The 72,089-nt window shown below is 36.5% G+C and overlaps 4 protein-coding genes across 6 annotated transcripts in view; 1 reads left to right on the top strand and 3 right to left on the bottom strand.

Moving 5' to 3' along the window:
• Positions 1–515, top strand: part of LOC139117937 (mannosylfructose-phosphate synthase-like) — a 4,355-nt gene extending 3,840 nt beyond the window's left edge. The window contains exon 3 of the mRNA XM_070681176.1: positions 1–515. This exon is cut by the window's left edge and continues 1,866 nt beyond it. The gene's annotated coding sequence lies outside the window, so the exon portion shown is untranslated.
• Positions 516–14,440: 13,925 nt separating this feature from the next.
• On the bottom strand, positions 14,441–30,359 carry LOC139117938 (protocadherin-15-like). 3 transcript variants are annotated; one of them, XM_070681180.1, is made up of 18 exons: positions 30,036–30,359; positions 28,229–28,285; positions 27,677–27,813; positions 26,765–26,920; positions 25,407–25,516; positions 23,785–23,909; positions 23,207–23,362; positions 22,637–22,788; positions 21,845–22,048; positions 19,856–19,944; positions 19,598–19,684; positions 18,848–18,919; positions 18,122–18,301; positions 16,738–16,831; positions 16,280–16,462; positions 16,031–16,135; positions 14,967–15,115; positions 14,441–14,554 (listed from the first exon to the last, which is right to left on the bottom strand). In XM_070681180.1, the coding sequence occupies exons 1-15, from the start codon at positions 30,061–30,063 to the stop codon at positions 16,415–16,417; spliced, it is 1,695 nt and encodes a 564-aa protein (XP_070537281.1). In that variant the 5' UTR covers positions 30,064–30,359; the 3' UTR covers positions 14,441–14,554; positions 14,967–15,115; positions 16,031–16,135; positions 16,280–16,414. The 3 variants fall into 3 exon arrangements, with proteins under 3 accessions (XP_070537281.1, XP_070537280.1, XP_070537278.1); XM_070681179.1 differs by having other exon boundaries at positions 22,637–22,785; positions 27,677–27,816; XM_070681177.1 differs by having other exon boundaries at positions 27,677–27,816.
• Positions 30,360–31,127: 768 nt separating this feature from the next.
• LOC139117939 (tyrosine kinase receptor Cad96Ca-like) lies at positions 31,128–42,729 on the bottom strand. Its single transcript, XM_070681181.1, has 9 exons — positions 42,641–42,729; positions 42,207–42,372; positions 41,575–41,676; positions 41,075–41,223; positions 40,787–40,897; positions 39,849–39,966; positions 37,723–37,818; positions 37,244–37,343; positions 31,128–32,790 (listed from the first exon to the last, which is right to left on the bottom strand). Exons 1-8 carry the CDS (start codon positions 42,656–42,658, stop codon positions 37,330–37,332), a joined length of 774 nt encoding a protein of 257 aa, XP_070537282.1. The 5' UTR covers positions 42,659–42,729; the 3' UTR covers positions 31,128–32,790; positions 37,244–37,329.
• Positions 42,730–43,066: 337 nt separating this feature from the next.
• LOC139117940 (protocadherin-15-like) lies at positions 43,067–53,957 on the bottom strand. The gene is made up of 13 exons (XM_070681182.1): positions 53,773–53,957; positions 50,685–50,741; positions 49,841–49,995; positions 49,264–49,419; positions 48,594–48,703; positions 48,196–48,320; positions 47,693–47,854; positions 47,264–47,412; positions 46,548–46,754; positions 45,997–46,085; positions 45,765–45,851; positions 45,118–45,189; positions 43,067–43,891 (listed from the first exon to the last, which is right to left on the bottom strand). The coding sequence occupies exons 1-13, from the start codon at positions 53,792–53,794 to the stop codon at positions 43,588–43,590; spliced, it is 1,695 nt and encodes a 564-aa protein (XP_070537283.1). The 5' UTR covers positions 53,795–53,957; the 3' UTR covers positions 43,067–43,587.
• Positions 53,958–72,089: the final 18,132 nt, after the last annotated feature.

Consider the following 72,089-nt stretch of genomic DNA (forward strand, 5'->3'; position numbering starts at 1 on the left):
TTTATTTCCACCTTAAAAGACAATCCCTTAAAACATAGAACAATTTTTATCATCGAATGGCGCATTGATATATTGAAATCACTGTTATGCGGTTTATCATTTTGTGTGTGTGCAAAATTCTTACAAACATGATTTCCTACCCAAAAACATTTAATTTCAGTATTTTAATGACAAAGTTGTCAAGTTGAAAATAGTTGCGTTTTTCTTTCAGTCCAATGATGACTATGCGGCCCGCGACGTCATCAACGAGTTACCACTGAATCCAATCATGGAGCTCGCGACGTTCGATATACGAGGCATGTAACAGTACGACATTGTGGTTGTCAAGGGTTTATTAATAGAATATTTGTTATGTATCAGTTTACATATTTACTTATTTGTAAGATATAAATTTATAAGCAGAGTAAACGTTCAGAATTTAGCATTGCCAAATTATTCAAAAATTACCATTCCATTTCAACAAAAATCGTGCTTACTCTATCTTCCTTTGATGGTATGTAAAACATCAGCTGCAGTATCATATTATCATATATTATTCATATTCTCTTTGTTTTTTAACTATTCCAAATAAAATGTTTAAATATTGAGTGATTCACTCGTCAATACAGCTTGTGTGTGTGTGTGTGTGTGTGTGTGTGTGTGTGTGTGTGTGTGTGTGTGTGTAATGTCAAATGTTATTGTCAACTACTGAAGTTTACTCATCACTATAATTCACGTCTAAACTCTGACATAGCATAAGCTTATTGTATAAAATGCGATTATTTGCAAGACTAGTTGGTAGATTTCAACATACTTTAATGGGAAGATAAAGAAAATATACGGGTTTTGCAGGACAAAAATACTGAAGTCGATTGTCGTTCATAATTATATATTATGGTATACCGTACCATTTTATCGTTTATCAATATGAGTGTTGGATGAAGTTTTGAGCCTAACTATGAAGTCCTACTGGAACGAGTTTATATTCTATTTATTTTTCAACATAGTCCCCCTTGCGGATCACACACTTCTGCCAGCAGTGCTGAAGCATTTGGATCCCAGTAGAATGTTTCAGCTTGGTCGTCGAAAAATCCTGAACCGCGAATATGATGTCATCATCATCGTCAAAATGCTTTCCAGCTAACTAACTGTTTCTTCATGTTAGGGAAGAGATAAAAGTCTGAGGATGGTGGGTATAGCACGGTTTTGAAGCAGCAGTCACGCACTGTTGCCATAGCAATGACTGACTTGTGGGTTGGAGCATGAAACACCGTCCCTCCACCCACGTGGGTGAGGGACGGTGCATGAAACGACTTTTTTTTCTCAAATTTCCTCGTTGTTTTTTGATAGCCTCCTGTAAGTCTTGTATCAGCAGTCAAATACACAGTGAACTAAAAATAAACCAGTCAGTCATCGAAGAGTTGAAATAAATGCAAACCAAGATTCACTGATCTGGCATCGCTCCTTAGGCTCAAAAACTTTTCATCCAACCCTCGTATTTTTTCATTCTAACTCTCACAAACGAAACGTTTCAAAATATAAGTTCATGCTTTCTGGGACCCGTTATCAACTTCAAAAACTTCCTAGCTTCATCCGTTCCCTTACTATTCACGATATTTCTATAATTTCAACTGCATCCGCCACCTGCCTTTGTTTACACCCTAATCCTGAACTTCAATGGTACAGCCATGTTGCATTGTAGAGATTCAGTATTTATAATTAATGGGACTTGTCTAAGGAACTATTCTGAGATAGCGAATGAATTTAATAGACATTTCTTGGTAATCTCTCTAAACACTGGAAATTCTGGTGATGCATTGGATTTTGAGTTATTACAGCAGAAGTTTGTAAAAACTAGCTTGCGGGATACTTTTCGTTTCCGTCGATTAAGAACAACTTTGTACATAACGCTTTGTTACGAGCAAAATCTACAGGAGTTGATAATGTGAATTTTAAACTCGTAAGAATTGCCTGTCCTGTAATCACAGATACTCTCACTTATATGTTGAATGTCAGGCTTAAGAATTTTATCTTTAATTTCCCAATGTTTTCAAGTGTGCTAGAGTAGCTCCCATCAACAAAGGTTCTGGTGATATGTCAAATTATCGACGAATTTCCTTACTTCCAACTTTCTCAAAATATCCTTGAAAGACATCTGTTTGATTATTTTATCTGCCTCTTATCTACTTCTTGATACTCAGTCTGGCTCTCGTAAGAATTACTCATCCAAAACAGCTTCAATCCGTTTAACAGATGGAATATTGCTCAGAGTAGAGAATGGTTATTTGAACAGTGTACTGTTGCTTGATCTTTCAAAGGCATTTTACCTTATCGATTATCATATCTTGTTAACAACGTTATCAGTATATGGATTATCAGATGGTGTAATGAACTGGTTTAGATCTTATCTGTCAAATCGTTGTCAAATTGTTGAATATATGGGTAGTTTATCAGTCAAACGTCATGTAACTGCAGAAGTTCCACAAGGTTCGATTTTGGGACCTTTATTATTTATGCTTTTAATTGATGATCTTTCGTTATTTGTCGACTCATCTTTCTTACATATGTACGCCGACGATCAAACACCAATTGCAATGGGTAAATGTATTAGTGAGGTTAACGAGGCCATAAATAATTGGATTCGTCCGATCTTTACGAACCGTATGCGCATAAATAGTAGTAAAAAGTGTCTTCACAAGTTGAGTTTCATAAATGAGGCTGGTAACCAGTTGTCGGTTCATATTGCATAAATGAGGCTGATGACCAGTTGTCGGTTCATATTGCTTAGATATTGATTCCCCAAGTTCAATCTAGAAAAATCTTAGCTGTGACTCTTAATTGTTTGGGACGGCCATGTTGAAACTTTGTGTAAGAAATTAAGTATGCGTACAGGTCTTTTACTTACAGTGCGATCATATTTCCCCTATGAGTATATATCGTATGGTATTATATTTTGGACTGTTCCAGAGCGCCCTTGACTATTGGTGCATAGTATGGGCTAATGCAACAGGCAAAAACATTGATAACGTGTTTATTATTCAGGAACGAGCATAGCATATGCTTTTTGAACTTCCCTTTGATTTTCCTTCAGAAGATTTATTTTCATGTCTTAATGTTATGTTGATTAGACAGCGTATTTTTTTACTTTACGGCAATTTTAATGTTTAAATGTATGAATGGAATTTGTCCAGAATATTTATCCAGCTTATTTATTCTGAATTGCAATGTTCATGACATGCACGACCTGCGTATCGCCAGAAGTGTTATGTACCAAAAGATGTAGTGAAAGAAATGGTCAGTGCAGGTTTCACTTCCGAGGGTCCAAAGTGTGGAATGCCTTACCTACCAAACAAAATACTTTTCTATATACCTTCAAATGTAACTTGAAAGACTGTATCATAAGGAATATTCCCTGTCATTTTTTCTCTTCTTGTACGTATATTTCTGTGATCTGTAAATATTTCAGATGTTTCCTCTGAATAAGCCCCGATAAACATTACAGTATAGTAACTCGGCCGCTCAATAAAAGTGTAAATAAAGTGTAAATAAATTCCTTCACCGAGCATGTAGTTTTCGTTTAACACATATAGTCCGTGCAAGACTTTGCTTTCTTGCAAAAGTACGGCAGATTGTTGTCAATGCTAAAGTTTGCTCCTTGTTAGATTATGTTCTTTTTGCGATACAGTTTTTTCATATTGCAATATTACTTTGAAAAGTAGTTTGAAATACACGTATTATCAACTTTACACTCCGTATTCATTGCAGAGTAAAGAGAGCTGATCATGTATCTCAGACAAGACGTTCACTTAACTGCATGGCCAACCATTCAGGAAAGACATGACCTACACTTTTCAAATCGTGTCAAAAAATACATTCAGAATTAAGTTCCACCATACTTACCAAGCCTCGTCCAAAATTCATCTGTTCATCACTACAACACTCAAAGTAAGTTTCATATTCCCAAAGCCTACCGCCATTCGTTTAGATACCAGTCGCCTGTTCTTGCCAATGCATTTTACAGATAATTTACATTTTCTTGACTTAGTTATACATTTTTATCGGGCTCATTTAAGTGATTTTACTGTTTATTTTGCGATGCTATTTTTGTCTGCTTAACTCCTCATTTTATATGTATTTTATTTTCAGTCTGAATTTTGATTATCTTAGTCTTATGTTTTGAATGTGAGATGAGCTGTATTTCATTTATTAATGCATGGAAATCCCTTATGGATGCGTTGATTTAAGGTACAACGTGCCTCGAGGACAGATTTTCGAACTCTCAAATTTCTACAATCTTTTCTGATCTACCACTCATTTTAAAGCGCTTCGAGAAAGAAAAATTCACCGTCCTAGTTTTTCGACAATCCAAAATTTAATTTTCTCCCGATAGAGTTAACACAGAGATGGCGGCCATTTTGAATTTCAAACATCGCAAAATGTTTGGTAATTTGTTTCTCTAGTTCCAAACTTTGCATGGTGACCCCCGATTTTTATTGTTGATTTGGTTGAAAGTTTCATTGAGGAGAGTTTGAGCAAAAGTTGAAGTCTTTCACTTTTGGGGCGCATACTACCTTAAAGAAATAAATGAAAATGAATGAATGTTTGATAAATTAAGGTCAATGACCTCATGTAGACGTTAAAATGAATATATTTATTATGCTAGCTCGACAGAGGTAAAATAATTCTGGGAAAAAGTTAATAAGTGTCAACTTGAAGGCAGAGAAACAAGACCACCGTAATTATGTGGATTCATCAATGACTTTATTTCATCCGGATTATAAACTGACCGTTTCCTTCAGGCATAAGACCAGTAACAGTGATGAAAGGCAGACAAAGGGATTCACATTTTGAAGGAAGGCAACATTGATGAATGAAAAAAGATACCACCTCACAGAAGCACTACATATATATTGTCATCTGGTACCGTACTTACTTCATAGAAAGATTCATTGAAGGTATGGGGAATGAAAGAAAAGCAGAAGCAAACAAACGTCTTCGGTGTCTGTAGAAATAAAGTACCCTAAGGAGTTATTTCTCATGAATCAGCCGACTCTAATTTTGGTTACCACATGAGGATTACTTTTAGCGCCCTCAACGGTCACCCGTACAAGTTCATCCTTCCCTCATAGTATACATATACATAGAATTCGAATTTGACAGTAGAGCTGGGGCATTGCTGGCATCAATGAAAAGGCGACTAAATCAAGGCTATTCTGTAAAGCGTCCGAATGAAAACTTCCTATTTACAGGTAATCAATATTATGTACACTAAAAACACAACTATTTTGGAGTTGATTACAATGTGGCATTAAGAACTCGTGTCATAACGATATTATCTTGACGTGATATATAAGACTTGACAACCCTCTGCCCTAATATAGTGATCCTGTTAGACGTATGTGATCATGATTATTGATTACCGAGGTCGGCACCTATATTCCGTACACGGACACATATATGTACACCGGGATACATCGCTGATTGATTTTATTGCTAAGTAACGAGAAACCTAAATCGATGAATGAATTGTTCTTGCCTTCACCATGAGGTTAGCCTGACTCGAGAACTGAATTTGTAATAAATTACACCGTGTGCGTATTTCATACATCCATAGGCAGCAGCACCAGACTTAAAATGTTTATTCAGGTCCTGTCATGATTAACCTGCTGAGACACACGTGTTTCCATGGCCACCAAACCTTGCCTGTTAATCCATGTGTGTTCACAACAGTCAGTCTTATGTACATTTCCTGATAAACACTACATCAATTTTCTTTTTTTTATCGGCAAAACTAGTTTTCAGATACAGCTGATATGCTGATGTGTTCCACTATTAAGAGTAATTATCTCAGAGTCTTTTCAGTATTTTGTAACAGTACCATGCAATTTCTGACTTATACATGAAGTTCAACTGGCAACTCGATTACATCTTCGAACCGTTTATGGTAAAACTAAAGTTAAAAACGTGGAATAGAAACAAAATTACAAAAGGCAAGAAATGTGTAATATAATGTAGATATGTCACCTCCTATCCATGTTTACCCCTTGGCAAAAGAGCAATAAAAATATCAACACAGACAAAATTACAACACGTCTTGTTTTATACTTGTGCAGAGTCCCTGAAGTTGCCATTCAACGTATTATTCATACCATTTATACAATTGATTGTATGCAATGGTCGTGACATCATCCTATAACATTTGTGACATATCATCATCTTATAACATTTGTGACGTCATCCTATACTGATGTCATCGTACTCATTAGTCTCCTCCAGCTGTGCTCCAATGTCAACGTCGTCATAAATTTCTGAAGGATATTCGTCAACAGCGGAATGGCGGTTATCCTATGAAACGAAGTGAAAGAATGTTGAGAGAATGCAATAAACAGTTACGAGTCTCTCTCTCTCTCTCTCTCTCTCTCTCTCTCTCTCTCTCTCTCTCTCTCTCGTTACCTTTCTTTACCCTTTTACCTTTATAACCCGTTCAAGGATATACATGTTTACTAAGGGTTGATCTTATCTAAGACACCGACAGTCACGTCAATACTTTCCTTTCATTTGTACATTCGCTTAATCTAACATTCCCAAAAGAATCGTAAAATATGTTGAACAATGTGAACGTGTAAATAAACTACGATATTTGCAGATACAAAATCACAAACTGTCTGTGAAATGTTAATTCACTTTCTTTATGATTTTGATAACATTTGCTTGAGACGTACTTGTTTTTGTGAATGAAACTACTAGCTTGGCGTCTCGAATGCGTCGTGTTGCACATTGATTCGGTCTTGTGTGACGAGACTACTTTTAACCTTGCCATACTAACGGCTTGATCACAGTTGTCTGTTTCTAAGTACACCACCCTTACCTTTAGGTGGCGCTGTATACTGTCGACATCACCACAAGCCTTCTAAATGATGGTCTGTCATTCTGATCAAGTTCCCAACATTCTTCATTACATCGAAGCTGAAGAAATTAGTCCGTGTATTTGTTGGTGAGATTGACTTGCAATGTAATTTTTGAAAATAGTTATGATGAAGCGACGTTGAAACCAACAAGTTCAAAGCTATTCGAGCCGAATTCATCTCATATGCGAAAAAAGATGTATGAATTATGCTGCTCCGTGTAACGTATAAAATGAGTCCATGGTGAAAGACTAGGAGATCTTGATGGACAGTACCGAGTGTTTCACTCGTATGGCAATTAATTAATAAAGGTGAAATCGTCTGATTGATCACACAAATATGGACAAAATCGGATGTTTTGAACCTCAAAGGTTGTCAACAAATATGTTCATGAAAGTTTGTTTATGATAGATGAATCTTACTAACACTTGATCCGGACAGTCGTCTGGCTGTTTTAAACGATTTCCACTCTCAAGGTATTGTTTGATTCTAGACTTCATACCAGCTGCGTATGGTTTCTTCCCTTTGATGACAGAAAAGAATAATGTCATCAATGTTCGTTTAAATGAAGTTGTGAAAGAAAATGTATAACTGTAACTATACTGTGTTTTTGTTTCATTGCGAAACTCACACCGTTGTGAACAACAAAAACAAGCATGGCCTTCCCAATTCTTCTTAAGGTGCAGGACGACGAATTCGGACGCGCACACGCTTTAGAACGTTTCTGCGCAGATTTAACTCCAGCCTGCCGCAAATTGGTTATTTTGTAGCGCATGTATTTAACATCACCTGTCATTGTTGAAATTGTGCTTTTACCTTATTTTTTGACCCAGTGTCTTAGAAATACATGTGACCTATAACCTTGTCATATTTTGACCCCTAGGAAGCTGGTTTTTATTCAATATGAGCGAAAAATTAACATTTCTCTCCCATTTATATGGCGCAAATTACCCATTCACCTGGAGATATTGTAAAAAGTAGCGTGGTGACACCCTTTTATTAAAAGTGTAAACTAAATGGTATTATTTCAGGAGTTTATTCGCCAAGTTTGGTCAAAATGACACCATTCAAAGCGACAGGAAGAAAGTTCGAAAATATGTAGTGATATAATTTCGATATCGTCATTTTGTAATCGATACTTATGTTAAAATTTCTTCACAAACATCATGAAAACTATACATTAGATAGATATGGATCTTAAGTCTTGGTATTTATTAAAATTAACTCATTTGCTAAGCGTTTTATGATTGCTTTCTTTAGTTTAAGTGAATTATATCATTTTTATTTATTTCTAACGACGCCATTTTAACGTCCGTTTCCATGGAAACAAGCGTGGTGACCCCCCATTTTTTATTTCATTTTTGCACTTGCACAACTTCCAAGAATATTTGTGCAAAGTTTCAAGAAAATGACACCACAACTTAATTTTGACGTAATTCGTAGTACTTCACCTTAACTGTGCAGAAACAGCAGAGTTGCCAGCCACGAATTTGAAAAGATTGTTACAAACAGGAAAAAACCCTGTAGTGACAGATCTTTCAGAAATTCAGCAAAACACTTTTTTATTCCATACTCTCTCAGTAATTTGCGTAAGTGGAAGACTGACGAATAGTGTGATAGTATTCATTAATAGTTGTTTTGAAGCCCAATTATCACTGCAGAAAATAGTTTCTGGAGAAAAAAAATTGACTCCGGAGAAATGTTCTCCTCATATAAAGATGAGTATCGCTATGTGTATTGTGACGGAGAACCAAGAAAGCATATATCACATCTTGAAAACGTGTTTTTAGCCACTGACAGAAGTGTTTTGCATGATCATGATAAACAATACAACCAAAATAAATAGATGGATAGATAAATGAATAAATAAATCCGCAGGACTTGGCTGCCTACAGGTGGAATATTGCAGAAAACAGAGTTATTTTCTTATTAGAGAAATCGCGCATCTTACTGCTAAAACAGTGTACTATTTTGTTGTAACGTTACTGCCGACATAAAAATTGAATGTCCTCGAAATGTCAGGGAATGTCAGGAAAGGGACTGCTCATTTGATAGCATCGCTCATTTGAATGACACGATATTGAACTTGAAATCGTTTCTTTTTATCGAGCATCGGCTCTTGCACGATGACAGAAAAAACCCTCACCGAATGACATAATTTCCCACATGACAATACCGAAAGACCAGACATCTGTTTTGGTGTTGTACGTTGGTTCTTGCTGATCTAAACACTCAGGAGCAGTCCAGTAAATGGGAATTTGGTCCTGCGAGCGAGAAAGAGAAAACGTGGAACGGTTTATAAAATATAACAAGTTACGCTTTACATGTATATGAGTGGTGTTTAAGGAAGACGAAATATGTAATACTGTCAATTAATACAGCTAGAAATTGTTCATTTTTAACCTCGTATCTACAGGACTCACGTATCGTACACGCTTGTTTGTACACATGTACGCATGCATATGGACAATCAGCGCACATAAGAATTATCAACATACACAGGACACAAGGAAACACCACGATTTTTTTGTTCTCGAAATATGTAACATAAGATGCAAGAGTAACGAGAGACAACTTCTGCATTTCTCAGACTTACTTTTGATAAGGACTGTTAAACGCATTTTGTAAAGGCATACGATGCTCTGTCTCAAATGAATGAATTAACGCTAGACTGTGTCACAATGTACTTCCAGTGACGTGCTGTAGTCATATTTATACATAATGTTCTGTGAGCGTGACAAATTGTGTGAACAAAATAAACACAAACAAAATTAAAGATGCTGATAATACCTCGGAAAGCTTTACGTAAGTCTCTCCGATCCGAGACAAGCCAAAGTCTGCAATTTTACAAATTTCTGTCTCTCCTACCAAGACATTGCGAGCTGCTAAATCACGATGTATAATCTGCAATGTGAATACGATAGTACATAAATTATTAATGTGAAGTTAATGTACAGTAGTTATAACTATTGAAACTGATCATATTTGAAGTCACCGATAAATTGCCTTCCAGTCGCACACGTACTAATAGATACCTCTTGCCTCAATAGGTTTGTCCTTTTCCGGGGAAAGTAAAACTTCACCAAGTTCTCATTTTTATTGCAAATTTACCACAATCTGATAAAAATCAAATTTACAGTTGCGAACTTGCGTTGGTTTTCTCGATTTTAAGCCGTCGATACCTGTTTATCTTATTCAAATCGAACTGACATCACAAATAGAATGTGAACATTAATTATTGACAAATCATTCTTACTGATTTCGAGGAAAGATATTCCATTCCTTTGGCAACATCAAGAATGAAGTTCATCAACTTGTCTTGCTTGATACCGACGCCTTTGTTCTTTCTAAGATACTTCAACAAATCGCCATTCTGGGCAAACTCGAACACAAGAAGCATCGGATCTGAAATACATGATCGCCACATTGGCACTTAGCACTATGCTAACATTATGCAACATCAACAGTGTGTTGAAAAACTTGAGAGAACAAGATTGCGTTTTTTTTAAAATCGAAGCACACAATTTCATGGGATGCATATACTGGATCGGGATGGCCGAATCTGAATGAATTCATCAAATATACAATCGGATCATGTAGCAAACTTCTATGCAAATCAAAAGTTAATTGTGAACACTTACTCTTCTAAGAGATTGCTGGTTACTACAATTTTCTTCTATCCAAATAAAAAACTATGTTCTGCTTTTCTGTTTCTACAGAATCTATGGTTGGATTGCCATGCCTAATTTTCGAGAGCAAACTTCTCAGCAGATACATTAATGTATAATTAATCAATCTGACACTGTATGTACCGAACAGAAATCGGCGATCTTCTGAAAAAGCGCATGTAACTCCCCCTCGCGTCTATTTTAATAAGTCCTACGTTCAGAGAGCTTTTTCGGTACGTGCTCCTTTGCTGTGGAATGCACGGCACTGCCTTCAGAGATTCGTTGCGCCAAAAATGTTACATCTTTAAACGATGTTTCAAGACCCATCTTTTACTAAAACTTTACTCGTAATTGTAGTTTTTCGAGTTTCGCTGTTTTTTGTATCTTTCAAACAGTTGTGTTCAGCGCACTGAAACGTTTCTGGAATGCGTTTTTTTTAAGAAATAAATATATTATTATTATTAATGTTATAGACTTATTTAAGACTTCTAAGACTCAATAAAAGTCGTTCTCTAATAATTTCAATTACACTAATTGTGACATGAGAACAACTCGGAAATACAAACTGTCGTTTACCATCATCAGTGACGTAACCGATCAGAGCGATGACGTTGGGATGGTGTTCGAGTGACGTAATCGCCTTCAACTCCTTCGCAAACACCGCTTCGTACGATTCTATGGAGTAAGAATAGAAAAATATCTCCGTTGAAAAAATCTTCCCGTTGTATGAAATATCAAGATATGCCAGTACAGTCACAAACAAAAAAATATACTTTCATTACCAGAATCGAGTTTGAGCGATTTGACTGCGACTTCGATGGTGTCCAACTGTCCTCCAAGGTTTTCCAACGTGGCTTTTTGAACGGTTCCAAATTTTCCTTCTCCGAGTTCACAGATTGGTTTAATGTCAGATCTCTTCAGTTCTTGAGGCGGTGGAAACTTAGGAGACTGTTGATTAAACATAAATCATTACATGAAAATTGCAATTAAAGTAAATGTGAGAAGGTATTCTCAAACTTACCGCAGGAACATTTTTAAAACTACTTTATTTTGTAATTGGGCAAGATGTAAATTTTGCACGGTTGTAAATTTCAAATTAGTCACACAGGTCAGTCAAGTTTACAGGATAAAAACAATGTTGTCTTTAAAGTAAACAACTCCGTTTTAAATCGCTGAAATTTCATTACTCGAGTTGACAAGTGACAAAATTGTATGCAAATCACAAGACCATAATTAATGTGAAAATCTTTCTTTTAGTGCTTAGATGGAATTAAGGAAGTTGAAATAATGGCAGATAAAGGACCATGGTTATTATTTTCTCAGAAATTTCCACGAAGACGGGTTTAATGGTATCTTGACATGGTAAAACCGCATTTTATTTCCTCTGTTCCTACAAATCGATAATCTTGCGTCAACATACTAGAAGAATAAAAGGCAAAACACATTTGCAAGAAATAACGACACCAAAATCTAGAAAATCAAGAGTGCTATTAACGACAGACTTACGGTGACATCAGCGAGAATATCTTCAATTTCAGCAACCAGTGTTATAAAATGCGGTCTGTTATTTTGATCCAAATCCCAACACTTCTTCATGACTAGATAGCTAGTAAATTAAGGTATTAAATGGTGTGATTGTTTTGTGTCACGTGAGGAATATTATGAATGGTTTGAAACACAGTAAAGGGTCGTGCACAGTATATGTTGAAAAGTCGCAGAAGCAAAAATATGAAGACCTGAGCAAATGTAACTCGACTGATCGGCTGCAGTGAAGTGTATCGGGTAAGTTGTCCATGTGAGGTAAGTGCGTCCTAAATTCATGCAAGATGCACGGAACTAAGTTGTACATCAGCACAGTAGAAAAAATAAAAGATTTTACATATTTACAGAAAACATACATCTAAACGTTCAGTACATCGCGAAGTAAATAATGGTCAGTCCAAAACCTGTTAATTTACCTAAAATTATGCTGCTGAACTACAATTTCTACCACGTGTAATGCGCTGCGCGGTGTGAAATTTCGTTCTGAAATTTCGTTTTGTTAAGAATACGTTCCCAATCTGCTCGTTGTCGTTCAATTTAATGCACGACGGGCTTCCTCAAAACGCTATAATTTCCACTTTTACTGGCAAAATTAAACTAAAAGGTGCTCAATACATCTTACCTGGTGCATTGTATACTTCGGTATTGCCCCCGCCCCCTCCCACCTGCACGGTGTACTCGGACATAAATGCCATTATTTTGTGAATAACCTTTCACTTTCAGTATTATTGTTTACGTATATCGCTAGTCAATAATAAGGTTTTATTTATATATTTATATACGGTAAAAATTGATAACAAGTAGAAGACAGTAATTAGGCGCCGCGTTACTCTGATTTTCACGCCACATGTGTCCTCTGTAGCAATCATTAGACGACGGTGATGATGATTGCTACAGGGGACACATGTAGCATGACACCATTGAGTAACGGCTAAGTCCTGTTTTCAAATTGTTAGCAATTTTTACAGACGTTTCATAGACGATAAACTCTCAAGTCTTTGTACCAGTGCAATTTGATTGATTTTTAACATGACAATAGAGACACGGATGATAAAGCGCAATTTTATGCACTTAGATCTTCTTTCGTGAATAAAAGTCAAACTTACACACGGTCAGAACATTCGTTTGGTTTTTTCAAACGACCACCTCCTTCAAGGAAAGATTTGATCCTTCTACTCAAGCCGGCAGAGTATGGTCTGTCTCCTTAAGAGATGAAAAACAAAGACAGTAACAGATTCAAAGATCAGTCCGCTTCATTATTAAACTTGTAAAGGAGTTTGAACGTAACTTTTAGGGATATTTTGAAAGGTACCCGAATATAGTATTTTTATCAATGTGCTATCACTTGACTTTGACATGGCTAAAGCAGCAACCTTCCCATGACGATAAATTTTGTAAGAACCATTGCCCCCGTCGTTGGATGCGGCCATATGAAGCGAACACCAATTCCTTAAAAGTTTATAATAGCTTAATTTCAGTTGATTCTGTGCAGTTTTTAGAGAATTACTCTGTGAACGAACTATGTGTAAGCTGGATAAGAATATGATACAGTCACAGAGCAACGAAAACCAAGTGAAACTTAAAAAGCTAGTGTTGTTGGTATTTCATAGAATTCGCAAACGTCAGAAATCACCATTTCACAACCAGTAGGTCAGGGAATATAACTCACCAAGTGACATTATCTCCCACATGACGACACAAAAGACCAAACATCTGTTTTGGTGTTGTACGTTGGTTCAGTATCGCCAAGACACTCAGGAGCAGTCCAGTATATCGGAATCTTATCCTGGCAAACAATTATATCAAAATGTGGCTATGATTTCCTGAAAACTGGGAAACCATATGAGTCTGCTTTGCGGAATGTATTTTTAAAGATCAAAATGCAAAATTTCCAACCTGTAAATCATAAGTCGAATTTCCCGAAAACAAATAAATAAATTTCGATAACGTTGGTCTTTCTCTCGCAAATTCCATCAGATTTTCATCGACTCAGTGCATAGATGGTTTTATCACACGTACAGGTTTTGTGCAGGAATATATGACCACTAAAGATAGCAGTATGGTAAACCAGACCTGCAGCAGTCCTTTGACAACATATATGCTACCTTCCTAAGACATGAAACCTGCTGTATTTATAAACATGATACGTGCATGTCGTTACTAACTGCTGTATCCCTAATGAAACTTTCTGTATACACCAAGCCGTCAGCAGAGCTTCCGTGCATGTAATGCCACTCAATGTGAGCAAGTCGAATACATTAAACTTTGATGTTTGCCGTATGCCTGCCACAGGAATATTATTTCTCATCCTGTTTTGTACAAAAGTGTGCCGCATTACGCAATTACCTCTGATAATTTCACATAGATCTCGCCTAAACGAGACAAACCAAAGTCAGCGATTTTACACGTGTCTTTATCTCCGACCAGGACATTTCGGGCCGCCAAGTCACGGTGGATGATCTGAAATCAATATATCGGAGTCATTATCTTGTACGATTGATAATATGACAGGAAACATAAAGAAAAATTGTCTTGTTTATGTATCACATGTAGATGAGGGTCCAGGCGTTTCTGTCAAGAGCTTCAGGATGTAGCAAATCGAAACTGCATTGCTGATGAGGATATAAACTATAGAGCTAGTTTTCATAAACCGACTTGAAAGGAAATGTTGCAGAATATAGAGAAGCAGTAATTCCTGGCAAAAAATTCAAACGGTTGCTCAACAGCCATATTAGGTGACACCTGCCAGTATGTATTAACAAATGTTCACAGCGACCTTCAGATGAATAAACCGCCTACGATCGTTACGTAACCAAAATAAATGCCTACAACCCGGAAATATATCTATTGCAGCGTTGGAAAAAATACTTACTGCCTTGGAGGAAAGAAATTCCATTCCCTTTGCGACATCGAGGGTGAATTTGACGAGCTTCTCTTGAGATATACCATCAACTTTCTTCCTTTTAAGATAGTTTAACAAATCTCCTTCCGGTGCGAACTCAAAAACAAACAGCGTCGGATCTGAAATACAATGATGGGTGTATATAATAGGCAACCAAAAGACTCACTGCTATGTTGTGAATTAAAATACACCACAATTGCACGTCCCAACCATGGAAATGAAAATGAAGATCTTAAGATAATTTAGTCCTATCTGTCTGTCTGATGATTGCAGGATTAATGAATCTTAAGTAACATACTTGAATTGTGTTATATATATATATATATATATATATATATATATATATATATATATATATATATATATATATATATATATATAAACAAATTACTTCAAGTACAAAGTAATGAAATCTATTACTTAAGTTTCATACATCCTGCAATCCTCAGATCTTCTATCTGAGGATTGCAGGATGCATGAAACTTACGTAATAGATTTCATTACTTTGTACTTGAAATAATATATATATATATATATATATATATATATATATATATATATATATATATATATATTGCTAGACGTAGAACTTGTCGTGATTACTCTACAGACTGTTTCATGCGCTTGGCAATCGTCAATCGACTCCTGACGATTGCCAAGCGCATGAAACAGTCTGTAGAGTAATCACGACAAGTTCTACGTCTAGCAATACATATGCCCTGCGGAAACGCATCGAGCACTATACATTGCCTGAACTGACACCAAGCCACTGATATATATATATATATATATATATATATATATATATATATATATATATATATATATATATATATATATATATATATATATATATATATATATTCTAAGAACTAAGTACATTCTTACATCGCAAAAAAGGTGTGGAAGCAAATGAAAACGATGTAAACATGGCACAGTGACATCAACATGTCTGCTAAATGAGATAAGATGACAGGGTACCCAGAATGTGTGTGTCAATGATAGTAACCCAAGTTGATGCCTGTTTACATTACCTCCAACAGTGACGAATCCGATGCAAGCTATAATATTTGGATGGTAATCGAGTGAAGATATCACTTTCAATTCTTTTTCGAATTCAGTTTTCGCTTTTTCCGTTTCTGTCAGGATAAAAAATGAATATAAATAAGATTGCTGAAACAAAACCAAAGCATTTGGTGTAAAATATCCCACAATAAAATTGAAATGAAAAAAAACGAAAATTTCACTTCAATAAAACCATTCAGAAAATCCTCAAAATCTACCAACACCACGGTTTAGGGATTTCACTGCGACATCAATGGCGCCTCTCTGTCCGGCAAGATTTGCCAGTTTTGCCTTTTCCACGGTACCAAAATTACCCTCTCCGAGTTTGTGCAGCACTGTGATGTCTGATCTCTTCAGTTCATGAGCTGGATCAAAGTTGCGTGGTGCTCCTGGGTAGCAGGCTATAAAATGCGAAGAGAGCATACATTCTCATAAACAAAGCTCGTTCTGAAGTTTATGATTTTCATCAATTCTTCTTGAAATTGCCCTTTGATAGTTTTACGATGTTGTCGTTTTGTTTGAGATAAATCTGACGAACAACCTTAGAACTTGACGTGAGTTAACGATATTGACTTGTTCGTCTAAAGGTAAATGGGAGAAAAAAGCAATATGGCTTCCACTATTGAGGATTCAGGTAAATGCGAATATATCGTGATATGTATTTATTAGTACCAACCTGAGTGAGTACTTCAATTTCATATCCATTTTCTCTCTGTGTTGGATCGTACGAACGACTCAAGTATTTCAAAAACGGTGGATTAATCATTTGTCTGGAAAATAACAAAGTAACAAGAATGATGGTCCTTTCCTCGACTGGGAAACTGGGAACAAACCGTACAGTACGGATTCCTCTCCTTGACTGGGGATAAACTGGGAACAAACCGTACACTACGTATTCCTCTCAGAGTAACCCAAATCAAGATACAATAAATCAAAATGTAATGGGCGAGACAAGTAGTAAGTAAGAGACCCGTCCTTGTTTATGGCCCTTGGTCGGAGGAATTCATCTGAAACACCGAAATTTGAGTAAATTCCTGTCCCAAGGAGAAACCTGGTGGCCTTCAACAAGATTTTGGGTGACCCCCTGTTATATATCTATGTCTGTATATATGTGCAAGGGTGTCTGATCCATCAATGTATCAATCAATCAATCTATCAATCTATCCATATGCAAGTTAGTCCAAATCATTAAGTTTCTTACCAGTGAACAAGGATAATGAGGAAATTGTATGAGCAAAGGTATACAACTTTTACCGAGTCGAAAATCTCTACAGGATTGTTGTTTACCATTTTTTTGAAGCATCAACGTTTAGCATATTAATCTTGTCACTATTATGATCCATTCGTCCATTTGATGAATTTTCCCAAGCGGACAAAAATGTCATCAATAACATACCAAATTACAACTTTACAAGTTACTTTGTCATGCTATAAGAATAAAACTTCAAAGCTAACCACTGATTATATCCTCTTCAACATCTTGCCCCACTGTTATGTCTAATTTGATTAGGCCATAGATGTACAGATTAAGCTGAAGCTCAGTTATGGTGCAAGAACATCTATAAAACGTGCTGCAAACTTGAACTGCTGGTTCAGAGACAGAGACACTAATATATATATATATATATATATATATATATATATATATATTATATATATATATATATATATATATATATATATATATATATATATATCTATCTATACATATATACCGAAGTATACAGATGTCCTCGTGGGAAATTACAGTGCTCGATGCTAAAGCAGAGTGTTATAAATAACAACACAAAATTACTTCAAGTACAAAGTAATGATATCTGTTACTTAAGTTTCACGCATCTTGTAATCAGACACTTCTTCTGTCTGATGATTGCAGGATACATGAAACTTAATCCACAGATATCATTACTTTTTACTTAAAGTAATTTTGTGTTATATATATATATATATATATATATATATATATATATATATATATATATATATATATATATATATATATATATATATATATATATATATCCAAACCGTGAGTAATGACGGCTCCAAACTTTACAAACCTTTCTCTTAAAACGATGTAGATTATCGCCAATACAAGCAAAACTAAGACCGTCACAAGGGCGGCGATGAGACCGGCGGTTGATGCACAGTCGACGGGTGCAGAGACTGGCCATCGTCCGGTATGGCCCAAGACAGTGGACGTTATGCGCCATTTTGATTCGAATTCGGCTGACAAGGGACTGAAAATAGAACATACTTTAGGCTAACCCTTTGAATGCTGTAATTTTTTCAATCACAACTTTAGTACAATATTTTACCAATTTTTTTGAACTTTTCTGTAATAAATTTGATAATTGTGGACCCAATAACCATTATATTTGATTGGCTACAGTCTTTTATCAAAATTCGGGCAAAAACCTGAAAAAATTGACTGAGGTACATTTTTCAAAGGAAACAATTGACCTTGGCGCTCAAAGGGTTCATGACGTCAATCAGTGACAATAATTGTTGAATGTGAAATATCGCCCTCTGTCGACAGAAGAAAAGAAGAAAACTATCTGCTACAGGGAAGGATATTGCATAGGCAATTTTCATTTGATACATCCATGTGAAATACTGAAGGAGTCTACTTGTAACGCATACCTTAAATGTTTTGTTCGGTAAAAGACCATTTCAGACAACATGACAAAAGAAAGCTAATATTCCCGTTAAATTCTGATCGATGAACACTATAGAATGGAGTAAGCTTTCCTGGCTTTATATGTCAACTTGGTAAATCAACTCACTTCTCGATAATATGTTCTCCCTCCACAACCGTATGCGTTTGAGGATAGGTGCACGTAAACCAAACGTCAGTTCTGGTAAAAAGATAATTCATGTTATGAAAAATAAATTAACATTTCCATAAATAAGAAGTCGCCACATTTCCTTGTTTTATGATACAAGGATTTAGATGGATTGAAAGTATACATGGCAATGTTTAACGATGGCATGTGTTCTTCGCAACATAACTTCTCTGTATTATGTAAACTGAAACAAATTAACAATGTGTACTTCGACAGACAGACAGACAGACAGACGAGCACATATATACACACATTCACATATACATATTTATTTCAACCACACACACACACATACACACACAGGTAAATTACGTACTGAGCGTACATATGTATGTATGTGAACATGTGATTAAAAGGGACAAAGTCGGCCATTTTTCATGAATTTTGTTTGATAAGAGATACTACTTATTTTGTTTGACATGTTGAAAGATACTAAATACATGGGTGACCATGCATATATTCGACCCCGGTTTTAGACAAATTAAATGAAACCATCGCGAAAATGAATTAATGGTCATGGCCATTAATCCATTTTCGCGATGGTTTCATTGATCGTGTCCCTTTAACACGGCAAACGCAGTTTACATTTCTGGCCATTTCTTTAGTTTTGCTAATCGATATATATCTTTTGGTATTTATGAAAGGAAGACACTCATTGCTTGACTATTCATCAATAATGTTGATACTTACAGGTCAACGTCGATGACTTGGTTTTCTGATACAGACGGGCCGATGATTAAAATGGCGACGTCGAGTCGTAGATGGTCTTGCAAATCACTATTAATCAAGAATAAATCTGGCGTTTTACAATAAAACTTTCAAATACACTCTCAAAGCTCTTAAACTTACAAGTGTAAACTTTTAATTCAAGTTTGTCTTTATTTATGATATTTTCCTGAAAACCATTTTTGAACTAACTCAAGACAACGACGCAATAAACCAACATACCTGATTATTTCCTGTGAGTTCAGCTTGATGTACATCTCAGATGAAGATGACGTCATAATTATGGCGTTTTTGATACGTGTCGTCATTATCTTTTGAAAGAACACACAATAATAAAGTACGTGACCGAGATCAAGATCAAAAAGAAGTACAAGATATTATCATACATGTATGTAGCATGTAGCGTAGTGAGGAATAGGGGAAAGATTCTGGAACGTCATCGCCAACAATTTACGTTCAGTATCCTATTACAATCTTTTACCGCCTGAAAAGACGCTGAAAGACTTGTTTTCCCCATTTTAAAAACAACTATGCCTCAATCTGGCAAAAATACCGTTTCCCTGTCTGTTGGAAAAAATCTCAGGCAAGAGCATTGAAACTTACATTTGCACTAAGCTTATGGTTACGTACGCATCTGTTTAATAAGTGACACCTGTCGTTTACACACATTACATTGCATATGCTTAGTTCTTACTTCTAGATCTATAGTAAATTACTGTACATGTACATTTGAAAACTTCCAGTAAATCAATTCTAGGCCTAGGTATACAATGCATTCTGTACCAAAGTTTTGTTGTTGATATCAGGGATGTGAATCGCAATAAGACTGGAAACTGGGGAGCTTCTCTTCTCTTTTCTAATGATGAGTCAGAGTGCTAATAATTCGGTAGCAACGATAGAATACGTTATAAAATTAAGTATTGACAAATTGATATTTTTAACTCACGTGTCGTAGCAACATGTCTGTCTGTCTGTCTGTATGTATGTATGTCTGTTTACACGGTAACTCAAGAACGCCTCTCAACGGATTCAAGTAAAATTTGGTATACAGGTACCATATGCTAATGGCAAGATTGATTAGATTTTGGTTGGCGATGCTTGCATATTAATGAAGTTATGAAATATCATTTTTTTCATAAAATGGTTTCCTATTGAAACATTAATGACAATGTCGACATATATCAAAAAATACTGAACAAAATTTTATGAAACTTTTCACTGATGACAATCTTAGAACATTATGATGATACTGTGAGTGTCATGTCAATTATCTGCTCATTTGCATATTTATTGAACTTTTGTAATTAATGATATAATTCTGTAGTTAGTAAAAATTTGGTTAAACGTGCTATAAATATTAATCCAATAGATATCTAATTGTACTGAGAAGCATCGAGCAGTGTCAAGTTAACAAACAGCTCATTTGAATATTTAATGAAGTTTTCTAATTAGTCATATAACTCTGACATCACTGCACTAAATCTGATGAAATTTGCTGCAGACACCGATCCGACAGATATCTGACTGTGTTGTGAAGCATTTAGTAGTGTGAAGTTAATCCAGGTTTCATTCGCATATTTAATGAACTTTGTAATTATAGTGATATAACTCTGAAATATGTGCACAAAATTTGGTTAAACCTGCTACAGATATTGATCTTATAAATATCTAATTGTCACGTGAAACACTGAGCAGTTTCAAGCTATTTAAGGGCTAGCTCATTTGCATATTTAATAAACTTTGTAATTAGTTATGTAACTTCGAAATTACAGCATTAAATTTAATGAAACGTACTAAACTGCTTGAACTGAGAGATATCTAATTGTCCCATGAAACATTGAGAAGTGTCAAGTTAATAAACAGCTCATTTGCATATTAAATGAGGTTTTGTAACTAGTGATTTAACTCCGAAAGTACTGTGCGAAGGTTGATGAAACCTGCTACAGATATTGATCTGTCAGATATCTGATTGTTCTGTGAACTGTACTATGCAAGGAACCTTGTAAGCCACGTGAGAACATCCAGTTCACATCAGAAAATGGTAGTTGTATACACTGAAACGCGCTCTACTTTTTACATGATGAGAAATTGTTTTCTTTATACTTTAAAGGTAATATGTTTGCCCGTGTACGTTTTAACCATTTGACAGTTCAGTGTTGTCGCCACACTGAAAAATCTTTTGAATGTGAAGTAAGGAGTTTACTTTTTTACCTTAACCCTGGCATTAGCCGAGGAAAGTCCATATCCGAAGTTGTCAGTAGCTTTCACAAAGAATTCATAGGTTGAACTTTCATCGGCATTTAATTGTTCAGTTAAGTAGATCATTCCAGACCATTGCTGGACTGCAAACTGACTCAGGTTATCTTCTACCTCGTACAGCAATGCACTGTTGTTTCCGATATCATCATCATCAGCCTAGAAGAAATTCAGATATTGAAAATAAATTCTACATAAATCGTATACGGAAATGTATTTCTATTGACTCAGTAAAATTGCTTGATAATCGAAGAGGTCGGTGGATTAGAGAAAGTAAATGAAAAGTGAAATAACAAAAGTAAAAGAATCATCTCACTGACAGTGACGAATCCCACCTATTGTGAATGGAATGTTGTATCCAGCCATGTTTTACTGAGGATTATATTGAGGGCGCTACAGTAGATAGCATGTGCATCTGTAAGCGATTTTAGGATCAGAGTACCCTGTTCTTGTCCCTGTTCAACTTGTATGTGAGATGATTGCTTTTTCGATCACATGTCTTTTTATAGATCCAAGTTTTTTGAAATAGTTTGTTGACTTCACAATATTTCCGAATTTTTTTATGCGTTTACTCGACACAAGTTCCAACCCACGGGTTTGTTGATGTCGCTGCACTAGTGAAACATTTTCGCGTCTATTAAAATTAGAATGAATTATAATTTCATGCCCCTGGTTCACGATTTCTACACAAAAACGATAATATAACTCTAATTACAATTAAACGTAATTGTCAATAGTATCCCTTACCGTGACTTTAATGATTTTGGTTCCTGGTGGAATGTCATGGTAAATGCCAATAGCGTAGATGTCTTTACGGAATCTTGGTGAATTGTCATTGATGTCTTCTACCCTTATCAATACACATAGTTCACTCAGCAGAAGATCTTGACAATGATCTGCTGCTTAAAGCGAAAAAAATCAAACGTATTAAGTCTCAACGAAGATTCAACAATATCACTAATATATGAATACACTTGTAAGTTTTTAATGATAATCGGCGAATGAAATCTTTGAGTTTACTTTTTCCATCCTTTCTAGAATGACACAATATTTTGTGTTTGTATGAAATGATAAGAGGATGATATTCTTAATACAACTTCCATAATATTTTAATCCTACTATCCCAGAATTTCAAATTACATTATGAGTAATTTTGACGTGTTTAGAGTTCCGGAGCAAAAAAATGCCATAAACTATTATAACGGTTTTGTATTCTTCCCTTTCTCAATTTAATGTTAATTTCACATTTTCACATTCAGCTAATGGATCCATGATGTTGACAAAAATAGCACAACTACATAAATTGAATTCAGTTACCAAGGGATGCAGCACTTGACTCTTTATTCGCTGAAATATCATTGGAACCATTCTTTATAAAGGTACTAATCAGTAAATTATACTCAGCGATGTCTTCTCTGTCGAGTTCCACTTTGTTACAAATCTCTCCGGTGTCTTCATCTATTGTGAAGTGATCTGATAAATACCATATCATGTAAAGAAATTAGATGTTTGCAATAAACGTTATTTGACCTGTACTTATTGCAATGATGTATATAGATACATTGTGCACCGAGTATCAACCGCTATCTGTAGGCAGGCGTTCATGATAATTAGCTTTGCTGTTGTCTGGAGGTACGATTATTCGTGATTATGTTGTTGGTGATTTCATGTTAACAGTTCTATCAAAGCTCGGACTAGTAAAAGACGAGTCGAGGCAGTCGTCTGAGGTCAAAGGTGATCTTCATTGCTTGGTTACCGTGAAAAACACCAATCATGATGCCAAAGTACAAAATACCTCCTGCTAAAATATTTGTATCGGAAAGATGATGTGCGATTAACAAAGATAAACTTTGATCAGAAATCGATCTGTTACATAAATGTTCCATTATATTCACCATTGTCGTCACCGGCTGTTATACTGTATTTCATCGATCCGTTGATTGGTCCATTGTAAAACGCCTCTGGTATCTTTTCACACCAAGACATTGGTTCATCCCCTTCAACAGGACTTGTACTCATGCTGCGAAATTTTTATTGAATATTAAAGTGAACATCATAATAAAGCTCTACGATTTGGTAAGACAAAAACAAGCGATAAGTGCAATACAGAAGAGCAGGTGAGTGCCTTCATGAAGAATGTACAAATATTATGATGGCAACAGCCATGTTGGCGTCCGCGGCGGTGGATAGTCTGTACACATTCAAATGTAAACTGAAAGAATATGTTAAAAGAAATGTTCCCCTTTAGTATACTTTTGCTTTCTTGTATTGACAGATGTATTTTTTTCCTTTTTTCGAAAATTGTATGAGCCCCGATGAAAATTACTATTTCAGTAACTCGGCCGCTCAGTAAAAGTGTAAATAAATAAAGTGTAAATAAATAAATAAAAAATAAATAAATAAATAGTATTCAGCCTGTAGTAAAGTCAGAGGCTAGGTTACTCAAGTAAGTTAATGCATGGGTGTTTGTACCCATCAAGCCCAAAAGTAAGAAAATGATCAATTATCTTTAAAAAACACCAGATTTGATTGATATTTGGCCTAATTATTGGAATTATTAAATTCTTTAAAAAAATGTCTGCCTAAATCTTGACGAGTTGAGTCACGTGACCAAATCTGATATTTTCCCGCCAAAATTTACGTCTTTATTAATTTTAATATTCCAACCGTAACCCGTTAAATTTTCTTGATTTTCTTTGCACTTTTGGAAACAACATCTATCATATTCTTTCAAAAATACATGGCACTCATGAAACTCTATCTATACTTCTTTTGATATTGAAAATATTCATGTAAAACGTCAAAAATATTGTATTTGTTGTTTTTTGTAAAGAATTAATATTCAAAATTCAATAATTTTGCATCTGCCACTAGTTGTAATACAAGTTCCCATCCATTTTACATTAATTGGTCATAATATTTTAAATATTTTGATGTTTAGCGGTTGGAATATTCAGTTATTTGCAATATACAATTTTGGCGGGAAAATAACAGATTATGGTCACGTGACCCGACTTAGGTAATATATTATGATAAATTTCAACTTAATCAAATGCGAAACATATTTGTGGCAATTTTCACAATTTTCTGACCAGGTCTGATTAAAAAGTATGTTCAAACTGATTTTACATGTATGTAAGCCTATGCCCATGCATTAACATACCTGAGTATTGCAGATTAAAGAGAAGGCACCGTTACAGAAGTGGTAGTCACAATGCATTGCAGTCTGCTGATGTGCAGCTTGCTCGCAAGGTTATATTTGATTGGTTGATAGTTACAATTCACAGCAACTTAGGGAGTCTATTTGTATTATTTCGTTATAACGAAAAGATTCAGCCACCCAATCGGATAACATCTTTCCCCGATTGCAGTTAGTGCCGCAATTATGGACCACTATGCTTTGTTTATGGCAGGCATGACGTCATCAATTTGTGGCGATATCACTTCCGTAATGGTACCAAGAAGAATGCAAACAAGCAAACAAACAAACAATCGAACAAACAAGTCTAAGTCTTACTTGTACATCTGTCCAGGTATATCAAAGATAGGTTGAACCCAAACGAATACTTTCACGGGAGCTTCACTGTACTTGCTCCAACATCCATCATCGGTTGCCCTGACGAAAAACTGAAAATAGTACACACAAATTAACCAATTCAAATTCAGAAAAGTTTCGAACTGTCTTTCGATACCTTCGATTTGAGTAACATTCTACAACAAAAATGTCCCTGCCATTTCCTACTCTACCATAACTACAGCACATCTATTTATTTATGTGCTTAGACTCTTAATAGCCAACCAGCAAAATATCTTCATCAGTGTAACCTAATATTACAGTCTTAGGGCATTCTGTCATGTTTATACATAGATTTATCAAATATAAATATCAAATGCAAATATCCCATTTCAAAATCTGCTTAATAAATTTGTAATGAGATATTTCACCACTCAGCATTTCAGTTATCAGTTCTATGTATACCTGTGGTATACATATGAGAATTTAGTGTCCATGACAATGGAGTGAAAGATATGAATATGATTGTTCATTTTTTGTCTTTGGTCCTTTGGATAGTTAAAAAGCATCAGTGCATGTAACATTTAAATGCCAATGTACGCTCAGCAATTGATCTGTATGATTTTAACTTTGGATATAATGGGAGAAAAAGGTGATAAACGTTATACGAAGAAACCACATTTGAATGAGGTTCACTATCGTCTGTGAAAAACTTCTGTGTATAGAATACAAATTTGAGAAATTTTGAGAAGCCGGAAAGTCGATTGCGAACACTCATGCTCCCTTGCTATCAAAGTACAATATTCATACGATTATTGATAACGTATAGTTTGAATGTAAATATGCAGTCATTAGCGCACATAGCATGAATTTTAAAACGATGATTAGGACTCATCGTACAGTGTGGTGAGTTGATGATATCGCTGTCAAAAGTCCATGCCAGCCGAATTCAAAAACACCTTTATGACAACTCCAAGTTTGACGAGGAGCATGCCCCTAGTAAAACCACGGTCGGTATTAATTCAACTCTTTTCACATTTTGATTTTATTTTGCTCTGGACGATGGAGATATCTCGAAAAATCAGCTGCTGAAATGGGCAGAGCTTTTTTTCATACAGCGCGTAAAAATATCTAAAACATCGGTTGCGATACGCGGTGACTGCATAAAAGTAAATTGTACGATTTGATCCCCTATATTGAGTGCTTATCAATAGATTGTCATGTCCTTAGAAGATCCCTTAAAACCATAGAACGTGCAATGTCAGCCATTGTCTGGAAATTATCATAATTATCATATTCTCTAAGATATTCGTTACCAATGTTTCATCTATCAAACAGATGTGGAGGGACTGCAGACTCACCTCGTAGACATCAGTTTGCCATTGTCCGTGTTCTGCATCGTCAAATCGTCTGGCAACCAATACATCTCCCTTGTACGGATCAATTGTAAAATGGGCGAGAGCCAATGTATCGTCGTCAGCGTGAAGGCTGTAACTTATGCTTGCATTGCAGGTTCCCTTTAAAGGATAACAGTATTTTAGAGCAAATAGGGGTTGTTACCATGGCGATTGCATCGATCGTTGCAGACTCAGAATTAAAAGAAAACCAAAATTAGCCCTTCTGTTTTTGTCCTATCGTATCGACTGAGAAATGCTCTATTCTCCTTTATAACATTACCGTGCCCTGTCCGTCGCATTTTAATTGCTCGAGCTGATGTGACCGACCACAAATACGCAATAATGGTTTGTTTATGTGCCCGTGAATATGGACAATATCGTAAACATCGTACCTTTTCAGCTAAAACGTACATTGTAAATTGTACAAAGATCATCATCACCCACAAAATAAAATGGAACACTTATGGGCCAAGTATATAAACTTAAAAAAAATCTCCGGATTTACAAAGTTTTTACAGCGCCCGCACTACTCACTGACAAGTTCTGGGGCCCCGTTGTCGTTCGCGTGGGAAATTTTTTGACAGTTTTTTGGGTTCTTTGATAATATAATGGAAATTACAGACTCCGCGCTCACCATTAACGTTAAATTAATAAATTAACGTTAAATTAATAGGCTCGGCAAGCCTCGCCCGTTAATTTTTGGCTTTCCTCTCGCCCTTGCCCATAAATAAACGTTTATGGTCAGCGCGTCGTCCGTTATTTCTATATTTAATAGCCTTGCGTAAGATACCACTAATACTGTGAGCATTTCATCGTAAATTTAAAAAAAAGCAAATAAAAAAATAATACTAATAATAATAACAACAACAATCTCACCAACTCGCCGTCGTTCTGAGCCACTACTGTCAGCACGTGATCACCGACACGAGCATTGATTGGTACATGGCCTTCATAAGGCAGTCCATCAAAATTAGGGGGTTTTCGGTCAGCATCAGCTGCAGGCACATTGTTGTCTACTGAAATATTTCAGTCGTATGTAAATGAGAAAACTGACATACAACATCTTCATCGAGTTAACCAGTTCTGCGATTAGGAATTACTCTACAATGTTTCCATTGATATAAAATCACATATCATAATGATTATAAAGATAGATATTTAAATTAACATATTGCATTAAATTGCAATTTACGCAAAGTCTTAATAATTATCTCTTAGTGTGTTTACTGAAGGAGATAGACACTGAATTGAAGAGATGAGCGCATGCTCAGTATAGATTACTTGCAATCCTAAGTATTTGAATATTCCATCGTTGTAGACTTGACAATCAACTTTTGACAAGCCAAGCAGACTACAAAGCACAGCGGTACACCAAACACGGCAAAAAATAATTATTGTTTGAAATTTCAAAGCAAAAGATACGATTACCTTGAAGATTCATGACAGGTATAGTCCATGAAAGCACCAATACTACTGTGTTCAACACTGTAAATTAAATGGGTCATGAATTTTCATTTGCTGTAGTTCACATATTTTGATACGAGCACAAGAAGAGTTTGCCAGCCATGTATTAAGTGAACTTTCTTTAATATTCCAATCCCACGGACATTTGCTTGATGGAAGACTGTCTAATGACACATCTTAACTCATATGATTTGAAAAATCTAAGGTATAAAGATAGCGACACATTTTGTATTGATGCGGAGATAGAAACATGTCAATGAAGGGTTGATCGATATATTCAGTAAACACTTTAGTAAGACTGTCACAGCGACTTTATTCTGACAGAATTTCAACAATTAACACGACTGACTTTGAATTATTCATGGATAGTGAGTATCAAGATTGACAACGATGAGAGGGATTTATTCAGCTGACAGTCACTAAGGTGTTCTTTCAGTTTAATATCAGTGATGGCATCTAGGTATATTCTGCATAGTAACTGCCATACACGGCAGTTTGATAACCTCTGCCAGGGTCGAAGGTTGCCGAGCGCTCGTAAACTGCTGAACTTTTCAGTCTGCCTGACCTTACATTGAGATATCATGACTGAATTTCCTTTGTAACAGGCAACCTCATTGACTGAATTCTGTACCAACTAGCAATTTTCTCTCACTTTCAAGCAAGGACATCATTGCTTTCGGAATAAACTGTTGAATTTTAAATACTGCATACCACCGAATATCAGCCTTTGGATAGAAGGTCATGTGAAGGTCATTAAAACTGTCTGTTGAAGTAATTCCAATTTGCTTCAATTATTCAACAAAATTCGATAAATTTGCAAAGTTTTAAAAGAAAATTCTCTCACTCTTGATAAATTCCACATCAACAACAAATGTTGATTAATCGACAAAATTTGACAAATTTGCAAACTTTTAAAGAACAATCTCTTACTATTGACAACTTCTACTTTAACACAAATGTAGACTCTGCCCTGTCTATACCATCAACTATGGCAAATCTATGAACTGTTTGTTGACAGCAAATACAATGCATACTGGTGTCGTCGGGAAAGACGAGTAGTCTGCGACCAAAGTAAATACGAGTCTGGTCGGTATAGGTACGGTAAAGGGTTAAACATGGACAACAATGTTGAATGTTATTGTACGGAATTCTGTTTCTTGTATTTACCGAATAGAAGATACTTGATCTATTATTAATGTCCTCATTGTCCTTATGGTCACCAAGCACGACCATGTCAGGTGGTTGTTTTGCCTTTTCGTCACGGTAGTTCAGTGTAATCAATTTGATTTTCGGACAGCCATCAAAGGTCGTATGAGCTTTATTATATTATATTGTCATTCCCAAAGTTATTAATAGTGACTCTGAATGCACAAACATAGTTATTTATGTAGTTGTACATGGGGGATGCGTTGACTAGATTATATATTCAGCTCTATGTGGTAGTGTACGACGACTACATTAATCAGGAACAAGGAAAAGAGGAGGAAATGATTTTGGATCAAATTCTTAAGTTCCGTGGATCATATCTACAGTTATTTTGATATCAGTGCTTCAGTAAAGCATTAATATTACAGGTCAGCAAAATGAAACGTATGCACATGCGGAAATCCATACTAAGAAAATACACCTGTCCAGTTATCTTAAAAACAAACTAAAGTGAAAGAGACGCCATAGACAGACTTCAAGATCTACAGAAATTGTTTCCTACGTCAGTGTTACAGCATCTCAAGTCAGCCACCAGTAAAAAACGTTACTGTTATCATAAACTTACCGAAATTGCATTTTATCGGCGAAATCATCCTATCGCTAGAAGAAATGTCGCCTTTCCAAAATTTCCGGAAGTACTCCAAGACGCGTTCTGAGGTTTGCGCAACTTGCTCAAACCATGTGACAAAATAGTTATGCAAACACGTCAAATATATGTAAGCAACGTATTGACATTTTCACTTCTCAGTGAGGCAATGTGTGGACACCAGCACACAGGTTATAACAGATGCATGTATCAGGCAATGTGTGGACACCAACACACAGGTTATAACAGATGCATGTATCAGGCAATGTGTGGACACCAGCACACAGGTTATAACAGATGCATGTATCAACGCAGCTGCAAAGGTTATGACATATTGATTAGATGCCAATATTTCACTCATACATGTCAAATGACGTCATCAGTGTACTAAGCTGCTCTGATAAAGTACCCTGTTGTTATTCAAATGTTTTGATAACGATGCGGAGAAGTTAGCAACTTAAGAATGTAGCATTACCGCCCCTCGAAATGATCAACATGAAACCCTTGAACTTTATCATGTAGTTCACGTCAACCACAAAGCGAAAGTGATAATTTCAGGTTTTGTTTTTAGGATTTGATTGTTCATACAAACACCAGTCGTGTCATTTTGTCCATTCTTCGATGATAACAGGTCAGAAAATGGTTTTCATTTTTGCCCCACGGAAAGAAAATCGTTAAATAAACTAGTTTTGTTTAGATCACATGGGGTTGAAGTCTGCCTCGTGATCACCACGAGACACTCTGTTGCATTGCTTCCGGTACCATGTAGTGCCCTTTATTGGAGAGAAATTCTGTTGAAATTTAACTGTGTATATATAACACAAATTTCTTCCAGTACAAAGTAAGAGTATCTGTTACTCTTGTTTCATGCATCCTGCAATATTCAGACAGACAGTCAGAATAGAAGGATTCTTAGCTCTATACACTCTTAATCATATGATCATAACGTACGCTTATATCGTGTTTCTGGCAGGTGTTAAAATTCGATTAACAATATTTGTTTCAGTGGCGACATTTTGAAATAAGACCGTCGAACGTCTCAACCATTAAAGAACAGCAAACAATAACATAGGAATTTGAACGTTAGCTTTATAATTGAGTCAGAAGCTGGTCACACAACACAGATACTACTATGCAACGATCAACGGCCTACTCAAATGTTGGCAGCAATAATTCCTGCACTAACACAGACAAACACACGTATAATTCTACGCCAACACTTGTTGTGAACCCACCACGAAGTCTCGTTTGAGGATCGTCCTGCACACTGCCTCGAACAAAACTTCATATACAAATACAATACACTAAGTAATATTGTTCAAATTACAAATATCAACAAACTGAAACTAAAGTTACTACGGAACTGATAAAGTAAACATGCGACAAAAATCATTCAATATATTTCAGGCATAAGATATGCATGTGTGACTATGTTGATTGAAACGTTAAAAAGGATACACACTAAGAAATACAATGTGTTCAAATATTATAGCTGAAATGAATGAAAAAATTGCCGAGGCTGTATACATAAAAAATAATTTTTACACCTGGTTTTGTTATTTGTTTTAATATACAGTTAGACTATACCTGCCTGATAAGTATAGGATATGTGAAAATCAAACTATTATGGAATATGTTTACACATGTGTATCAACGTTATTGGAACTTTCAAAATTTATTGACAATGATTAGCTCTGGTGTTATGGTTGAGACTATTTTGATGTAGTAGTTTAGTGAAATGAGGTAAAAAGGTTTTTGAAATCTTTCATTTTCTTTACATTTAAAACATGTAAGTCTATATCGATAATCTCCTTACTGACGATAACCTTGAACATTCAATTCTGTTTGTTCTTACAAAACATTTATCAGTATAGCTTGTAAGACCAAAGTAGGTAAATTTTCGGACTTTTATGTATGACCTCAATTTTTGAATATTAACGAATAAGTAGTTAAAGGAAACGTTCAGAAAGTATAATATGAATCAGTTTGCCGTTTCTATTCAGTTTCTCGTAAAATATGAACATTTATATTTGACAGATATAAATTTTAGTAGGTACTAATGTACATAAAAATGTTCAATCCTTGGAGCATTACGGTAGTAAAGAGGTCCTTTATGGAAAATAAAAGTCATCCTGTTTTGCTGTAGAACATTGCCGGAAATTTGCTTCTATTGCACGAAAAGTCTCTGTCTCCCAACACCATCTTCTGTGGCCAGATAAATGCATGTGAAGTCAAAACGGTTACCACGTGAATATCACTGATAATTTATGGAAAGAAACTTTGCTTCAATAGCTTAATAAGCGTAGTATGATATGTTTTATCATTCTCAGATTGACTGTGAAACGCTTAATATTTTCATGTCGATGTCTTGAGTCTCAAGTTCATACGCACAAGTTAAAAAGAGAATTTAGTGTCGTATCAGTGGAAGCAATTCGATAGAAATAATCAACAATCGTTGCCGGCCAAAGCCTGTCCTGATAATTCTGGGATATTTTTATGTATACTTCCCAAACGCCTCGCAGACTATAACAAACAAAAACTTTAAAGTGTCTCTATTTAGCATCAAGACTGTAACTGTAAAAGTTCACATGCCCGGCCATAATTCGTCTGCTCCCGTCAGGCGGTCATTTTCTTGCCTGCTTTGATTTCAAGGAATGTGTACTGTGATGTCATCATAGCCGTCCACTGCAGGCAGTTGGGCCCCGACTTCGACATCGTCATAATCATCGTGGTCCTTGAAAGAAAATCGCAACGCAAAATTAGAAACAAAGAGTATTTAAAATGGTCAGTGAATCACACGATATATCGCCTCTGCAGCAAACATCGATCGTTGTCGCGGGTTTTTGACTTTTTCGAATATTGTTCGGTATGTTTTTATTCATTTATGCCTACCTTGATTTATGACATGATCTGATAAAGAGTTAAACATTATTAAATTAGTAATTACATTGTCTCGTTCTGCTTGAATAGATTACTAAATTGCCCTCGTTTATAAAGTGCTTGTTCTCAGACTGCGTGTAAGGTTCCAAGACAAGAAATTGACCTTTTTAATCTAACAATTCTCTGGTGCTTAATAAGCTCAGAACCCCGTAAATTATACATTTTCTGAAAGCTTAGATATAAGGAAACATTTTGGTAACCACAGTGTCACCATTGTTTACATAACTATCACGTGACAGGTAATTTGCATAACCTTTCAAAAATCGGTTTTCCCTATGTTTTGTCTCAATACTTCAAAATATCTGACTCAAACTTTCTGGAATGCAAGCTGTCACAACGCTCTTCCAAAAAGTGTCTCAGATTTTTAATATCTTGCCTAGTTTTTATTAGCAGAATTTTAAAGAAATTAACTAGGGTTAAATTCACTGCTCTGGAAGTTTTTCGGGCATAAAAATTGCTTAAGAAGGTTTAAAAAAATTCTGAGACACGCTTTGAAAGATCCTTAGGACAGCTTGCACTCACACAAATTTCAGCCACATATCTCAAAGCATTGAAACAAATATAGGGAAAACCGATTTTTGAAAGGTTATGCAAATTACCTGTTTCGTGATAGTTATGTAAACAATGGTGACCCTATGGTTAAAAAATGTTCCCCTATATCTAGGCTTTCCAAAAATATATAATTTACGGGGGTTTTGAGCTTATTAACCACTAGAGAATCGTTAGCTTAAAAAGGTCAATTTCTTGTCTTGGAACCTTAAGTGACATAAAATAAAAACTGAAGTTATTAAAGAGGCACTCCCACATTGCAACATTTTTAAAACACATTTTTAGCTCACATTTGGTTATACCAATGTGAGGTTATCGTATAAGCTGAAGTGATGGCGTCTGTATGTATGTGTGTATGTATGTATGTATGTATGTATGTATGTATGTATGTACGTACAGTATGTCCGTCAACATCAAAAACACGCAAACCGCTGCACGTTTCAGCTTGGTATTTGGTGTGTGGATGCATCCTGGGCTATAGATGGGATTTTGTTCAAATGAAGTCTGCGTTGCCAAAATTATGCAAATGAGTTTGCAAAATGTGAAAATGATCAAGAATCAATAACTCAAGAACCGCTGTTTTGATTGCTTTGAAAATTTGTGTGCAAGTACCTTAGGTGAACCTTATACAGTTTTACGAATATTGTGAAGATATCCTAATTTTGTATTTTTGCTGAATTTTTTGGTGATTTTTCTCATTCTCAGTAAAATTCTTCTTCTCTGAAACTGCCAGCCCAATTACTGTCAAATTTTGGTTGGATGTTTGCAAGGGTGTTAATCTTCTAATTTGTTGAAATTATGACAAAATTGGGAAAAATACTATTTTGGAGCAATTTTGTCAGTTTTGGTCAAAAAATCTTTAACAGTATTTTCTTTTTAAAGCCCCTGGACAGACAGCTTTTATATTTGGTACACAGATGTACAGAGATGACAATAGTTAGATATGTGGAAATTGTCCTGAAATATACAAATTTGTATTTTCAAGACAATATTGTCATTTTTGCTCAAGAAAACCTGTTCTCAAAATTACTTGTTTGATAGCTTTGTAATTTGGTATAAAGTCCTGAGGGATGTTATTAGATAAATTTTCTGCTCAAAGTGTTGGAAAACCCCCAAATTTGTATATTTTAGGTAATTTTCTCAGTTTGTGACCTTAAATGACCTACACCAACCCAGGATATGTTGTGAGACAGTTTCGAAGGCTGTGAACATAATTTTGTCATATTTGGTATCAATTTGTAGGAAAATTTGATCCAGAAAACAAAGCTGAGGTGAATTTTTCATTGCGGACCAATTTTTGCAACTTTTCTATGTAAGACATACAAGAACTGATGAGAAATTTGGATCCAGGATAATTCCAGATGTTGTAATCACCGCCCACAGTGGAAGGCATTTCACTATCTGTGACTAACTTGAGTGCTGTTTACATTAGAATGATTAATTAAAAAATCCCCAAGGTTGTAAATACATTTCCTGTCATCTTGGGCAGCTGGCCTTATGTAATACCAAGTGGTGGAACATTTGATATTCAGGAGGGGGTAGGGTCTAGAAGATTGATGAGGTAGCATTACTTTTATACCAGATCCCTTGTACATGTTTTTGCCCACTCCCACCTTTTCTTTTTATCAAGCCTTCTCTGTCTATTTTTTGTTGTTGACATTTGCTTATGTATTTAGGATCTGCTTGTCCCATTGCTATAGAAGTTGATATGCATGTTCCTAAAGATGACCTCCAGTACCTAAGTTGGAGACCTTATTTGCTTTTGTCATTCTTGTTTTTCCTGGTTTAAATATTTCTTGAATGGACCAATTCAAACCGAATGTGAGCACATAGTGTCCTTGACGGTATTTTTTATTATTATAATTATATCTTTATTTCGGACTTGAGCGTCCATATAAAAGTCAAATAAGGCAATAGTATGAAAATTCAGTTACAAAATTAAATTATGGTTGAAAAGATAGAAAAATTGATTATATCTACATACATAATCCAATGGGTTTCTTTTTAAACAGACATTTAAACAAAGAGTAACTTATTCCAGTGTTTTACCATCTCTGAGTTGAAATACAATGATTTACATACATTTCGTACAATTGCATTGCTACTTTTCAAAAGTCTTTGTCTCAGGCTGTTAATCTGATTTCTCAGAAGAGCATCAAAGTTGCTTATTCTGTTAGATACAAACATTAGACTCGCGCTGCTCCGTTTCTCATAACCCAATAACAGTCGTGCAGCAATATTGTAAGCAACTTTCAATTTTCTCAAGACATTTGCAGAATAGCTATTCCTTATTGGTCCCCCATACAGCTGATAACAATAGGCTTTAAATAGAATGCATTTAACATGAAAAGTACACATGTGGAATTTTCTCATTAGCATATTCGCTACTACGTAAAAATATCTCGTCTGCCACTCAATGTCATCATCATCTCTGAAATGGTCAGTTAACACGAACCCTAGATGTTTTTTCTTAACAACAAAGGTTAATTTAAACCCGTTCAGATATACACATGGAATGCGCCGAATCTTACTGTGATTCGCAAAAACGCACATACAGTTAGTCTTTTTACTGTTGAAAATGATTTCGTGAATATCACTATAATGAGTACAGGGATCTATTAACTTTTGTGTACCTTTGACAGAAGGACTAATCAAGCCGATATCACCCGCGTACATTAAGTGATTAACAAAAATGCAACCAATATTACAGCCAGTATTCAAGTTTGATAAGAGAACACTCAAATTATCAATATAGATATTAAAGAGCTTTGGTGGTAAAATACCACCTTGCTTTACACCGTTTTTAATGCCAACGGTCGATATTTGACGTGACGATTGCGCGGATCGCGAGATATCGATAAAAGCATGTCACTTCCCGAGCGTATTTTTCACATCCCGAAGTTTTACGATCGTTTCTGATTATGACCCGGAATCCCCGAAGGTTTGTTGTTGTGCTGATTTACGATATTCTAGGGAGTCCATAATAAGTTCGAACGGCGCAATTTACCTCACACTGCGAAGACTTTATATAAAGCATTATTCCTTCACTTCTGGTATGTTTTTTTAAACTTCTCCGTAGTTTTGTCGTTTTTATTATTTTCACTCACTTCTATTATATTTTAACCAATAGCACATAGATATCAGTTTTACGTGTAAAATATTGGCCGCTTCTGATGACTACATTTGTCGCTGCCACACAATTACGCGTGGTTCGATACATAGCGGCCGCCGCGTGCGTATGCGTTGATACCACGCGGCGGCCGCTATGTATCAACCGCATGTATCTGTGCTAGTCACCTATGAGAATTCTGATGGAATCAGCAAACTTTGTTTCCCGTTTTTTCTCCGAGTCAGTAAGACTCGGCTTTCCCCACGTGGCATGACCGATCACCGACATGGTGGTACTGTCAGTTGCGTACAGCAGCATTAGCGTAGACTCGTACTCAATAGCTTGGTTGACAATGGCCCCAGAGCCGAATGTTCGATGTTCGGAAGCTGAATTTAGGTGGGCCATCGGAATTCAAACTTTTACTTTTTTGAGGACATGTTTTTATCGATATCTCGTGATCCGCGCGCAGTCGCCACGTCAAATATCGACCGTTGGTATTAAAAAAATGTGTTCTAAAATGTTACCAAGTTGGAGTGCCACTTTAAATGATCGTAATTTGTCAAACGTAAACAATAGTTCCTTTACTTACTGTAAGGTCACAATGGATTGCATCGATTTCGTTTGCTAGTCTTCTAAAAGTTGGTCTGTCATTTTGATTTAGCTGCCAACACTTCTTCATGACTGCATATCTGAAATAAAGTATTTTGATAATTTCATGTAAGATGCGTATTGTGTTGTGGTAACTGTTATTACATCTGACTTCACGTAAAGAAAATGAACACGACAGATGTATCTTGTACAGGGTAAATCATCTCTAGAATCACCGATGAATTTAAATTGTACTTTTATCATTTTTTCTATAAGCGAGCAGATGCCCTTTACCGATGTGCTAACTATTATATATAGGTTATTTAACGTTTGCATAATTGAACCCTAAATAAAGTTGTGCCACGCAGATTCCTCGTATCGGTGGGATACAATCCTACTGCCACTCTTGGCAACATATAATCTGCAAAAGTCTTTTTGTCTTTGTATCAAATTAACATGTTATGTCTGAAGATATCTTACATGTTATCTTGGCACCCCTTGGTTTCGTCAGACGACCGCCTCCTTCAAGATATTGTTTGATTCTGCCTTTTAAACCTGAAGAGTAGGGTCTTTCTCCTATTGCAAGTAGAAAATGGTAATGAAGTAAATATCTCGGACACGCTATACCTGTATCGCCTTCCCCTATTGTTTTATAGAGTACTGATATGATCCTGTATTTTAAAATTACATTTTCACTGTCACCGGAACTTCTTACAGCTAGGCGTAAGTGTATTGCTTGGTTATATATATATATATATATATATATATATATATATATATATATATATATATATATATATATATACAAGCTGGGCAGAACGTATGACATTAAGAAACATGCATGATTTTGTGATTTAGTGATTTTGGCCAAAGTTTTGTTGTTCGCTCTCAGTTTTTGGCCATTACATACAGGTACAAGCACAGTGTTACCGTGAACAAACAAACAAACAAACAAACAAACAAACATACGAACGAACGAATGCATTGCAAATTGTAAGCATATTGCAATCGACACCTTTTATCGCTCACGGTCCAATACAAGTTTTCATGTCGTCTATCCTATCTTGGACGGTGCATTATGACACAACCGCCATGCCACTAATTGTCAGGCGAGCTTTTCAATATCTTGGTAGTGAATTACATTGAGTATAGCCATAAAATAAACCACAAAAATTAATTAACTAAACTAAATGCTCTGCGTGTTCACTCTATCGAGCACTTTCTAGAATGTATGTGCCACTTAGATTTGGACCATATTGTTTGAGGGCCTAATAATTTCTTGAAGGGCTGAGTTATATAGTTTTCAACACGAAAAGACCGTTATTTTACACTCATCAGACTATGTTTTACATGTACCAAGGTACTGAACGTAAACGTAAACGTCCTTCAAATTGTGAAAATGTGTGTCGATAGAGTACATTTTATGTACTTCAAGATTCACCACAGTCAAAACTGTCTGAAACCGAAAATTAAGCTGAAAAAGGAAAGCTGAAAAAAATTAACAAGAAAAATTATCAAATGAATGCTTTAACACCAGTCCTACATCTGTTTCACACCATATCCTAAAATGAAGTCTTTTCACACCCCCACAACAAATACTCCATGCATACATATCCAGATAGTAGATTTTATTATATAATCTACCCTTGGCTTGAAAGGCAAGTAATAGGTTCCAAAAGCAATGATCTATTCTCGCTATTAAAGTGGTACTCACAGTTCATCCTGACCAGAGTTTATTTGGACCAGAGTTAATTTACGGAAAGCAACTCTAAAACATAGGATGCACCACAGACAAATAGAAAGACAGACTAGCAACGGGGCATGCCTTTTGTTCCATGGTCGTCTCGGTAGATTATGGCCTTTTCATATTAAAACGAGCTTCACAGGTGTTAGATGTTTTGGAGACTTTGTTCGTGGTTGATAATTGCTCGAGATTATGCGAAAAGTACGACGAGATGGTATCGTGCAGCCAGTCGCGTAGCAACAATTACTTACTTTGTGAGCTCTCAGGGCAGAAACACTGCTTCATCACGCCAATCAAAACATAACACGCCAGCAGTTTCATAAACACGTCCTTCCATGACCAACTTTTAAAGACGATATGACTGACCGTAAACCATTGAGTAAAACCAGACATTATCGATAAAAGACTTTCAAATTTGGTCAAACACACTCATTATATATTCATAAAAATGTGAGAGGAATTTTTAAAATGGTAAAACTCACTTTCCCGAGGCCGAAAACTTTCCTGTTTTTGCCAGCACGCCAATTCCGCTCAGCACTACACGACAACAACAACACAAATTTTGCCGAATATACTTTCGCGTGAAAATTGGTGAAAATCCAGAATCTACCAAAGGGCGCATGGTCGACACTCTTCGGAACAGAGAGACGAGAGCTACCTGAGGCGATCGCATACATGGAGGGGTTACGTAACCACTTCACGCCTTGAATAATACCCGTTGCCAGTATGTCATTCTATTTGTCTGTGATGCACTGAACAGAAACTAAGTTAATATTTAATCTATGGTCATGGACTAGTTCTACAATAACGTAAGTCTTGAAACGCTCGAAATGATGAATTCATCGCATTTCATATAACTTACCGAGTGACATAATTTCCCACATCAAAACACCGTAAGACCAAACATCTGTTTTGGTGTTGTACTTTGCTTTCGATGCAACCAAACACTCAGGAGCAGTCCAGAAAATAGGAATTCTGTCCTAAAAAATAAAAAGGCAGAGTTAATTTATTTCGACATTAATGCCAAATAATGTAGGTGATTGGACAGTGAGAAATGTTTACCTTAAGCTTATATGCGTCACAAAATTGAAATAAATCTTTTGCTCAAACTTCACCTGCTCTCATTTATCATCTTGTCAGGTTTCTTTTGTTTTCGAACGAAAATGATCATTATGACATTTTTGCGCACTTTGTGCAAATGAAATTGTGGAAAACGAACTTTATCTTATGAAATTGTGCAATATAATTTCAATTATATTTTGATGAAATACACTTGATGTCATATTTTGAGTACCGAACAAAAAAATTTTGATTATTTTTTTCATTTGCAAAAATTAACGAACCTATATTTTGGAACCTATTACTTGCCTTTCAATTAACGATATTTGTGCAAACATCTATCATCTGATGTATCTGTGCTGCACAAAAACTTTGCAAGTAAAATTAAAACAAAAACAATATAAATTTAAACTTTCTTAACCGAATTCGACGTTTACGTACACACGGAGTACAGATGTTGAAATAAAGAAATAAAACCAATTCCATCTTGACTGGCAAAGTGTTCATTTGCAGACAAAAACCACATAATAGTCATGTTTTGAATTGTTGATGTGACGAAATTTATCATTGTATTGGTAATTAACATTTTTACATATTTACCTCTATTTGATTCATAATGTTAGGTGAAATATTTCAAGATTTCAACGTAAAGTAAGTTGAAGTGAACAATTTTCAGTTTACAGATATTCATGACATGAAGAAAAAGTCAGAGATAACGCGCTGTACGGGGACACAAAATACCTTAGACATTTTCACGTAAATCTCTCCTAAACGCGAGAAACCAAAATCAGAGATTTTGCATGTGTCTCCACTGACCAATATGTTACGAGCCGCCAAATCACGGTGGATAATCTGTAATGAAATCATATATCAGACTTTGTCAGAGTACGGAAATGATAAACTATAACTTATTTATCTTTGTCTCTTGAAAGCATAGATCCTGTGGTAGAAAGAGCGCAGAGAACATAAACACTGCATTCAACGAGAGACTAAAATAAAAAAATAATAAATTTGTTAATAGCTACTTACTGCTTTGGACGAAAGGTAAGACATTCCATTTGCCACATCGAGTGTAAATTTGACAAGCTTATCCGGGCTTATACCAGTCATTTTACTTTGTTTCAGATATTTCAGCAACTCTCCTTGTTGGGCAAACTCGAACACTAATAACCTAGGATCTGGAAAAGATCAAGAAGACGCTATGCACATGTTGAAACGTTTAAAACAGATCATAAGAAAAGTCCGCAATGTAGTTTTCCACAGTATCCACATTTGAAACTTTCTAAACCTTTTGTGAAGTTTTTTTAAAAAAAACAAAACAAAAATCATCTATAGAGCAACGTTAATTACCATTTGCTTAGCGTGAAATTATTAACGCCAGATGCATAGTATAAGTGCATGTTGCCCTAATGGCACCCTATAAAAGAGGAAGCAGAAAAAATTCCAATAATATCTTTGGTGAAAAATTTTGCGAGAAATTACTTCAAGCGATAAAAAGAAAACATTTTCCGTGTAAGGTTATTTCCTACCTTCTAGTGTTACAAACCCAATGAACGTGATGACATTCGGATGGTACTCGAGTGAAGATGCCACCTTTAGTTCTTTGTCAAAGATAACTTTTGCTTCCGCCTCTATTAGACAAAGAATGTAAACAATGAAGGAGATCATTCACGATATAACGAGTGACATTCTTCAGTTTCATGCTATGTATTCCACATGCACCCTAGTTTGACTGAGTCAAACAAAAGACTGGCTGATAAACATCGGAATCAAACGCATCAACTTAAATTAGTTTAAAACAGTATACAGAATGGTGTCTGATTTTCAGCAGCATTAGTTTTGATTTGTGTCTTCAAATTGCATATTTGAATTATTTGACGAAGACGTGGCTTCGACCTTACATCGAATTTTATTCAAAGATACATGGTATATAATTTCTTTACATTTTTTCATTTCAGACGCCGTAGATTCCGACCAAAATTGTACACAACGCACATGAAAAGTTTTTGTGAGTTTATGAGATCTAGTTGTTGCACACAACATAATGCATTATAAATAGACATAGAGACGTCAAACAAGGTGTAGAAGCTGAAAATAATTTAATATTCCTGACAATGGTAGTGGTGTATCGCTTATTACGTGTACAGCACTACAATCTTACCTCCTTCGAGTTTTAGGTGTTTGACGGCAACTTCAACGGCGCCTGCTTGCCCACCGAGATTTTTCAATGCTGCTTTTTCTACCAAGCCAAAATTTCCCTCTCCGAGTATTGCAATTGTTGTTATGTCTGACCTTTTCAGTTCATGGGCAGGAGGAAAATTGAACGGCTGTGTCCGGAATTGAAGAAAGATAAAAGTGAGGATATAGGGCCTAGACCTACCAGCAACGTTTTACAATGTAACAATCTATCATTTAATAGTCAATCATCCCTGACATGGGGTAGCAGAAAAATAATTGTATTTATAATATTGTATCTATGTAATTTGCATAGTTTATTCCTGAAACAGGAAGAAAAAATATTATAGTTTCTTCTGGGGTAAAATAAAAATAAAATTAAAACAGGAAAGATGAAACAAGGTGTTCGATTCCACTAACCTTTGAAATTACCGGCATTTCATATTCATTGTTCCTGGATTTAGATCTAGGGCCGGCCAAATACTTCAAGTAGGGTGAATTTATTACTTCTCTATAAGAAAGCAGTGAAACCATTACAGCATCATATGTATGGAGAATATTGAGCGTCCACAAAGGAGGGCTACAGCGCAATCACTCTAAAAAACTTTGCCCAGGGCATTGTCATATGACTCTGTCTGTCTGTCTGCTTGTCTGTCTGTCTGTCTGTTTTCATTTTTGCATGGTGTCACGTACTTATGCTCTTCTTGTTTTATATTCTGAATTGAATTCTTCGATACTCGGCGGAGCCAATATTAATGTTAAGAATTGTCACCAGGTCGGTCGGTTTAAATCGCTGCATGGTCACCGTAGTTGCATTTACAAATAAGTCGAACATTCTTCATAAATCAAGTTGACTTTGCGATTTTACTCGTATCGTTGATTAACAGATTTGAAGTTCCGCGTCATTATAAAAACATTATCTCTCAAATTTAATTCCTTAGTTAACATGCTTTGTTTTGTTTTGTTTTCACGACGGTTCACTCTAAATACTTCATCTTCAAATAAGCACAGCAATTGTCATCATAGTCTTAACATAGAGAATCTTTGACAAGTAACTGGATATCCAATGATGTAACTCCTTTTGTTGTTATCTGGTAATAATATTCCTAAAGAAATTCATTCATTTACGAAACGTGTGCAAACAGATTCTGCTGAGCAAATGATAAGACAGGGATTTATCATCAATGAAAAATTGCTTTTGCCTAAAAAAGCACACTATTTGGTGTCAATCGTTTTGTTTTAATTTGGATTCAACCGCACTGTGTTAATCTATTTTCTGTCTATGTGGCACATGATGGCGATCAAAGCCAGGCATAAGCACTGAGCGTTTGAAGAAAGACTATTCTTGTTGCATCAATTACCCTTCATTATGGAACAAATTCTTCTAAGGTGATGCTTTTATAATCCTTTTTCCTCGTGAGTTGAGATAAAGGTAAATTGGTGAGACACATTTTACAAAAATCTCCAAAATGTAAAATTACAAACCTATTTATGAGTATCAGAAAAATTATGAAGATTATCGCCAACGCAAGTAAAATCAGCAAAGTCAAGAGAAGACCAATAGACGTAGTTGTCGAAGCTTCAACAGGCTCAACGCTGTTCCATCGCTCTGGGCTTCCGAGACTTGTGGCGTTTATAGACCACTTGAACTTTAATTCGTCTGCCAATGGGCTGGAATATACATTGAAAACAAAAGAAAAAAACGTTGAATACAATTTGTTTGGAGGAATGTTCTTGTAGATCAATCTTACGCTTCTTCCATTGTTTAATACATTGTTTTAATGAGTTGTCTGATATTGGTTTAGATAAGTTAACATAATAAATAGAACATTTATATTAACTAATAAACCTCCCCTGAGGCAGCCGCACATCCTATTTACATGGATATTTAAATTACACTAAACTTCTGTAACTTTTGGTAACGTGACGAGTGTGGCTTTAGTAGGTCAACAGTCATTCACCACACAGATGACAGAAAATTGGTCTCAAATCAACTAAGCTTCTCAACGACTGGGCATAAAATAAATACTGGCAGATGATAAAAACCAGGTTGTTCGGAATCGTGGATCCCAAGTCCCAAGAGCCTATCCAGTGTAAAGAATGGTCGTCCCTTCTTCACCAGATTCAGAGGCAAGAGAGCGAGGTACACGTGTGTTGCGCAGAAAGAGGTGCGCAAGACGCCAACGCGGGCTTAACCATCATAATGCAGGAAAGTTCAACGACATTATTCTTGTACGATGCATGATTAACATAACATTAAGTGAATATAAAAGTCTGTTGATCATTGCGACACGTTCATTTCTTGAGGTTTACATTTTTCAACAAAAGTATACTTTTTCACTTTGAAATAGGATGAATGATCTTAAAATAAAAATTGACACCAAGGGGTCGAGCAATACAATTTCAAGCGATAGGCATCATCGGTTTTAAGACCATAATAAGGCCAAAAAAAAGAAATGTTTCTGGTCAGGTCTTTCTTTAAAAAATGGTGCGGCGACGCGCATTTTTTTATTTTTATTTTTTTTCCCTCAAGGGAGGGAGGAGGGTCAGTTTTATAGTTTTATCAATATAGTCACATATATACTGTTCATGCAGTCACTGATCATGCCACCCCAAAGAATTTTCTCTTTCTCTTCAGCCATTTTGGTTTGGTGTCAGCCACGGCCGCCGGCCACAAACAGAAAAAAAGGGTGACGCGCTGTTGTTCAGGTGACGCGCGCGCTGACCAGAAACATTTTTTTCTTTTTTGGCCTAATGTGATATTAAAAGAGTACAAGCCAATTACTTTATCTTCGATGAGAATGTAAGAATAAGTTGAGCGTTGTTAAAATCTTGTTTTCACATGTTTGAGAGACCCGTTGCTATTAACATCGATTTCTCTCACAAAAATAACTCACTTGTTCATGATGTAATCTCCCGGTACAACGTCGTGTGTTTGTGGATAGGTGCAACTGAACCAAATATCAGTCCTGCAGTGAATGATAATACTTCAGTTTTAGAGAAAGTAGTAACAAACAAAAAGACCACAGCCAGTAACAATCGAAAAATAATGACAAAAAATTAAATTAAAACTGCAAGCTGCACTATTGCATTGATACTGGCTCATTACTGTCTATAAATTGGTCAAAGTTCTAGAAGCATCAGAGATGGGCACATGAGACTTTGTTTAATAATACAAGGGTAGAGGTAGCCAAATTCTTGGAAATTTTGGTTTTTTACAAAGTGTCATATTAGGGCGAACGGTGCAAACTTCAAAACAGTCTGACTTATGATAGTTCGTGCATGTGCACATTTTTAAACGTGATGTGTTCGTTTTTGAAACGAAAATTTGTGAACGTCATTTTAAGAGTTATTTCAAAATTTATTATTGTTACAAAACTACGTGAACAATTGGAATATTTATGCAGTTTCCAGAAACTCTGGATTATTATACAGAAGAAGCCTCTTCAAGAAGCCGTTGAGAAATTTATGGCTTAAAGGGATAGTCCACCCAAAATTTCATCAGCTGTATACAATAACACATATAAAAGGGTAATATACTTACAAGTCAACATTGATGACTTGGTCCTCTGTTAGAGATGGGCTGATTTTCAAGATGGCGACGTCCAGTTTTAGATGGTCTTGCAAATCACTATCAATCAAGAACAAATGAATCGTTTTTCACACTTGCATATTATCGTTGATGCTCTGTAAAATACAAGTGATGTCTCATAATTCAAAACCAACCACCGTTCAGACATTTCCTGGGAAACACAAGAACAATTAACTAAACATACCTTATTAATTCCTGTGACTTCATTTTGATGTACATCTCAGGTGAAGATGACGTTATAATGATGGTGTTCTTGATGCTAGTGGCCATTATCTTTTGAAAGACCAAAAAATAGAAATAAACATATCTACTAGGAAAATGAACGATTTTTCTTCATACATAATGAAGGTCACTGCTCTGAATTGCTACAAATTACACATCAAATTGTATTTAAAAAAATAAGATTTTGAAGTCTACTTAAAATATTCCTTACATCATCGATATACTTGCAAAATCAGTTTTGATGTACGCTTCAAAACTTTCAAGTGAGTCAGATTAAGGCAAAGTTTGACAGTAACATATAACCGTTCAAAATGATAATGACACTTGTGTTGCGATTATTGTGAATACAATGTTTTTCCTTCAATGGACCATCGTCATTTTTTCCAATGATGATGTAACAGTTGAGATGTAATTTAGTATAACAACCATGAGTTCTTTCCATTACGCTTCGCCTGCTACGAAAGAAATACATTGAAATTCCTTTTGAATATGAGTCACTAGGTTACTTTATACCTTAACCTTGGTATTAATAAGAGAGGAAAGTCCATATCCGAAGTTGTCAGTAGCTTTCACAAAGAATTCATAGGTTGAACTTTCATCGGCATTTAACTGTTCAGTTAAGTAGATCATTCCAGACCATTGCTGGACTGCAAACTGACTCAGGCTATCTTCTACCTCGTACAGCAATGCACTGTTATTCCCGATATCGTCGTCATCAGCCTTTAACGAATTCAGATATTCAAAATGATACTATCCAAATTTTAAAGATCAGTTTAATGTTTTTTTACCGTTAATGTGAAATTGTAAAAAATAAGTTTACGCAGAAAAGAAGTTGACTTGAGAAAATCTAATGTAACAGAACGGGAAAAAATAATCATATACAGCAACGAATCGGAATACAATTGTGACAAGTCGACATGATGTTACGTTATAATTGAAGAAGTAGGGTGGCACTTCCGTGACCTTTTCTTTTGTGAGAAGATGATTTATATTTCCAAATACAGGCTTCTATACCGATTCAAGTTTTACTTTTTGTCTGTCCACTTGGTCACAACTTTTTAAGACATTACGCTGATAAAAGGATGGTATGTCGAAACAGCACTTGCGAAACATTACCATTTCTATCAGAATTTGAGTGACTCATCATTGCATCCATCTATGGCTCTCGATTCGTACATGTAATTCTACATAGAATGTAATTGAATAAACTTGTAAGAGATCTCCTTTACCGTGATTTTAATGATTTTGGTTCCTATTTGAATATCATGGTAAATACCAATAGCGTAGATGTCTTTACGGAATCTTGGAGAATTGTCATTGATGTCTTCTACCTTTATCAATACACATAGTTCACTCAGCAGAAGGTCTTGACAATGATCTGTTGATTAAAGCGAGGTGAATATTACAGACACTTAATCATGAAAATTTATCACATAAACAATCAAATATAGATATCATCAAATATCTATTCATATAAGTACTTCACATATGACCTAAGCTTCTCTAAAGACAAAAGCTCGCAATCAGCCCATTAAAACTTTTATTTTTTTAATTTCCTAGTCTCTATCTTCATGTCCGTGCCAGTGCTTAAGTTGGAAAGATGAACTAGATACAAAATTTTTTAATGTTTCCATGAAATATTTGAAGAAACTTATTACCAGGGGATGCAGCACTTGACTCTTTATTCGATGAAATATTTGATTCATTGGAACCATTCTTTATAAAGGTACTAATCAGTAAATTATACTCAGCGATGTCTTCTCTGTCAAGTTCCACTTTGTTACAAATCTCTCCGGTGTCTTCATCTATTGTGAAGTGATCTGATAAATACAATATCATACAAAGAAATAAGATCGTATCATAACAATGACATAGCCAGTACAGTCGCTGTGGTATTTGAATATTTTATAGGCACAGATTGTCTGTACCCTGTTAACTTCAATTATTGTCAGCCTTATTGTCGATTCCTCAATGCTAGTGGTTGCATGCTTCCCTTTATAAAGGGTATTCTTTTTAGCATGGTTTCCGTGAGGAGCACCAAGCGAAATTGCCAAGGGCAAAATACCTCTCCCAGAAGTGTTTTTATTGGAAATGTGATATGACATCAACGATAAAAAGCTTTGAGGAGAGATAAAGAAAAATGAAGAAATAATATATTCACCATTGTCGTCACCTGCTGTTATACTGTATTTAATCGATCCGTTGATTGGTCCATTGTAAAACGCCTCTGGTATCTTTTCACACCAAGACATTGGTTCATCCCCTTCCACAGGACTTGTACTCATGCTGCGAAAATGTATTGAATATAAAAACTAAATACCATCAAAATCTCTATTTACGATTTGACACGATGAGCGAGGAAAGCAAACAGAAGAGTAGATGAGTGCCTTCATAGAGAACCTATAAATCCTCAGCGTGGTGGTAATACGCATATGTTGGCGTGCGCGGTGGCGGGCACTAAGCCGGCACTCGCATCATTGGTTAGATTATTTAATACCTGAAGAGAAGAATACAAACAACAAACACACAAACAAACAAACGATCAAATCGGAACATTACTTGTACAACTGTCCAGGTATATCAAAGATTGGTTGAACCCAAACGAATACTTTGACGAAATCCTCGCTGTGTTTGCTCCAACATCCATCATCGGTTGCCCTGACGATAAACTGAGAATAGTACATACAATTAAAATAGAGAAAACATTTCTGCTGCATTCTTACACTCTCAATCTTTGGAGAATTCTACAATTAAAATGTCCATGCTCTTCTCTGCTCAGCTGTAATTACACCACTTCTGTATACCGATGTTCTTCAGCCAAATAGTAACGATCATCAAATGACACCATCCATAACTACTATCTTCAACGTTGATGGATTACGCTAGACGTTAGTGGCTTTTGTGAGGTTTAGCTACAGACAATCAGTAACGCATTGTCTTCTACACTGTAATGGTGTTAGAAGTGGGTAAAAATAGCTAAAACATCGGTTGACGATTCCCAGTGACTGATCAGCAGATACATCTTAATCTTAATCTTTATTTCTTATATAGCGCATTATCAGTGCGCCTTACACTTAAAAATAGATGTAGTAGGATCTCGTTTATTGAGTGATTGTCAATAGAATATTCAGTGATTGACTAGAAATAATAATATTTGATAGCAGTATTACATATTATGGCATCCAATGTTTCATCTATCAAACAGACTGTGGAGGGACTGCGGACTCACCTCGTAGATTACAGTTTGCCATTGTCCTTGTTCTGCATCGTCAAATCGTCTGGCAACCAATACATCTCCCTTGTACGGATCAATTGTAAAATGGGCGAGAGCCAATGTATCGTCGTCAGCGTGAAGGCTGTAACTTATGTTCGCATTACAGGTTCCCTTAAAAGGATAGAACGTGCAAAGTCAGTATTTTAGAGTCGGTATTCGTTGTTGCTATGGTGATTATATCGATGATACAGTCACAGAATGAACGAGCAAATCAACATTAGCTTGACTTCTTAAGTGTGTCTAAGAATACCATGTTGGATTCTCTGCTAAGCGATGCTGTATTCTTCTTTATTTAGACGCTTACGTGAGATAACACAATCGTGCAGAAGTCATAAATAAAATGAATAAATAAATAAATGAATAAATAAATAAATAAATAAATAAGTAAATAAACAATGAATCTTAAGAAAACAGCATAGCAATAAAAGCGACGATAATAATAAAAATAATAATAATCATAATAATAATAATCGTAATAATGATAATAATGATAATATATTGACAATAATAGCAATTTCAACAGCAATCTCACCGGCTCGCCATCGTTCTCAGCAAATACTGTCAACACATGATCACTGACACGGGCGTTGATCGGTACATCGCCCTCATACGGCAGTCCTTCAAAATACGGCGGGTTTCGATTCTCATCGGTTGCTTGTGTTGAAATCAATAAAGGTACGTTGTTGTCTACCAAAGGGGACATTTGCATGGAAGCGAGAATACTGTTAGATTAGAAGGTGATCAAGAAACAAATGTACCGTCATTTGAAGAATAATTACACTACAATGTATCCATCGATATAGATTAGCTTGATGATTAAGTTGTTAATTAACATATTGCATTAAATTGCAAAGTGCGTCAACTCTGAACTTTTGTCTGTTGATTTGTTTATGCTTTCATTTCGTCGACATCTTAGTGACTAGAATCACAAGCAATTAGTAACATTGAATTCATGATCACGTATGAAATGAACTCGGAGAATGCTCGGCTTTTGGTCAGGTCAGTGTGACTGCAAAATGAAATGGATTAATACCTGCAACTTTTTATGACATTTTTTTCCTTTATAATTTCAGTACTTGCTCTCGTGATATGCTTGGGACACACTGCAATTCAAAGCATTATTTTGACAACTCAATGCCTATTGTATAATGTCGAGATTACGGCCAATGTGCTGTATCCATGAAGACTTTACTTCAGTCAATCCAATTTCGTCTATGATGACTTTACAAAACTAAAGGAGTGAAATCCAAATCGACGAGTTGATCGCCTGTGTACAATATACACTGTACGATGATTTTGAATTTCAAACACAGTAAAACTGTAAAACCATTATTTGCATTCGTTTTCGAAAAATCTTAAGTAAAATATATGATTACCTTGAAAACCAACGCCAAGTGTCGTTGATGCGAGCAGCAGTACCAACGTATTCAACACTGTAATAAACACAGTACATGTATATCATCTTTATTCATTAGTTAATCAACACTCAAGAGTACTCAGTCGAGCAGATTGTTTAGGCCGATGTACACACACCGGATCGCTCACTATAGAGTCAGTCATTAGTGGCTAACCCTCTCAATAACGAATCTTTTATGTCTGATTTTCATAAACCACCTCCCTGTGTGTCTAAATTTGTGTAACTTAGACATGTTGCTGATGATAAAACTTTATGAGTATCTGGGGATGGTATTGATGAAGTTGAAAAAACAATTCAGGACGATGTGCTACCTATCTCTACCTAGGTTGACAACAATGCGATGTCCATCAATACCACAAAGACAAAGACAAAGAGTATGATTGTAGCGTCAAACCCAAAGGTCAAAAATTTAAAAGAGTCAAATGCGACAATCAATGTATGTTATATCTCTGACACGCATAATATTAATACCCATGGTTCTAGTAACAGGAACTTATACGCTCCAATTTTCAAAACAGCTACTGGACAGAGATCGTCAATTTATCGAGCCACCACGATTTGGAATAATATTCTATTTCTATCCGAAGTGTTGAAAGACTATCGAAGTTCAATTCTCAATTGCGCAATTTTCTTTTTCTAAAATTTAATAATGAGGGTTCATCACTGGATTAGATGTTTTCTTGTATCTTTTCTTTTTTCTGTCGATGTTTAATTGTTTACTTTGTATTATTTTGTTTGCTTTCTTGGCGAGGGCTCTGATGTAAATTACAATTCATTTGTAACTCAGATTACCCTCTATAAATAAATAAATAAATAAATAAATAAATAAATAAATAAATAAATAAATAAATAATAATAATAATAATAATAATAATAATAATAATAATAATCTGGCTTCTCCTCTTCGAGGACGAAGATAACTTTATCACACAACCAAGAGGAGGGGATACAAAACAAGAGAGCGACTGATTAAGGAACCCCATCTTTGGTTCTGAAACACCGTTAAGACGAATCACTCAATCAACCAACCGGTTTACCGGGGACCCAGATCACATGACCAGGGTCAAAGCACTATAGATTCACCAGTGTCTCGCCATGTATTCCACGCAAATAATAACTACAATGATCCTATTATTCAGCATATCGTAACATTAAACAAACTTGGCAGAGCCGATGTGTGAAGTAGCCTTCATTTCCTTTATATGAATGAATGAATGAATGAATGAATGAATGAATGAATGAATGAATGAATGAATGAATGAATGAATGAATGAATGAATGAATGAATGAATGAATGAATGAATGAATAAATGAATGAATGAATGAATGAATGAATGAATGAATGAATGAATGAATGAATGAATGAATGAATTAAATCATTCATTCATTAATTAATTAATTCATTCATTGATTAATTAAAATTACGAGTTACTTTTAAATTTCCATGTCTATCACCATTTTCTGACTGTTATGTAAATTTGTAACACTTTTGTACCCTTGGACTACATACCCACAAGCCATTCTCAGTAACGGTCTAAACAATGAGGATGCATTGCCCGGTAAGTTTGGCAGGCTATTGTTAGGTGATTTATCTATGTTGTGATTGTAACAAACAAAGTCCAGTTTTCGACAACTGCATAAGACCTTGTCACTGAAGATATTTTTTCACTCACATGGACACGTCTCATTGAAATACTCTTACAATCTTTAAGGAAGTAATTATATCCAAATAGCAAGTAATCTCCCCTATTCAGTGTATTGTAACGAGAGAACAATTTTGTCTTTTTCGTTTGAAGCCATCGATTTTATAGATCTTTCCAAGGTCTTACGGCAAACAACTAAGAATGACAGCAATATGACAGCAAAAATTATAGTTTAATCGTTTGATGTATTTGCAAAGCTGTAACATTTAACATAACTGTTTTCAAAGCCTGCTTATGAGGATTAACAATGATGCTAGGTTTTGTTCAGCTGATAGCTGCCGAGAATCCACACCCGTTTTACGCAAATTACGGCAACAAGTTATAATCTACATAGTGGCTGCCAAATACGGCAGCCAATGGGCATTTTGATAAACTTTGCATTAACCGACACTCTGGTATTTTTCCACCAAAACTCTCTTTGTACATTGATTTTTACACTGACGTGCCATCTTAACTGGCTTTCAATCAAAAGCCCAATCGCTTTCGTAGTAAAAATGTTGATTTCTGAATACTGAATACAATTAGATACAAGCCTAACGATGGAAAACAATAGACAAGCTATTGGGACAGTCTCTAAAAAGCTGGTTTACGCGGATTTGATTCACCCAAAATATTTATGAAATTTGAGGGACAATTCTGCGACCATTGATACCTTCCTGTTACGCTCCCTAGCAACGAAAATAACAAACGTAGACTTCGGCCTGTCATTTTCATCCACTATTGCAAATCTATGAACCGTTTGACCTCAAATACAATGCATACTGGTGTCGTCGGAACAACAAAGCGCGTAGTGTGTGATCGAAGCAAATACTAGTCAGCGATATCGGTATGGTGTAGGATCAATCATTGCAATCGATATGTTCAGCCTTCTTAGAGTAAGTTGCATTTATCGAATATAAAATAACCGGCTTTGCTTTTCAACATTTTTCTGTGAGACGCGCTACGAATTTAGCTCATAAATATTTATAATCTCACTTTATCTGGTGAGTGAGATGACAAAATAAATCAGGAACCGTCAAAGAGGCTGAAACAATCTTTAAATCAAATTCTAACAATTCATGGAACTCATCTCGTGCTACTTTGACATTCTTCTTTCAGAAACAATCATTAAGCTGAAAGGTCCTAAGAATCATAGATATGCACGCACAGAAATAACAGAAAATAAAGTCTTGTAAAATTACTGAAATCGTCGTCATAAAAATTTTGTTAAAACGAAAGAGGTGCTATATAGACAGATTTAGATCTATGTAAATGTGTTTGTAACGACAAAAGAAAGGGACTTACCTCTTCACTTAGTCATCAGTGCAGCTCTTAATTAAGCTATCCAATTTAGCATAAACTTACCGAAATTTCCCGAAGGTAGCATCCTTTCGCTTCACGCAATGGCGTCTTCAGTATGAAATTTCCAAAGATGACAATCGGTTGTCGTTTTCAGACCTTTACAACTAGTGGCTGAAAGCATGTAACAGACAAATAGCCATTGATGCATGTCAAATATCAAACTATTGACAATTATCACTTTGTACTGTGACTGTTACATATATGCTCATCGACACTAGTACACAGGGTAATGATATATTGGTTTAGGGGCAAATTTTCGTTTAAATACTGTGTCAAATGACATCATCAGTGTGGGCATTGATATTCTGATAACGCATACCAATGGTGTTCTCGGGATTTGTTACCGACGCGGAAAAGCCAGCAACATAGGTATTTAGATTGTTGAATGATATCTCTACAATGCATACATACTGATCAGCATGAATCTCTTGAACTTTGCCTTGTGAAATGAGGTCAAATTACACTTTGTGACCAAACAAGAAATACGAATTACAATAACGGATGATGTCCAGGCCCGATGAATTGAAAATCGTATATTTAATGATTGACGCCGGGTAAGTTGTTCCTGCCCTCGGACACATAGTCTCTTGATGTTGTTTTAATATTGCTACTACATTCCTCTCTTACACAGTTTTCTCTCTGTTTTGGTTGATTTGAAAATGATAAATATAATTAACACGATTGGAACTAAATTGGGATAATTCGATGATGAAGTAATGTCGATTTAGTCTGCAAATGTAAGCTCATCTGCTTTTCTTTTTAAATCACACTCTTGTTTTCATGAGTAATTTGCAACATTCAGCCACGTCAGCTGTATGGCACCTAACACTTATGAGAAATTTGCAAAACATAAAGATCAAATTATCCCAAACTAATTCCAATCGTGTTATATGCTTATTTCCATGATAAACGAAATATCTTTAAAAAAAGAGAACTTCTTTTATCATCAAGTGGTGCATTGATAGATCTGTCTGTCGATTTTGTATGCATAATATTCTAAAAACTGGACTTGATATGCAAAACATATAATTTGAACATGTTGAAATGTCGAAGGTTTCAAGATGAAATGAGTTCCGGGTCATTTTCAGTTAAATGATGACTATCTGGCCCACTGCGTCACCAACAAGTTACCATGGAATCCTATGGTCAACACGACTCTCGATACATTAGGCGGTAAAAATGAAAACAACAACAACAACAACAACAACAACAACAAACAAACAAACCAGATAGATGATGCTGAGACTATCTAATACTTTAACTCCACCACTGTGCATATCGATAACAATGAAGTAAAGATTTACACACAACAGGCTAATTGAACAATTGCACGAGATGTATTTCCTCTGTGTACTTATGTCATGGTGATATAGGTCATGAGATTTTGCGTAAAAATCACAACAGGAACACTTTTCACAGTCTTTAAGAAAGACATATAGATGTAAATGGTCAATGGCAGATCCGACACAGATATCTTCATGTCGCTACTTTATCTGAAAGGTGTAAGGTACCAAACAAAGCCACATCCTTGATTTGAGATTGCATTTCAGCAATTCAGTCTTGAACATTTGATATAAAAATAGTTACATGATAAAAAAGAACAGCAAATTTAAAGTTTGTCGCCTGTATATTGTCGATGTACTTGAATGAAAACTAAAGCAATTCAAACGCTTGCCACACCATATTCACGAACAGGTAATTGATGGAAACACATTCGCTTCATTGAATATTATTGCGGTTCAAATTTTGAAACCTTCATACCAATAAAAATTCCAACTTGGTGGTTGATAAACGGTCATACTAACGCTATTATCAACTATCAAAGTTAGTTAAAATAGTTTAAGAGAATGCGTTGACATCCTGTCGGCTACATTCGGTCAAGAAGCTTCCATCCGACATCAGGAATGATACGTGCCGAGACTCGTCCAACCCTATACAAGTCTGCTTTGAGAATATCACTTATTTTGCGCAAAGTAAGGTTTGTACTCAATGATATTTACAAGTGATTTGCTCATGTAAAGAGTAAATCAAGAAATTCGTATGGACATTTATTTGATCATTAGACAATTCCCGAAACCTCTTGAACCTCGTATTAGAAATGCAAGCGACTATCAATCGATGCAAATTTGCCACGTGACAAATAGATGCACTTATCAATCAGTTTTTGAGCGATGTCATCATGTGCGAGGTAGCATTACGATGACTATTTAGCCTAATGTAATATGAATAATGCTGCAAGATTTTTGAGGTTCGTACCACCACTTCACTAGTTGTTCGAGCTGGCACTATTGATTTTGTCAGTAGTGTTTTTATTGTTTCTTGGACCTGATGATTTACTTCCTTGAATGATATGATTGCTTGAATTTACTTGATGTCATATACTCCTACCTCGATATTAGAACATTAGAAACACTACAACAGACTCATTGGGTTTCACGACAAAAAATAATATTTACATAAATGAGAATCTGACACTGTCTAAACGTAACCTAATGCGACTGGTAAACGAAAAGCGTAAATTGTGTAAGTATAGATTTCTGTGGACATTCAATGGAAATATTTATGTCAGAAAACAAGCCTGCACTCGATCTATTGTCATTCATAATGAAGCTGATCTTGTCAACATTGTGTAATAGGTATGTGTGTTATTGCCCAGCTGTGAAAGTCTTGTTCATTTTGTTGCATGAATACGCACACAAATCCTGGAAATTTATTTGATGTAGATTGTGTCAGTCATGCCCTCACTCCTTCCGACTTCAATAACACTTACAGCTCAATGTTTAAAAATTCATTTTCAGTCTCCCATGTAAATATTCGTTCTTTACAGAAGAATTTCGATAGTTTCAGGTTGCTGTATGACGATCTTCTAAATGGGGATTTTAAAGTCATTGGTGTTTCTGAGAGCTGGAAGGTTATCAATAGGAATCTTTTCAATTTAGACTCCTAAAATTGCCGCGATACTGGAAGGGGTGGCGGAGTTGCTGCATACATACACAACTCAGTCAAATATCGAGTATTATCGTATAATGTTGAATGTACAGAATCTCTTTGGTTGGAAGTTGTTGATAGAAAACAAACCTTTATAGTAGGAATCCTGTATCGAAAGCCAAACACAAGTGTATTAGAGTTTCAAAATAGCCTCTTACATGTTCTCAATTGTATCAAAATCCTTGATAATAAGCAATGTATTCTCATGGGTGATTTTAATTGTGACCTATCGAAACATGATAATAACGCTGAGGAGTTATGTTCAATTTTGAAGTTTCTCAGCTTACAGCAAGTAATTTGGACTCCTACGTGTTTCCGAAACAATAATAGATCACATATACACAAACACAAGCCACTGTCCTATTTATTCAGGTACTATTGCTGGCGACGTTTCTTATCACCTGCCAATCTTTGCAATATTTAAGGATCTCTTCTTAAAAGAAAGTGTCAATAAGAATGTTTTTCACAGGTGCTATAAAAATTTCAAGGGAGATGACTTTAGACATGAATTATCTCAATCTGATGATCAAAATCAGATGTAGAGTACGGCGACGTTTTCTTATGCGTACGCGGTATTCTCTCGCTGTCGCCTCTCACTACATCTGACCAACTCCCATAGAAGTCGCGTTCAAATCTCGCGCTCTGGCCAAAACAGCCGACCTATCAGAAGGCGCCTTACAGAGAACAATAGGTATGACTCGCAAGCATATGCACGAAGAATACGCACGAAAATCAAAAGTGTGTAACCGAGCTATCCACCCAGTTGTAAACAAAGGCGCACGGCGAATTTTAAAATCGCTTGTCTGTAATTTTAATGTTGAAACATGCCTTTTATTAATAACTGTGCGAGCGGAATATGCGGACAGACTTTGAGAGCAGCGCAGCGTACGATGCTGTGTGTTCCCGGCGTAGTATGGCCTCCCATTACACTTTTTACAGCCCTGCAGACAGGAATACACGGCGAGTTATCGGTCCGGATTTTGGACCGCGCATGAAAAGCTACCTTTTCTAACTACTTTCGGCAGAGTAACTCATTAGATAGTGCCATTAGATACGTTCTTGTAAGATATGGCCAGTTCCTGGACACCTGACCGACCGCGAATCGCTGGTAAACTATTACAAACGGTTTGGGACGAGAGCAAATTTTTGAATAGAAGAGAGGTCGGCCAGTTGCGAGCTCGGCCCCGGTCAGTGGGAGAACTCGGCGAGTTGAGAGCTCGGCCAGCTGGAGAAGTCAGCTAGTAGGCGAACTCGGCCAGTAGGAGTATGGTTATATGATGAGACTACAGTGTATATCTATTATCTAGGTCTCGCCAAAGTTATGTGAAAGCGATGTCAATGTCATTCATGAGCGTGATGTTTGCAAACTTCCTTCCACCATGAAGTTACCTCTTGCTTCAGCAACGCTGACTACAAGATGACATCGGCCATACAGTGTGGTACATCTTTATTTGCTTTCCATTGAAAAACCTGTAAACTTACGATTTACTACCGTCAAACCATAACAGATAAAACGTTATTCATCCAACGATTATGTCATTGTTACAGCCAATTTGTACCTGTCGATCGTACGCCCGCGCCCTACATGCGATCTGCAGAAATGCCGAGGCCGACATGTTTTTCAGAGTGGAACGTCTTCTCATTGTTTTATGAATGTTCAACAAAATAACATCAAAAAACTAAAATTGGCATGCGTATAAAAGGATCTGTTGACTGTGAAGAGAAAATGTACGCAATCATCATATGATCATATGTAAGTGGCCGACCTCTCCCACTGGCCGAGTCGGAGTTGGTCGGAACGGGCACTGGCCGAGCTCGCAACTGGCCGACCTCTCTGATTTATATCATTTTTTTTGCAATCTGTGAGTAAGCGATTGAGTGACTTGGGTAGGCAGACATCGGTTTTCGGCCGAAAGTAGTTAGAAAAGGTAGTTTTTCGTGCGCGATCCATATCGGAACCGCGGTCGCCATGTATTCCGCCTATCAGCACAGTCAGCACGGCTGTGGGGGAGCTCAGGCCGTAGTAGCTCTGCATGGCAGGGCTGTGTTACCGGCGTTATACGGCCTCCCACCACAGCCCTGCAGACTATATATAGAAATTAAAGCTGCAAGCAGCGTTGGCGGGGCCCAAGCGGTTGCCATGGTTGAAAGTACTTGCATTGATGATACAATGTGCAAATTTTGAGCTTCCATGTGTTTCATGTGTAGAGAAATCTTTAGACTAGTTGTTAACACATGTGAAAATACATTTATAAGCTCACGCATCTCAATTCCCATGTGAAATGATTGTGAAAAGTATGCTTGACAGAGAGAGCGAACAAGCATTTTAAGTACAATTGATGTAGAGCATCATAGCTCATTCTGGAAATTTACCATGTGTCCTATGTGTTTACAAATCCTTTGACTAGTTGTTATAAGTGAAAATTTCCTGTCAAAGATCATTTTTCTCATTTCCCATTTACATGATTTTCAAAAGTGTGTCATAGACAAACGGGAAATAGCATTACAATAAATTTCCACTGATTGTGTGGTCACTTGTCAGCCATACAGACTGATGTGATGACAAGAAAATAAAAATTTTGTCTGTCATCCTCGTGCCCGTCAATTCAGATCCGCCGCGTCAGCCTTTATTCTGCTCATGGGGAAATAATTAAAAAACAAAATAAACACAAAAAACTCGGCGATAGTATATGTATAAAACAGAAGCTTAAAAAAATAATTGACACTTATATTCCATTCAGAACTGTACTCATATGTTACTCTTATATTGCGCTGTCAAACTGTGCAAATGCTGCGTTTAAGTTAATCAAAGAACTGTTGTTATACACAAATAATTAAGCAACACTGCTGTGCAGTCTGCGTGCATTCCTATGATGTTGTCATGTTTAACTCCGTGTTGTTGATTGAAGAATAAAAATAATTACAGTAACAAATTCCTGCCTCACCACATCATTTTATGTCTAGGCGAACAGCATTTTAAGCCAAATTGATGTATACCATCCTAGCTCATTCTGTAAATTTAATATGTGTCCTATGTGTTGATATATCCTTGAACTAGTTGTTATACATGAAAATTTCGTGTCAAAGATCATTTTCCCCATTTCCCATTTACATGACTTTAAAAGTGTGTGTCATAGACAAATGGGAAATAGTATTACAATAAAAGTCCATTAATTGTGTGGTCACTTGTCAGCCATACAGACTGATGTGATGACAAGAAAAATAAAGTTTTTTTTCTTCCTCTGCGTCCTATTTTCTGCTAATGAGGAAATACATGAAAAAAAAACTGCAAAAAATACATCACGATAGTGCATGTATAAAACAGAACCGTACAAATAATTGACACTAACATTCAGATTAGAACTGTATACATATTTCACTCTTATATTACTCTGTGAAAACTGTGCAAATGCTGCACTTAAACCACTGAACTGTTGCTGTACAAAAATAATAAAGCAACACTGCTGTACATTTGTCTCTGCGTGCATTCTTATGATGTTGTCATTTTTTCCCGCGTTGTTGATTGAAGAATGAAAAAAGAAACCCGCGTCACCACATAATTTTTGAAATATGTCTAGAATAAGAAAGAAACGTTTTATTTTTCTTGGCGTAGTACTAGTTGTTTTAATGACCTGTACACTATGAATTTCAAAATGTTGGGTAGAACAAAAGGGTGTTCTTCAAAACCTGAAAATTCCAAATATTAAAATGCAAAAGTTACTGGCAATAACAAAGTATGGAGTTGTTACTCAGGAAACAAATGCTAAACATCGTGGTAAAAGTTGAAACTACAGTCTCTTTTATAAGATTACAAGTTTTGCAGTAAGAAGAGTGGGTAGCTGAACAAATCATAACAGCCTTGAGTACGAATCCTCCTTTAAGTGTCAAATAATACTAGTCCTGAGGCAAAAGTTAGGCGTATGCGATGCAGCTATATTTAATAGTTGCAAACCTGTAATCGCTATCAATGCTGTACTGCACATATCGCTATAGACAACGGCACGAAACCTGCTTCTGCATACCAGTTTTTCAAACGAATTAGATATCCATTCTCATAGCAGTTCAAAAGTAAAATACTCTTAGACTTGAGAAATGTGTGCATTATAGACTTTCGATAAATTTGCTTTACGCTTGAATTTAGCATGGAGCTTTGGTAGCTCTATGAATTTAACAAGCGATGCTCGGACACTGGCAGCGCACAGCGCATCGATGACACTTGGGTCAGGGTCATCATCAAAACGTCAGTGCCTATACACGGCGGCCAGCTTGATATGAATCATGCCACGGATCGCGAAAATCACGGATCATATATCCAAATGTTCATGTCTAATACGTAAAGAGAACCCGAAAATATAAAACACATAATGATTTGATATGGAGAAACATCATTTTGTTTCACTGACGGTCAAGTTAAATGCTCAAATATCGCGACAAGACTTGCACATTTGCACAATATGAATGCGGAAGTACGTCGACTGTACTCTGCGGACGAGCGAGCGCCTTCTCTGAAAATCTGTTTACAATATCACGTCACAATACACTGAAATTCTTGCGAATTCATCTTTAAGGAAGCCAATTCACACAAGTTCCTAACGTCAGTACAGATATTTTCTTGTTGGCAGCAATACACCACCAACATTTTCGCCGTTCAGGAGTGCCTTACTCGCTCTACGTTGAAAAAAGCCGTATGCTTTTAACCATGCCGTTCCTAACTTTGCAAATTCCAGTCGACTTTCCTACTCTGATCATAATCATTCTTTCCATTTCATAGCTTTACTTGCGCTTACAACCTGTGTTAGGGGTGGTTTCTCCCCAATATTGGTGGAGCTGCCTAAAGTCAAAAACGAAAGTTTGCCGTTTTTGCTTAGTTTCACCGTCACTACGATCCTTCAGTGTTGATGATGACACTCACAGGCGTGCTGTTTGCATGGCAGGGCTGTGTGTTACCGGCGTTATACGGCCTCCCACCACATCGTATAACGCCGGTAACACACAGCCCTGTCATGCAGAGCTAGGTATTTGTATAAGTGTAGTTTATGCTATGTTCTGACGTTCTACGGAAGAGAACGTCGGAACGTAGCATAAACTATACTTATACAAACTACCAAGTAAACAGCACGCCTGTGACGACGTTGTACTGCACAGTGCACGGAGCAATCTGTAGGTACATTGTGCGAAGTTGTCCAACCCAAAACTTAGTAACATCTTAGTCAAATAGTCATGGTAAACATGGGTACTTTTGGTTTGTTAGCTATTTCGTAACAATTTTATTCATTACTGTATGTGTTACAAATACGATCTTCTGACGCATAAGGTCGGGGATGCACAGAGATAAAGTATTACTTCTCAAGTTGAATGCAGGACAGCGCGTGGACAGACAAAGTGATGACGTCATCTGCAATTTTCGATCCGCAAGTTTGGATAATATTTGCCTAAATCTTCTCGGCAAACGCTACTTTTTTTCTCGCATTTGCGATTTTGCGAGCAGGCAGCGGAAACACTGCCTGCGTCATTGCGAACAAAGGAAGGCCACAACGCACCTTATTTTCAAGCAGGCGATTTATGTTGTTTTTCAGATTTCGTCCATTGAAAATCCTACCAGCACGCGAACGGCAAACAAAGAATTTATTGTATGGCACCTAATGTAGAGTGTTTGGATAACATACACAAGAACGTTCTAAATTACTCATGGAGTTGATCGTTGAAACTGAATAGTGACAGTAGTGGTACTTGGAGCAAAAGTTTCTAGCGTTGTTGTTTCTGAACGTTGGTGTCACTCAAGTCCACATGCTTAAATATTCAAACCTTGGAATTGAGGAAGTGCATGTTTACTGAGTGTTCCCACTGTAATAAGCTGCGCAAACAAACATTCTGAACAGCTACACTAACAACTGATATGGTCGCACCTAATTAGACCTAGAACAATGGCAAGAGCGACCAGCTCTGATTAACCATTTTACCTGCAGGCTGTGAGTGACGATTTTGCAGTTCGCCGGCATTGAGTCGATAGCCTGTTATTTCAGCAACAGTGACGCAACACATTTTTCTACAATTATTTTACTTCTCACTTTCCGACTTCAAAATGTTTATGACAAACAGCCTATAATGTTTATCATACCCTTACTTCATAATATTGACATTTTCGTTTCAATTAGGGACTTAACTCTAACGTCACCACGAACTTCATTAGACAAGGTGTTGTTTTAATCGATGTGTATCAGCAATTTCGATGTGGTCTTGTTTACATTTTTAATCAGCTACATGCTCTCAGTTACACACACCAGGGCCACTCCATGCATATCAGATAGAGAAACATAAAAAATCACCACACCTTGCAATGTCATGTATCTTTCTTTCTTATTCGTGATGAACAAGTGAGCTTGCATTCAGACACCTACATACAAAATTACGCGAATAGCTTCATTTATGATCCTTGACACTCACATAACAGCTGTGTGTAGACCCCAGTAATTGTGGCAGGACCTTGTCCCGCTCTATTTCAGTCAATCACAGCAGTCGGCCACCCCTAAAGTTAGTGGCACGCTCCTCTAAGTACTTCCGTGGCAGTATACTTGACAACGTCATCATGGCGTACAAAACCTGGGCGCTGAAGTTACTATACACAATGGGCCGAGATTAGGGTTCGTGCGACTGCTAGTTGAATTTGACAGCGGGCATTGCAGTCTGTTGTTCCGTCTTTGACTCTCAAGTGTACAATATAACATACATCACTGATCGATCTTGACGAGGTTTTAAACTGCTGCCTTATGAACATTGGGGCGACTTAACCGATCCAAATACCTTTCGCAAACTTGAAAGTGCTCGCACTAAGAAAGATATGAAGTAACATTTCAGTTAAATCTGTGTGTTGGTTTTTGAGAAGAAATTTTTAAGGATTAAATTGCGATTTTCGCTATAGCCACTACAGCGAACAAACTCCTGACTGACCCAAATGCCTTTCGGAAATTAGAAAGAACTACCACTAGGGATTATGAGTGTAAAATTTTAGTTCAATCTGTGTATTGGTTCCGGAGGAAAATATTGTAAAAGATTAAATTACGAGTTTTGCAAAATCAAATATGGCGGCAAAACCATGTGACCTATCCAAATGCCTTTCACAAACCTGAAAGAGATATTACAATAGATGATACATGTAAAATTGCAGTCTACTCGGTGTGTTGTTCTAGAGGAGAAGATTTTTAAAGATGAAATTACGATTTTCGCAAAATCCAATATGGCGGCCAAACCACGTGACCGATCAAAACGCCTTTCACAAACTTGAAAGTGATCACTGTAAGCATGACATGAGTAAAATTCCAGTTTAATCAGTGTTTTTGTTCTGGAGAAGAAGATTTTTAAAGATTAAATTACGATTTTTTGCACAATCCAATATGGCGGCCAAACCACGTGACCAATCAAAACGCTTTTCGCAAACTTGAAAGAGATCACACTGTAGATGACATTTATTAAATTTTAGTTCAATTGGTGAATTTGTTCTGGAGAAGAAGATTTTTAAAGATTAAATTGTGATTTCAAAAAATCCAATATGGCGGCCAAACCACGTGACCGATCGAAATGTCTTTTGCAAACTTAATAGAGATCACTGTAAGGATGACATGAGTAAAACTTTAGCTTAATCGATGTTTCGGTTCTGGAGAAGAAGATTTTTAAAGATTAAATGACTATTTTAGAAAATCCAATATGGTGGCAAAGGTCACGTGACCGCATGCGATTTATTTGCAAATTCTAGAGACCTTAGGTCATGCTTACTATACAAAAAATTTCAAATCGACTAGACCCCTAGGTCTTCTATAGAAGCCATTTTTAGGTTTTTGGAAAATCCAATATGGCCACCAGGTCACGTGACCAATCAAAATTTCAAGGGTCAGGTGCACGAGTACTAATTGATACCTACTAGCCCTGCAAATTTTAGAAGTTTTCGTTCAGCCGTTTTAGAGATCTAGGTCGACAAAGAATCGGCAGAAGAAGAAGAAAAAGAGGATTAAAGCTGCAAGCAGCGTTGGCGGGGCCCAAGCGGTTAACATGGTTGAAAAATCTTGCACTAATGATATTATGTGCAAAATTCGAGCTTGAAAAAGTAGGATTTTGAACATCATCTACTGGTTACTGTACGTTTCACTTGGAATTTTATATTTTACGGAAAATCCAATATGGCGGCCAAACCACGTGACCGATCAAAACGCCTTTCGCAAACTTGAAAGAGATCACACTTAAGATGTTACATGTCAAATTTCAGTCGAATCGGTGTGTTGGTTCTGGAGGAGAAGATTCTTAGAGATTAAATCACGATTTTCGCAAAATGCAATATGGCGGCAAATCACGAGACCGATCGAAATATTTTTCGCAAACTTGAAAGAGATCACTCTAAGGATGACATGAGTAAAATTTCAGCTCAAACGGTATTTGGTTCTTGAGAAGAAGATTTTTAATGATTAAATTGCGATTTTCGCAAAATCCAATATGGCGGCCAAATCACGTGACCGATCCAAATGTCTTTCGCAAACTTGAAAGAGATCACTCTAAGGATGACATGAGTAAAATTTCAGCTCAAACGGTGTTTTGGTTCATGAGAAGAAGATTTTTGAAGATTAAATTGCGATTTTCGCAAAATCCAATATGGCGGCCAAATCACGTGACCGATCGAAATGTTTTTCGCAAACTTGAAAGAGATAACTCTAAGGATGACATGAGTAAAATTTCAGCTCAAACAGTGTTTTGGTTCTTGAGAAGAAGATTTTTGAAGATTAAATTGCGATTTTCGCAAAATCCAATATGGCGGCCAAATCATGTGACCAATCGAAATGTTATTTGCAAACATGAAAGAGATCACTCTAAGGATGACATGAGTAAAATTTCAGTTCAAACGGTGTTTTGGTTCTTGAGAAGAAGATTTTTGAAGATTAAATTGCGATTTTCGCAAAATCCAAGATGGCGGCCAAATCATGTGACCGATCAAAATGTTATTCGCAAACTTGAAAATGATCACTCTAAGGACGACAAGAGTAAAATTTCAGCTCAAACGGTGTTTTGGTTCTTGAGGAGAAGATTTTTAAAGATTAAATGGGTATTTTTCAAAAATCCAATATGGCGGCCAAAGTCACGTGACCGCACGCGATTTTATTTACAAAATCTGAAGACCTTAGGTCATGCTTCCTACAGAAAAAAATTCAAATTTACCAGACCCCTAGATCATCAGGAGAAGCCGTTTTTAGGTTTTTGAAAAATCCAATATGGCCGCCAGGTCACGTGACCAATCGAAATTTGCATACCCAGGTGCACGAGATCTTATAGGTACCTATTAGCCCTGCAAGTTTTAGAAGTCTGCGGTGAGCGGTGTTTGAGTTCTAGGTCACCAAAAAAGGAGCGGAAGAACGAAAAGAAGAAGAAGATTAAAGCTGCAAGCAGCGTTGGCGGGGCCCAAGCGGTGAACATGGTTGAAAAATCTTGCAATAATGATATTATGTGCAAAATTCGAGCTTGAAAAAGTAGGATTTTGAACATCATCTAATAGTTACTGTACGTTTCACTTGGAATTTAATATTTTACGGAAAATCCAATATGGCGGCCAAACCACGAGACCGATCAAAACCTTGTTTCACAAACTTGAACCACATCACTTTAAAGATGGTATATGCAAAATTTCAGTCAATTCGATGTTTGTTCGGGAGAAGAAGATTTTTAAAGATTAAATCACGATTTCGAAAAATCCAATATGGCGGCCAAACCACGTGACCGATCAAAAGGCCTTTCGCAAACTTGAAAGAGATCACACTAAAGATGTTACATGTCAAATTTCAATCGAATCTGTGAATTGGTTCTGGAGTAGAAGATTTTAAAGATTAAATCACGATTTTCGCAAAATCCATATGGCGGCCAAACCATGTGACCGATCAAAACACCTTTCGCAAACTTGAAAGAGATCACACTTAAGATGTTATATGTCAAATTTCAGTCGAATCGGTGTGTTGGTTCAGGAGAAGAAGATTTTTAAAGATTAAATGAGGATTTTCGCAAAAATCCAATATGGCGGCCAGACCACGTGACCGATTAAAACGCCTTTCGCAAACTTGAAAGAGATCACACTTAAGATGCTACATGTCAAATTTCAGTTGAATCGGTATGTTCGTTCTGGAGAAGAAGATTTTTGAAGATTAAATCACGATTTTTGCAAAATCCAATATGGCGGCCAAACCACGTGACCGATCAAAACGCCTTTCGCAAACTTGAAAGAGATCACACTTAAGATGTTACATGTGAAATTTCAGTCAAATCGGTGTTTTGGTTCTGGAGAAGAAGATTTTTAAAGAATAAATCACGATTTTTGCAAAATCCAATATGGCGGCCAAGGTCACGTGACCGCATGCGATTTTATTAGCAAATTCTAAAGACCTTAGGCCATGCTTGCTATACAAAAAATTTCAATCGACTAGACCCCTGGGTCCTTCTGGAGAAGCCATTTTTAGGTTTTTGGAAAATCCAATATGGCCGCCAGGTCACGTGACCAATCGAAATTTGTATACCCAGGTGCACGAGATCTCATAGGTACCTATTAGCCCTGCAAGTTTCAGAAGTTTGCGGTAAGCGGTGGTTGAGTTCTAGGTCGACAAAAAAAGAGCGGAAGAAGAAGAAGAAGTAGAAGAAGAAGAAGAAGAAGAAGATTAAAGCTGCAAGCAGCGTTGGCGGGGCCGAGCAGCTCGCATAGTTGATGAGAAACATACAGCGTCATCTTGAGATCTGCAATCATAACAAACATGAAGGTTTCTGTACTAATTGTTGCTCATGTTTAGGTACATACGTACATTGGGGTCAAAGGGTATAGCACTGTTGAGTTATGGACAAATATATATATTTGAGGTCAAAGGTCATTGGGGTCACGTGACATTTTGTCAAAAATTGTATCCCATACTGATTCCATATACAAAAAATCAGACCTCTAGCTGTATTGGCTTGCCAAAAATTAGATATGTGCATATTTAATGAGGTACCAGATATTGCACCATAAGGTCTCCCTTTATACCAAATAAGAAGCGTCTAGCCCTTGTGGTTCCTGAGTTATGGACAGATATGTATATTTGAGGTCAAAGGTCATCGAGGTCACGTGACCTTTTATTGAAAAAATTGTATCCCATACTTATCCCCATATACAAAAAATCACACCTCTAGCTCTATTGGCTTGCCCAGAATTAGATATGTGCATATTTAATGAGGTACATGATGTGGCGTCATAAGGTCTCCAATCCTACCAATTATGAAGGGTGTAGCACTTTTGGTTACTGGGTTATGGACAGATATGTATATTTGAGGTCAAAGGTCATCAAGGTCACGTGACATTTTGTTGAAAAAATTGTATCCCATACTTATCCCCATATACCAAAAACCAGACCTCTAACTGTATTGGCTTGCCCAGAATTAGATATGTGCATATTAAATAAGGCATGACCTTCAGTACCATAAGGTGTCCAATCATACCAAATATGACGGTGTAGCCCTTGTGGTTACTGAGTTATGGACATATATGTATATTTGAGGTCAAAGGTCATCAAGGTCACGTGACATTTTGTCAAAAAAATTGTATCCCATAGTTATCCCTATATACCAAAAACCAGACCTCTAACTCTATCGGCTTACCCAGAATTAGATATGTGCATATTTAATGAGGCATGACCTATGGTACCATAAGGTCTCCCATCATACCAAGTATGAAGGGTGTAGCCCTTGTGGTTACTGAGTTATGGACAGATATATATATTTCAGGTCAAAGGTCATCGAGGTCATGTGACATTTTGTCAAAAAAATTGTATCCCATAGTTATCCTTATATACCAAAAATTAGACCTCTAGCTCTGTTGGCTTGCCCAAAATTAGATATGTGCATATTTAATAAGGCATGACCTATGGTACCATAAGGTCTCCCACCATACCAAATATGAAGGGTGTAGCCCTAGTGGTTACTGAGTTATGGACAGATATGTATATTTGGGGTCAAGGGTCATCAAGGTCATGTGACATTTTGTGAAAAAAATTGTTTCCAATAGTTATCCCTATATACCAAAAATCAGACCTCCAGCTCTATTGGCTTGCCCAGAATTAGATATGTGCATAATCAATGAGGTATAGGAAGTGCCGGTCATGTGACATTTTGTTAAAAAACCTTAACACTGATACATGTCCGTGTGTACCAAAAATTAGAACTCTAGCTCCTGTTTGAAGGCTGGAATTAGATATGTGCATAATCAATGAGGTATAGAAACATGCTAGGGTCATAGGTCAAGTTCATCCTCAAAATATGATTTGCAGTTTGATCCCCTGTTGGTCATTTTTCAGGAGTCACTAGCCCCCGCCACCCCAGGACTCTCACATAGGCCAGAATAAGACATTGGTATAGCTTAGCTGCAGAGGTATAGGGGAGGTCAAGGTCATTGAAAAATCAGAAAAAATAATACTTTAAAAATCTTCTTCTCAAAAACTGCCTGGTCAATTTCCTTGAAATTTCATATATAGTATCTAGATAGTATTGTCTATAAAGTTTGCGAAAAGATTTCGGATCGGTCAAATTTTATGGAAATGGGACAGTAAAAAACATTTTCATTTCAAAATTGTAGCCAGGTCACATGACTATTTAAATATTCAAGACTAACATGCACTACCTCTCATTGACCTTAAACATTGTACCAAGTTTCAAAAAATTTCATTCAGCAGTTTCAGAGATTAGGACGGACAAAAAAACGGCAGAAGAACAAGAAGCGGAAGAAAAAGAAAAAAGTAGAACTTGAACAATAACAATAGGGGCCTCGCCCATGAGGGCGCTCGGCCCCTAAAAAGAAAAAAGTAGAACTTGAGCAATACCAATAGGGGCCATCGCCCATGAGGGCGCTCGGCCCCTAAAAAGCCAATGAAAGCAATAGGGGAAAGCTGTAGGCATATGGGCCATGGTACACATAGACAGGGATATGCTGTTGAGATGCTTAGGTCAAAGGTAGATCTACTAGGTCAAAGGTCATCCGTTACCCACGAAGATAGTCCGGTTCAAAAAATAGTGCCTGTCTTTATGTTTGAATAGCAGCTGATCAGCACTCAGTTTGTGGCTTACAAAGATAGAGCATGGGTTGTAAGTTGATTTTAGAGCCAACACGAGCTTCATTCCAAAATCAGATCAGTGTTTCAGAATATGAAGCATGCGAGCTTTCATCCATTGAGTTACGTACGAGGCCAGCCTACAGCTTATGAATAGGGAATATGCTCAGCCAGCATTACTGCACAGGGGCTGCTAATGCCAATGCTGGGCAAGCCAATAGAGCTAGGGGTCTGATTTTTGGTACATGGGGAGACGTGTGGAAGCCAAGATTTTTGGCAAAAGGTCACGTGACCAGGATGACCTTTGACCTCGATTTCACGAATAGCTTGTAAATCAGTAACCACAAGTGCTACTGCCTTGATATTTGGTAGGATGGAAGACAATATGGTACCACATCATGTAGCTCATTAATTATGCGCATATCTAATTCCGGGCTAGCCAATAGAGCCAGGGATCTGATTTTGGGTACACAGGGAGAAGTAAAGGAGCAAAGTGTGTTGACAAAAGGTCACGTGACCAGGATGACCTTTGACCTCGATTTCACGAATAGGCCTGTAAATCAGTAACCACAAGTGCTACTGCCTTGATATTTGGTAGGATGGAAGACAATATGGTACCACATCATGTAGCTCATTAATTATGCGCATATCTAATTCCGGGCTAGCCAATAGAGCCAGGGATCTGATTTTTGGTACACAGGGAGAAGTATAGGAGCAAAGTGTGTTGACAAAATGTCACGTGACCAGGATGACCTTTGACCTCAAAAACTTTGTCTGCCTCCTTATAGCAAAAATCAGACCTCTTGCTGTATGTGCTACTCCAGAATTGCATACCTGCGTGTTTAATGTTGTGCTAAATGATGCCAAGGTCAAAGGTCAAGGGCATCCCCAAAATTTTGGTGTTCAATGTGGTCCCCAAAAAGGTCATTGTTCAAGACACGCTAGCCTATTGGACCCTTACATAGGCCAGAATAAGCCATTGATATAGCTTAGCTGCAGAGGTATAGGGGAGGTCAAAGGTCATTGAAAAATCAGAAAAATAATACTTTAAAAATCTTCTTCTCAAAAACTGCCTGGTCAATTTCCTTGAAATTTAATATATAGCATCTAGGTAGTATTGCCTATAAAGTTTGCGAAAAGATTTCGGATCGGTCAAATTTTATGGAAATGGGACAGTAAAAAACATTTTCATTTCAAAATTGTAGCCAGGTCACATGACTAATTAAATATTCAAGACTAACATGCACTACCTCTCATTGACCTTAAACATTGTACCAAGTTTCAAAAAATTTCATTCAGCAGTTTCTGAGATTAGGACCGACAAAAAACGGCAGAAGAAGAAGAAGAAGAAAAAGAAGAAAAAAGTAGAACTTCAGCAATACCAATAGGGGCCATCGCCCATGAGGGCGCTCGGCCCCTAAAAAGCCAATGAAAGCAATAGGGGAAAGCTGTAGGCACATGGGCCATGGTACACATAGACAGGGATATGCTGTTGAGATGCTTAGGTCAAAGGTAGATCTACTAGGTCAAAGGTCATCCGTTACCCACGAAGATAGTCCGGTTCAAAAAATAGTGCGTGTCTTTATGTTTGAATAGCAGCTGATCAGCACTCAGCTAGTGGCTTACAAAGATAGAGCATGGGTTGTAAGTTGATTTTAGAGCCAACATGAGATTCATTCCAAAATCAGATCAGTGTTTCAGAATGTGAAGCAAGCGAGCTTTCATCTCATTGAGTTACGTACGAGGCCAGCCTATAGCTTATGAATAGGGAATATGCTCAGCCAGCATTACTGCACAGGGGCTGCTAATGCCAATGCTGGGCAAGCCAATAGAGCTAGGGGTCTGATTTTTGGTACATGGGGAGACGTGTGGAAGCCAAGATTTTTGGCAAAAGGTCACGTGACCAGGATGACCTTTGACCTCGATTTCACGAATATGCTTGTAAATCAGTAACCACAAGTGCTACTGCTGCCTTGATATTTGATGGGATGGAAGACAATATGGTACCACATCATGTAGCTCATTAATTATGCGCATATCTAATTCCGGGCTAGCCAATAGAGCTAGGGATCTGATTTTTGGTACACAGGGAGAAGTAAAGGAGCAAAGTGTGTTGACAAAATGTCACGTGACCAGGATGACCTTTGACCTCGATTTCACGAATAGGCCTGTAAATCAGTAACCACAAGTGCTACTGCCTTGATATTTGGTAGGATGGAAGACAATATGGTACCACAT

This window comes from Ptychodera flava, chromosome 18, assembly GCF_041260155.1.
Source record: "Ptychodera flava strain L36383 chromosome 18, AS_Pfla_20210202, whole genome shotgun sequence".
Lineage (NCBI taxonomy): Eukaryota > Metazoa > Hemichordata > Enteropneusta > Ptychoderidae > Ptychodera > Ptychodera flava.

Bases quoted from the DNA above. Each gene is read 5' to 3' on its own strand.
- LOC139117940 (XM_070681182.1), bottom strand. From the start codon at position 53,794: ATGCTACCTTCGGGAAATTTCG. The intron at 49,420-49,840 runs GTGAGATTGCTG...TATCCTTTTAAG, and splicing joins CTGAGAACGATGGCGAGCCG to GGAACCTGTAATGCGAACAT. The intron at 45,852-45,996 runs GTATGTTTAGTT...CTTGATTGATAG, and splicing joins AAGTCACAGGAATTAATAAG to TGATTTGCAAGACCATCTAA.
- LOC139117938 (XM_070681177.1), bottom strand. From the start codon at position 30,063: ATGATTTCGCCGATAAAATGCAATTTCG. The intron at 26,921-27,676 runs GTGAGATTGTTG...TATCCTTTAAAG, and splicing joins CTCAGAACGACGGCGAGTTG to GGAACCTGCAATGCAAGCAT. The intron at 18,302-18,847 runs GTGAGTTGATTT...TTCTATTTTCAG, and splicing joins GGAGAACATATTATCGAGAA to TCCCTTGTCAGCCGAATTCG.
- LOC139117939 (XM_070681181.1), bottom strand. The intron at 41,677-42,206 runs GTAAGATTGTAG...TTTGTCTAATAG, and splicing joins ACACCTAAAACTCGAAGGAG to AGGCGGAAGCAAAAGTTATC. The intron at 37,819-39,848 runs GTAAGTTATATG...TACTTGCAATAG, and splicing joins GTGGGAAATTATGTCACTCG to GAGAAAGACCCTACTCTTCA.